Source organism: Protopterus annectens, chromosome 6.part0, assembly GCF_019279795.1.
Source record: "Protopterus annectens isolate FY-2018-M chromosome 6.part0, PAN1.0, whole genome shotgun sequence".
NCBI lineage: Eukaryota > Metazoa > Chordata > Ceratodontiformes > Protopteridae > Protopterus > Protopterus annectens.
In genome coordinates, this window is record NC_056737.1 from 1,634,387,976 (window position 1) to 1,634,460,064 (window position 72,089).

Below are 72,089 nucleotides of genomic sequence, written 5' to 3' on the forward strand. Positions count from 1 at the left end.
TGCGTGTGTGCGAGTGTGTGTGTGTGTGTGTGTGTGTGTGTGTGTGTGTGTGTGTGTGTGTGTGTGTGTGAGTATGAGTGTGTGTTGCAATGGGTTGTTGGCCAATTTAGGCTGATATTCTATGCTTTGTGCCCACTGATGGTTGGGAAAAGCACAAGCCACCCTTTGAGTCTATATTGTTTAAGTGGGTAATGAGTGAGTGAATGAATGAATGAATGGCTATAAAAAAATAACTATTATCATAGCTATAGTAAATGCTGCATTCCAAACAAGTAAGACAGCTCCATCTTAAAAAAAAAACGTTCTGAAAGCCATTGTAAATGCTGATCAGGCCGGCAATGCAAGGTATCATGAAAAAGTGCCTTTGTTTGTATTGTGTAGTATCCTACACCATTACAAGATATGAAGGATAGGCCTGAATAAAGAAGAGTCAAAAAATCAAGCTGTGGAGGTAGACTCAGGTTTTTACATCATGCACTCTGACAAAAGAGAGGTCAAAGGGTTGGGAGAGTGGCCTAATGGTTAATGTGTTTGCCTTACAAACACAAGGTACAGGGTTTGAATCTCACAGGGGATAACTGGCTAGGCTTAAAATGGCTGACAAGGGCAGTTAGCCTAGTACTAACCTATGAAATAAAATACACTCAGCTAAGAGCCACTTCTATATTTAAAACAATAATATCTATTTTCATACATGCTGTAGCATTATATGTGAGTCTTCAATGTGTTGGCTTTATCCCCAGAATATTGTACAAGCAGAGACAGTGTGGATCATTATTAACTACTAATATATCCTTCTGAATAACATAAACCAAGCTATAATTAGTTATTGTAACCATACAGCACTGGGTTTCCTTCAAGTAAATCTACTTGTGTAGCTTGAGGCCAGTGTCCTTTTGTAAGCTTACTTCTGCTCATATTTTATTTCTTTTTATTTTATTTCTGGTGACTATACCTTTAGAAACTTTATATCTTTGCCTCTCAAGCTAGTTTTTCACTATATTTTCTGATTGTTTCTATGACCTCATCTTGACCAGGGTACTAGCCCCGCTCCATTCACCCTTGCTACGCTCGGGCTCACTTCTCTCCCCTACCCACCCCATTACAATTACCTTTATACCTAACTATCCCTCCCTTTCCTGTCCCACTAGCCACTACAATTCCACTTCCTGCCTATTGCCACAACCACCTTACTAATCTGTCAATCTTGTCAACACCACTTCATCTATACAACTGTCTCTCTACCTACTCTATCTGACCATATTTTATTCCATGTATTATTTTCTAATATCTTCTACACTACTCCTTATTCTCTCTATCTCCACCTCTTACCACTCCAATCTCTCTGACCCACTCCTATGTTCATAAACTTCTCACTCATACAACATATATCCAACTACTTCATCTTTTACTATCTCCCCTAATCTCTTTACTACCTCTATCTCAAGTCTATATAAACTATCCATAATACATGTTTTTAAACCTTCCCACAAAGCTAAGTCAAAACTATACAAACTCCATCTAGCATCTACTACACACTCTCTCCTCACTAAAAACCTACTTTGTTCTGGAGATATCCATCCCAACCCTGGCCCCTCTTCTCTCCCCAAAACTACTTCTACACTGCCCCCATATTACTCCTTTAACAGTCACCAACCTCAGTCACAGCAATTATCTCCATCCAAATACTTAACTATTTACTCATTGAATATTCAGAGTCTAGCAAATAAAGTCACTTAGCTGCACTCATGGATAGCTCTCAATACCCCTCACATCCTCTCCCTATCTGAAACCTGGCTCAAGCCACACATCTCAAATAGTGAAATACTCCCACCAGGTTATAATATCTTCCGATCTGATAGACCTGTAAAAAAAGGTGGTGGCGTGGCCATCCTCTATTCAAACATTCTTAACCTCTCACCATACCCTTCCCCAATTCCTGACTTCCTCCCAGCTGAAATCATCATCCTTAACTGCCATCTGAATCCCCACAAAAACTTGCAATTGCCTCTATCTACCTTCCTCCTGGTAACAATCTGCCCATTCTTGAAAACATCCTATCCTGGTTCTCCCACAACATACCATATAAGACACTTATCCTTGGTGATGTCAACATTGATTGGTCCAAACTCACAACTGACTTCCCCCAACTCAGTATCCACCTACACGGCTTCCACCAACTTATAACATCTCCCACTCGCTTCCATAAAAACTCCTCTTCCAGCTCCATCATAGACTGGATCCTTACCAATTCCCCCCACCAATACCAAAATCCCACCACCTTACCTGACTCCTTCAGTGATCATCTCCCTACAACCATCTTAAGACACTACTCCCATATTCCTAAACCCCACCTTATCAAAGACTGCCGAAAACTATCAACATTCAATTAATTCCAATTTAACTCCATTCTCCACAACATAGATTGGTCCATTCTAAAACACCTCCCCCTAAACGATGCTGTAAGCACTTTCAATAGCATCTTCATGAATACTCTAAACTCTTTAACCCTTCTAGGAAGATCAGAGTAAAATCAAACCATGCTCCCTTGCTCTCCAAAGAGACTAGGTCGCTTATGAAACAAAGAGATTATGCTTGGAAAACCTGGACTAAAACTAAACAACCACATTTTCTTCAAAAATACAGGCAACTGAGGAACCTTGCAAAAAAACATACAACTAATGACAAAAGTTATACTATAGCTCTGCTCAGCTTAACAATAAATCCAATCCTCAAAAATTTTGGTCAACTCTGAACAACATCCTCTATCCTGGAAAGCTCTCTAATCCCTCCCCATACCCTAACTCTTCTTCTCAGGAAACAGCTACCCTCCTGAATAAACACTTTATCTCTTCTATCCAAAATCTGGTAACCTCTAAGCCAAACTCTACTTCTACACCCACATCTCCAAGTCCCACTAACACAACTTTGTTTTCCTTTGAGCCATTTCCCATTACTTACATCAAATCTCTACTACTCAAGCTAAAACCTTGCTCTCCTTCCACTGACAATCTATCTCCTGCATTCCTCAGACTTGCTGCTGACTCAATTGCCTATCCTGTATCTATACTAATTAATCGATCTATTCTGGAATCAACTGTCCCCACCCTTTGGAAATCTTTCTTCATTATCCCTCTTCATAAAGGTGGAAAGTCCACTGACCCCTCAAACTACCGACCCATTGCCATTCTGTCCCCCTCTCCAAGATATTAGAAAAATGTATTCACTCACAGCTTCTCAATCACCTCCTCACACACCACTTACTTACCCCTACCCAACATGGATTTCGTCCTCACCACAGCACCACCACTGCCCTCCTCTCCTTCACTCATATCATTGCAGAGGCCCTAGACAACAATAAACTCATCTCCTGTCTCTTCCTAGATCTCTCCAAAGCCTTCGATACTGTCTCTCATCCTCTACTACTATCCAAACTCACAAATCTCCACCTATCCCCCTCCACACTTGCCTGGTTTAATAGTTACCTATCTGGCAGGGAACAATCTGTCAAATGGCTCACATCCTCCTCACCTTTCCTTCCCATCTCCACTGGTGTTCCCCAAGGCTCCATCTTGGGACCCCTTTTGTTTAACATCTTCACCAATGATCTTTACACCTCATGCAAAGAATCCTCCCTTATTCAGTATGCCAACGACTCCACACTTATATCCATCTCAAATAACATTCCTGAATTACACTCCCTGACCCAACAGGCCCTACTGTCCACTGAACAATGGCTCTCTCACAACCTATTGATCCTAAATCCCAAAAAGACCAAACTCCTACTTTTCCTTCCCCATTCTCTTTCTCATCACAAAACCTCCTTTTTTATTACATCTTCTAACAATACAAATATCCAACCTGACACCCACACAAAACTCCTAGGGGTCATTATCGATGACGAACTCAAGTTCAACCTACACATACTCCAATGTATAAAAAAAAACAAACCAGAAACTAGGTCTGCTATATCGGAACAAAAAATTCCTAACCCCTGAATCTAGACTTACCCTGGGCCAGGCACTCCTCCTCCCCTCCCTCTTATACGCCTCCCCAGTTCTTACCAATATCCAGGCCTCCACTCTAAACAAACTGCAACAGACTTACCATAAAATAGCCAGATTCATTACTAACTCCCCATACAACTCACACCACTGCATTTCTTTAAACTCTCTTCAATGGCTTGAACTTCCCCAGTTTCTGCTATCTTATCAATTTCATATGCTACACTCTATTCTTTATAAACCCTCCTTCTGTCCATCTCTATCTTCCTTAGTCTCCATCTACATCCCATCCTGGGCCCTCCATACTTCTAACCAACAATTACTTGATATCTACCACCCAAAAAGGTCAGTAGGCAAACTACTCTACAAACACTCCCTTGCCCATGCTTGGAACAAACTTCCCCTTGACTTACGTTCAATCTCCCACACCTCACAATTTAAAAATGAACTAAAACCTTATTTTCCCAATTCCAGAACCTGCCCTTGCCATGACCCTACCTAGTCTTCCTTCCCTTTATGTACCCGCAAAAGGACCATACTTAGTACCTCATTACACCTCTCTCTCCAATGTGTCTACCATGCATTTGCACAATTTTATACAAACAAAAAATTTTCATTGTTGACCTATTGAAATATATCAATGTAAAATTGTTACTTAGCTTCTTTTTAATGCAACTTTAACTTTATATATGTATCCCAACATATGTGAATTGTTTTGCTATAACTGTTATTATATCAATATTGTTTAAAATTGTACTTGTTTTAAAATGTATTACTGGAGCTTTTCTCCTCGGGTCTCCACTGAAATTGGGCCACAAGCCCAGTTGGACAAACCTGGTTAACAAATGTCAATAAATAAATAAATAAATAAATAAATAAATAAATAAATAATTGTCCAGGTTCGGCACTACCTCCAACTTGCAAAATAATTTTTCAACATCAACATTTCCAAAAGATCATTTCTGTATTTCCTCGTTCCGTATATGAAATTAAGGGAGTACACAAGACCTCATGGGTGCAGATAAAACTAAGCACAGTTCCAAATGAGGAAATGGCACAAAGAAGGGACGAAACACTGTAGAAGCCAACAATTAAACCATAACATCAGTTAAGTGCTTTCATTCCTTAAGATGGAACTTCATCAGAACTGATTAATTAACCCAGTCATCACATTTAAATATTAAAAGCACCGATCAAAACATTCTTTTTAATCATGTCAATATATTTGAACCTAAAAAAATATATTAAAATACTTGCATTAAAAAACTCTGAAAAACAAATATACAAAATATTCAGCATAAATACCATTCATTTGACCCCATAATGTTTCATCTTTAAAACTGTTAACAAAAGGTAAGATTCATTTAATCTAGGTGGTCTATGGCATTTAATCTAATTTGCCATTTTAATTCTATGAGATTTAAATGCTCATCAATGACTGTACCTTTGGGATCCTTTTTAATTTGGTCAATAGCTAAAAAAACAAATTAATGGGAAGGATGGACAAAAGTATTGTTAAAGCACTAGTGGATTTTTTTTCTTTTTAATATCAGAAAGATGTTCATAAATATGGTCTCTCAACCTTCTAGATGCTTTACCTACATAATAAGCAGGGGAGGATGGTGTAAACACTGGACCAGATACACTACATTCTGCAAAGTACAATAAAAATGTCCACCGATGTGTGGTATGGCATGAAGGGAAACAGCATTATGGCTTTCCTTCTTTTCTTCATTTGGTAATACCTAGAAGTCTAAAAATAGTTTGAACATCTACCTTTTGTTTCCAATTTGACATTCTAGCTCTTGGTTTGTGCTGTGTGTTTATCTTTTATTTCTATACTATATAGTTTTTTTGTGGACCTTGAACAGTGAATGTATATTTTACAGTATGCTATAAAGAACAGTTCATTTTTCAGGTGTCATTTTCCATATATTTTGTATAGCAACATCCTTGGAATTGAAATAACCAGTATTGTTCTATATATGTTATTCGATGTACAATATATCATTGCTTCACATGGTATCCCAAAGCTTGAATGTTATCTCACAACCCACTGCACTGGCAGTCAATACACCTTTTTGGAATCTGCAATTCTTGCACATAGAAACTCTGCTGCATATGCTTGTGACTAGCTCTGATCATAGTTGTGGACCTCATATGTGTCCAACAGGGTCAGCAGCTATCAACATAAGTATTGTGGTTCACTAACATAGATATGTATTATCTGAATGCCGAATATATGGACTGTGAGGAAGCAGTTAGTTGTGACACATGTCACTTTCTATTAGGCTGTCTCTGCCCTCCTAATTTATCTCTTATGGGTATGCCTCTCAGACTGGGATTTAGCAATATGATGACTATTGCAGATGGCCTCCACAATCCTGTCTTATTCTTTTGGATTTATGCCTTTTACTCTGAAATGGAAGGACAATGGGACAGATATTTTCCTTGTGTGAACTTCTATTTCTCTTGCCTGTAATTTACTGATTATATAATTTTACTGAGTCACACAATTTGTGTCAGATGCTGTGAACCTGCTGATATAACACTTAGTGAAAATACTTGTACCTCCCTCTCTGTATCATAAAAAGCCAGTGACCCATGCAGCCCTCTTCTCAACAAGAACACTGTCCACTAAGAGACAGCTGGAGACTTCTTCTTTCGGCTTTTCCCAGTTAGGGGTTGCCACAGCGGATCACCTGTCTGCTCATGATTGGCAGTGGAGTTTTACAGTGTTGCGTTGCCAACCCGGCACCCAACCTTCCACAGAAGGCCCACACATGTACACACTCACACCTAGGGCCAATTTAGAGTGTCCAATCCACCTACAGAATGTCTTTGGGATGTAGCAGGAAACTGGAGCATCCGGAGGAAACCCACGTGACCACAGGGAAGACATGCAGACTCTGCACAGAAGGCACCCCAGCCAAGAATTGAACCAGAGAACCTCTTGCTGTGAGGTGACAATGTTAACCGCTGCACCACAGTGGCCACCCCTAAGAGACAGCTGGAGACTAATATGAGCATAATGCACAAGTGCAAACTGTCCATTCATGGTAATTCATAGCATTAAGAGCAGGACAATAGCAGTTGATTATCCTTTTGCTTGAGTTGTAGTGATCTGAAATAAAATGTCACTGGCAAGGCAGCATGTAGCCAAGCACAGGATTGCATTTGTGATGAACCATGTGACACAAAGTAATCAGGTGCATTAGACAAGCATGTTGAGTTGTTCAGGTCTTAAAAAACTCCAAACACAGTCTGGAATTTGTAACATAGAATGAAGCAGCCCATAATGTACCACAGATGACCTGTGTTCAATTAATGACAGGGGAAGCTGGGACAGCCAGCCAGTATAGAATGGGTGTAAATGGCAAATGCCAGCTGAAACATCTGTGGGGGGGGGTGGTGTTATTGTTCCAGCCTACTGAATACTGACCCACAACAAGATTGTGTAGATCTAATATGGATCACTATGGGTGAGGGTAATACCTTGTTGCACAGTTACCAGAAGGATTGGACATGTATGCATGATAAATACATGCACTGACCCAGGAAAGAAGCACTTTAGATGTCACATGTACTGCAGGGAGAAGATAGGTTAAGCAGGATATAAAGCATATCTTCATGATTATGATGGCCTACTTCTAGCATCTAAGTCCTACTTCCAATGAGAACAATGAGGCTTATGGATTCTCTCCCTGACAAGGGAATGAATAGGCCACAGGTCTTGCAACTTACATAGGGAATGAATGAATGAACTGAGGAGGGATGTTTGGGTCAGTTGAGTGTGATGGACATTTAAAGATGAATATCATACAGGGGTTAAAAAAATCCAAACACACAAAAAAATATTCATCCCAGCACTGACAATTATGTATAGCAACCTTTTCAGAAATATTTGAGGACAGTGGTTTGGTTGGTTCATCACTCAGGGTAAAAATCCCACCAGAGGATAGTATGTTTGTCTACATTTTACATGGCATTTTCTTTTGCTGGGCAACCAGATGCCAGTTATATAATGACATTTCCAATTATGAATCTTTTTAACTCATATATAGTGTACTAGTTGCCCGTTCGATTCTCAGTTAAAGCGTCTACTGTGTGACGACATGCGTGAATGGGCGTTCCTTCGTTAAAGGTTGTGCGTTAGGCCCGGCAAGCCAGCATGTAAAACTCTACTGCCAATCATTAGCGGACCGGAGTTCCGCTGTGGCGACCCCTAACCGGGAAAAGCCGAAAGACGCACACACGCACACACTAGAATACAGAGTAAGCAGATGAAACTGGCACTAAAGGTGGACTTCCGTAATATACCCTATAAGTATATTAACCGTAATGGTGATATACAGCAGCCTGATTCTGAACCCATTTATAATAAGGTCCTAGACATGAAGGCCCAATTAGAAAGTCCAGATGGAAGAGCATATTCCATCAGTATGCCCTTACTCCTGTAATCTGCAGCAGCTTGGCTGAAAAATGGCAATATTCCTCTAAGCTAACAAGAAAACTTACAGAAGAAATTAAATCAGAGATTGCTCTAAAAAGAGATACAGGGCTATTTTCACAGAAAAAAAAACATAACAAAAAGGGAAAACAGGTTTTTGGCATATTAGAACCTAATTGTCTATCAACAGCTAAAAGATCGATCCTGATCTTCTTCTTCTTTCGGCTGCTCCCGTTAGGGGTCACCACAGCAGATCAACTGTTTCCATTTCTTCCTGTCTTCTGTATATTGCTCTGCACACCAACCACCTGCATGTCCTCTCTCACCACATCCATAAACCTTATCCTAGGCCTTCCTCTTTTCCTGTTACCTGGCAGCTTCATCCTTAGCATCTTTTTCCCAATATACTCTGCATGCCTCCTCAGCACATGTCCAAACCAACATAATCATGCCTCTCTGGCTTTGTCTCCAAACCTTCTAACCTGGGCTGACCCTCTAATATACTTATTCCTAATCCTGTCCATCCTCGTTACGCCCAGTGCAAATCTTAACATTTTCAACTGTGCCACGTCAAGCTCTGACTCTTGCCTTTTTATCAGTGCCACTGTCTCCAACCTATATAATATAGCTGGTCTCACTACCCTCTTGTAGACTTTCCCTTTCACTCTTACTGGTACTTGTCTGTCACAAATTACTCCTGACACTCTTTTCCACCCAATCTATCCTGCCTGTACTCTCTTCTTCACCTCTCTTCTACACTCACCATTACTCTGAACTGTTGATCCCAAGTATTTAAACTCATCCACCTTCGCCACCTCTACTCCCTGCATCCTCACCATTCCTCTATCCTCCTTCTCATTCACACACAGACACACATTCTGTCTTAGTCCTGCTAACCTTCATTCCTCTTCTCTCTAGAGCATATCTCTACCTCTCCAGGGTCTCCTCCACCTGTTCCCTACTCTCACTACAGATCACAATGTCATCTGCAAACATCATAGTCCATAGGGACTCCTGTCTGATCTCATCTGTCAACCTGTCCATCAGCATTGCAAATAAGAAAGGGCTCAGAGCTGATCCTTGATGTAATCCCACCTCCAACTTAAATGCATCCATCACTCTCACTGCAGACCTCACCATTGTCACACTACCCTCATACTTATCCTGTACCACTCTTGCATACTTCTCTGACACTCCCGACTTCCTCATACAATACCACAACTCCTCTCTAGGCACCCTGTCATATGCTTTCTCTAAGGACACAATGCAACTCCTTCTGACCTTCTCTGCACTTCTCCATCAACACTCTCAGAGCAAACATCGCATCTGTAGTGCTCTTTTCCTGGCATGAAACCATACTGCTGATCACTAATCATCACCTCCCTTCTTAACCTAGCTTCTATTACTCTTTCCCATAACTTCATGCTGGGACTGATCAATTTAATCCCTCTGTAGTTACTACAGCTCTGCACATCACCCTTATTCTTAAAAATCGGTACCAAAACACTTCTCCTCCATTCCTCAGGCATCCTCTCACTTTCCAAAATTTCATTAAACAATCTAGTTAAAAACTCTACTGCCATTTCACCTAAACACCTCCATGCTTCCACAGGTATGTCATCTGGACCAACAGCCTTTCTGTTCTTCATCCTCTTCATAACTATCCTTACTTCCTCCTTGCTAAACCACTGCACTTCATGATTCACTATCCATACATCATCCAACCTTCTCTCCCTCTCATTCTCTTCAGTCATCAGCCTCTCAAAGTACTCTTTCCATCTGCTCAACATACTCTCCTTGCTTGTGAGTACATTTCCTTTATTATACTTTATCACCCTTACCTGCTGCACATCTTTACTAGCTCAGTCCCTCTGTCTAGCCAATCGGTGCAGGTCCTTTTCTCCCTCCTTAGTGTCCAACCTTTCATACAATTCTTCATACGCCTTATCCTTATCCTTCGCCACCTCTCTCTTTGCCATGCATCTCATCTCCTTATACTCTTGCCTACTTTCTTCATCTCTCTGACAATCCCACTTCTTCTTCGCCAACCACTTTCTCTGTATACTCTCCTGTACTTCTTCATTCCACCACCAGGTGTCCTTGTCCCCCTTCCTCTTTCCAGATGTCACACCAAGCACCTTTCTAGCCATCTCTCTTATTAGCTCTGCTGTAGTTACCCAGCTATTCGGTAACTCTTCAAAAGATCAATCCTGATAATGCTGTTATTAATCATACAGACAAGTATAATTAGCATGCTTCTGAAGTCCATTAAATCCAGTTTTGACTTTCTTTGAATCATGAACAGAATAATTGTAACAACTGTGAATAAGCATCCCATAGAATAGACTGTAAGCATATAGCACTGAGCTGTGCTTCTATAGTCTGCTCAGTAAGGTAAGAGGTACTGTCTTCTGAAATAAATGCTTAACATACAAGGCCATGTCAAACCCAGAGCTGTTGGACATGCTCCACTTAAAGAAATCCCAATCCCTCAGAGCCACACGCTCCAGGGATTTAAACCTTGTCATCACAATGAACAAAACATGCTGGACGGATAGGTTTCTGACCCAGAGACTCCCCATACTCTGGCATAAACTGCCCATACATGTCAAGCAGAGCACCTCCTTAGCCCTCTTCAAAAGGAACCTTGACGATTGGATGGGAGATAGGAAATTCACCCCGGGGATCATGTCAGTTGCCCTGCTAGACAGGGGTCTAGGGGAAGTAAATATTGTGGGAAGAAATATCCAAGGAATTGTTTGGCTAGGCTTGTATAGGCCCTAGGGCCGATAGCCTAGTACTGACCTATGAACCCATGAACCTATGATGCGATATGCATATTAGCTACATGACCCTGTGCAGAAGTTGCATAGTATGATTGTCTTTCAATGACTGTACTAGACAACTTTCTGAAGATAGAGAGAGAGAGAGAGTAAGAGAGAGAGAGAGAGAGAGAGAGAGAGAGAGACAGAGCACATATGTAATGCATACATGCTTAGTTATATAGGTATGGCCAGAAGCTTCTCCATTTGTATGCAGCTCATAGAATTCCCTGCTGCTCAATTGTATCCGAGCAGTGAGGTTTTGGGAATCTCTCTGTTGCCATGTAAAGCAGAAGGTCAAGCAAGTTAATGAAGCTTAGTATGTAGTTGTTTGTGAATACCTCCTCAAGTCTCATATTGAACACCTTACTTTAACTTCTATGATGTTTCTAGTGAAAAAAAAATGGAAACATTTCTATTTCTGCAGCAGAGCTAAATTCCATCGTGCTTCTGCAAGATAACATACTTAAAATCATGGATGACATTGAAATGGCTTATTTTCAAACTCATTATGGTATAACCACAAGCGCTCTTTTCTGATGAATCCATGGCAGGGAAAAGGATAACTGTATGCAGACATCTAGGATCATAGGTTTATACTAAGCTAACAATCACCAGGGCCTTAATAAGCTTATCTGTGCAACCCAACCCAGTTGTGTCCCAAGTACCTCGGGCATCTATCTGAAGGTTATGTTAGGAGGTAGCAAAGATTTTTGTGAGGGGGGTATGTTAGTTAGGGATATTTATTTGCTACCAACCTCTGCCCATCAGTGACATGGGGACCAGACCAGTGGTGAATTTGTGATTTTCCATCCAATAGTCAAGGTTACATTTGAACAGGGTCAGGTATGAACTCTGCTTCACATGAATGGGTAGCCTATTCCATAGTGTGGAGATCCTTTGAGGCACATATCAGTCTCACCAGCATGTACTATTTTTGTCATAAACAAAATTTAAATCCTTGGACCTAGTGTTTCTGGTGCTATCGATTTTGTGGATCTGCAAAAGACTCATCAGGATTTGATCTGAGGATGCCTTATATACCATGCATAGATCTCTCAGTAACCTGCAGGAGACTGAATATAGTGTTAGGGCCTTGGAGTTATCTGTGTAGGACAATGTTTTAATACTGTGGATTTTCTTGGTGAGAAACTTCTGTGAGCATTCCAGTTGTTGTAAATGCCTTGTCAGGTACATCCTGAAAGGGAGCATTGGTCTCTATGATGAGTCTGATAAGGGCCAAGTGATGTTGTACGATAACTTCCTTGGACCAGGATCCCATATCCTCACTTATAAGTTGGGCGACATAGAATGATTTTTTTCTTACAATCTTGGCTACATGTTGGTCGAAGGCCAGGTTAATGTCTACACATGTTCCTAGATCTCTAAGTACCAGGTCAACTCTTAGGGGTGTTTTGTTGATAGAATAATTAACTTGGGCAGACATTTTCCTAAAGGGCACTATAATGCACTTCTTCACATTGAGTTTTAATGCATAGCTTTGGGCAGTGATTTGTCTGTTTTAGACTCTCACCCAGGATGTTAGTGTCTTGGGGGAATCTATGATAGCATCCAATTTACAGTCATCTGTGAACTTGATGAGCCAGTGCCCCTTGACATTAGCCTTGAAGTCCGAGATGTAGATGCCACACAGGAGTGGGATCATCACAGATCCCTGTGGCACTCTGCTAGTGACCAGTCTCTTGGTGGAGTGGTCTCATCAATCCTGCCTTTTTGGTTCCTGTCTGTAACCCAGATGGCAATCCAGTAAAGTTATGCAGTTATTTATGCCCAGTTCAGTGAATTTGTCAACAATACCTGAGTGGAGTATCATATCTACTACACTACACCTCAAGCAACACATAGCCCTTCGAATCCCACACCATCAACACCCACATATAGCAACACTAAATCCACATATGCAGAGGCCCTTAACATTAACCTGCCCAAGCAACAAGGACATCCGAAGCTGAAATGCAAACAAGCACCAATCACAACCAAAGTGACACATAGCTCACAACACCAGTGTGCCACCCAACAACAGCCCCTAAGGCAAGACAACATACCCAACACTTTAGCCATAGGTGACTCTGTAGTCAGGCACACTGATGTCCCACTCACCAGGCTGAACAAGGAGAAAATTACAGTCAGCTGCCTGTCAGGTGCCAGGATCTGCCACATAACGCATGCACTCAAATCACTTCACAACAAGTACAAATATGACTCTGTCATTGTCCATGTTGGAGTGAATTACTTGAGACGTACCTCCCTGGACTAAATGAAAAGAGACATGGAAGAGCTCTCAGATCATGTGGCCTAGGCAGGTATGACCCTAGCCCTGAGTAGCATCCTGCCTTCACCCAGAATGATACCACAGTATAAGGACAAAATGACTGACTTCAACAATTGGCTAAGCTACTGGTATCATTCAAAGGGGATTCAGTATCTCTCTGCCTGGGATGGCATGATCGACAAATCACAATGCTTTGCCAGAGATGGTCTGTACCTGTCACCCCTGGGATTCAGGTTACTGGCTAAAGCTCTTGCCACCCCTATAGTGCCTTTTTTAGGCAAGGTGCAAAGGACAAAATAACCACTGTAACAGATACAAGCATGCAAAATCTGAAGGCAATGCTACTCAATGTTAGAAGTCTAAACCTCAAAATGCACTCTCTCGTGGCACTCCTAAAAATGGAGAACATCGATATCTGTGCAGTAACTGAGACCTGGTTCAAGGCTCCAGAGAGTACCCCTGCAATACCAGGCTACAACTCTTAAAACACTTTTTGTCCACCAAACCAAGACCGAAACACTAAAGGTGGAGAAGTGTCCATATTCACCAAGGATATTCACACCTCCAGGCTAGTTGCCCAACACAATGCATCTGAAATTCTCCAGGTGCAACTAACCCTAGGTAAGACTGTAATCCAAATTGTAGCTTGCTACAGATCCCCCACCATGCCCCAAGATTCTCACTACACCTTTCTAAACATACTGGAAAATACTAAGATACAACCAAACACCCTAATACTGGGTAATTTCAACTACTCTGCTATTAACTATGAAAACTACTCGGGTACCAACACCTTTTCCAATGGTTCTTGGAATTCATAAATTCCAACTTCCTGGATCAACTAATCAATTGTCCCACCAGGGGCACCAGTATCCTAGACCTGGTCATTACCAACATGGGAGATAGATACTCCAAACCAGTGGTCACCCCCTCATTGGTCAGTTCTGACCATGAGCAAATCACCCTTGACAGCCACATACCACCCTCACCCCCCAATAAGGAAACCTCTGTAAAAAACTTCTCCAAAGCCAGCTTCATGCTACTCAAGTCAGAAGTGACAAACTTCATGCTTCATGACACCCATGCAGATGGGAGCTGAAAGTTTGACTGCCGAATCCTACACTAAGGCACTGTATGAGCACATCCACTCGTCATGAATCATGCCATCCCAAATAGAACCAAGATACTCTGCTCCAAAAAAAGGAAGCCAGTCTGGTGGTCCCCTGCCATAAACAAACTATATAACAGAAGGAAGAAACTGTTGCAGAAAAGAGGAAAATCCCAGGATGCACAAAACTCACTTACCAGCCTCAGTAAGAAGCTGAGATCCCTCATAAAATTCTCCAAAGCTAGTTACTAAAATAAAATTGCCAAAGATTCCAAAGACAACCACAAGGCATTCTATAGTTATGTCAAGAATCTAAATGGCAATGCTCAGATCTGCTTTGAGCTACAACAGAATGGCATTAAATATACTGATCCCAAGGATATTGCCAATATCCTGGCAGATCAATTTAGTGCCAACTTCACCCCCCTCCTCACCCTCTAAAGAGCCAATCTCAATACCAAAAGACTGCTAAATTCCGGTAATCACGGCCACACAGGTAGAAACTGCACTCTCCAAAGCTAAGAATACATCATCCATGGGACCAGATGACATCCCAGGCTGTGTACTACGTGAACTACAAAATGAACTGGCACCTCACCTAAGTGTCATGTTTAATCATAGCTTCACCTCAGGCCATGCCCACTGCGTGGTGCACAGCTACAGTTATCCCACTCCACAAGGGGGATCCACCTTGGATCATGGGAACAACCATCCCATCAGTCTGATGAGCCTGATCTGCAAGGGCATGGAACGCATTATCATGGAACTTATAAACAAAGACATTGGCAACCTTCAAACACTGGACCCCTCCCGGTTTGAGTTCATGAAGGGCCGATGTTGTCTCCTGAACCTGATTGACTTCTTCGAATCAGTCTCCAGAGCTGTGGATGAGGGTATGGTGGTCCACACAGCCTATCTGGACCTCGCCAAGGCCTTCGACACCATCCCCCACTCTGGAATCATAGATAAACTTACTAAGCTTGGCATAAATCCCTATGTCACTCGATGGGTTGCCAACTGGCTTACTGACAGAACCCAGATTGTAAAAGTAGCCGATTCCAAATCCAGCTCTAGACAATTGACAAGTGGAGTACCTTAGGGTTCAGTCCTGAGACCGCTCTTGTTTGGCATCTACTTCTCTGAAATACAGGGCAACACTAAGGGGCTCTGGCTAACCTGACAAAGCCCCTCACTAACACTCTGCAAGAGAAACCTTGACGAGTGGATGGGTAACAGAAAATACACCCCTGGGATCACTTCATTGGCATTTCTTAACAGAGGCTCAGTTAATTAATCAATGGGGTGGTGAAAGCTGACACACACTGGCTAGGCTTATAAATGCCCTCAGGCAGATAGCCTAGTACCTACCTATGAACCTATGAACAAAGTTGGCAGATGACTGCAAACTGGGAGCCATTACTGAATCCCTAAATGATGTGGATATTCTACAAAAGGGCCTTACAGAAACATATGCTTGGTGCCAGAGACATGGGCTTAAGCTTAATGCCAAGAAATGTATAGTTATCCCCTTCGGGAAAAAAACATATACCCATGAATTACCACATAGGTGGCAGTACACTAAACACCAAAAGTGTGATGAGAGACTTGGGGACACAGGTGGACAGTGGTCTCACCTTCGATAACCACATCACCACAACAGTCAGGAAATACTTCTATGTGGCACACCTCATCACCAATGGCTTTTCATCTAGAAAAAAGGAGGTCATTGTTCCACTGTACTCATCCTTCATTAGACCCATTATAGAGTACAATGCCCCATTGGGTATGTACCTCACAAGACATCTGCAACAGCTGGAAAGGCTGCAGAAATACCTCACTAAAAGAATCACAGGTCTAAAGCAGATGCCCTATGCTGACCATCTAAAAAAACTCCAACTGTACTCTGTGGCATATCGTCTACTCAGAGGCAATCTCTGCTTAACATACAATGCCATGTCAAACCCTGAGCTGTTGGACATGCTCCACTTAAAGAAATCCCAATCCCTCAGAGCCACACGCTCCAGGGATCTAAACCTTGTCATCACAATGAACAAAACATGCTGGAGAGATAGGTTCCTGACCCAGAGACTCCCCATACTCTGGAATAGACTGCCCATACATGTCAAGCAGAGCACCTCCTTGGCCCTTTTCAAAAGGAACCTTGACGATTGGATGGGAGATAGGAAATTCACTCCAGGGATCACATCAGTCACCCTGCTAGACAGGGGTCCAGGGAAGTAAATACTGTGGAAAGAAATATCCAGGGAATTGTTATGGCTAGGCTTGTATAGGCCCTAGGGCTGATAGCCTAGTACTAACCTATGAATCTATGAACCTATATTGAACACTTTAGCCAGGTTAGATTAGGTGGTATGTACTGCTTTCCCCTCACCCATTGCATTGGTGACCCTCTCAAAGAAATCTGCCTTGACAAAGCCAAACTTGGATGGTTCCAGTGTCTGTAGACTCCCAATGTCTTTGTTCATCATTTCCATGACAATTCTTTCTATGACTTTGCATATTAAATTTGTCAGACTGATGGGTCTGTAGTTTCTGGGGAAGGTTTATGGAACCACTTGTGAAGAGGGATAACCATTGCAGTCCTCCATTCATTTGGTCCATAACCTGTTTTGAGGCTGTAGTTGAGAAGTGCCTCAAGTAGTCCTGATAGGTCATGTTTAAAACTATTTAGAAGGCAACCCAGGATATTGTCAGGACTCATTGAGGCAGCGCTTTTGGCCTTAGTGAAAGCCACCAGAACCTGCTCCCTGATGATAGTTTGGAGACTTATGCTAGAAGGGATTTCACAGGGTGGTTGTGGAGTGGTGGGTGAGGCATGAACTTAGAGCTGAATTGGTCAGCCAGCAGATTAACTATGTCACCTTGTACAGTGAAGATGGTGTGATTTACCACCAGTTCAGCATTGCTGTGTGTTACCTTTATGGTTTTGGACATTTCTGAAAAGGGCCTTGTGGTTGTCCTGATCCGTTGAGGGTATCATGACTTCATAATTGATCTTGTGGGACTTAAATAGTTCACTTAGTTCCTTGTTTATTTTAATCAGTGTGCTGTTGTCTCTATGAGAGTTGCACTTTCTTATTTTGGCCATAACTTTTTTCTTCTTGGTATATACCCTGTTAAGGTTAGAATTCCACCAGTGTGGTTTGTTTTTGGTGTTTGTTATGAGCTTGCTAAAACTGCCTATGTATATAAGCATTTGTAACTTATAAATGCAAATGTAGAACTTTTCTCCCAGGGTCTCTGCTGAAAAAAAAAGACATTAGATCCCAGTCAGACTTTTCAGGTCAGAAAAGACAAATAAATAAAAAATAAGAAATAATTACTTTTGTTAGGTACAGCAGTGTCTATGTAGCCATTTATGTATTTGCACAGGGATTCTGTGAACAGTTCTGCATGGGTTGGTGTTATCTCAGGGTTGGGGCTGAGTTACTGAAGTTTGACAAACTGATGCTTAATAGGATGTAGTTTGCTTTAGACTAGTTGTTAACTGTTATGGGTTTAGTTGGGTTTCCCAAATTGATTTTTATTTCATAGGAGACAGCTTTCTGATCTGGTTTCACCAGTGAGAATGTGAAGTGGGGCAAGCAGTGCTCTCTCATAGTGGTAAGCACTAGGTCCAGTATGTTTGAACCTCTGGATGGACAGTGTACTATCTGGTCCAGAGTAATTGTGTTAATAAAGTCCAGGAAACATTGTGCTTTAAGATGCAGTATGTATTTCCCAGTCTATAGAGGGATAGTTGAAGTCCCCCATGAATAGGGGATTTGGTCAGATGGTGAATGCCTCCAGTAGGTCTAGGTACAAGTTATGAGATTCTTGGGGCATATATTGTGGGCTATACTTGCTACAATATGGTAAGGGTCTTTATCTATGCAGACTTGCATGTGGATAAACTCCAGGGCATCATCCAGTTTAACCAATCCAGCAGTATATTTATTGCTAATGTAGACTGAGACATATCCTCCATTAGTCCCCATCTGTGCTGTTGTTGGTTTAAATGTGTGGAATCCACTGTAGACTTGCAATGCCAGAGTACTTTCTGTGGCTTTAAAACAAGTTTCAGTAATGCCACAGATGTCTATATTCTCCAATGTGAGGAGAACTTATAGGGTGTGCAAATTCTTGTTGAGGCTCCTTGCACTGAGCAGTAACACCTTAAGGCTGCTTTCAGTTTGTTTATTCACTTTTTGTTTGTTTGTTTGCTACGTCAGTAAGCTTGTCATTTTGGTATTGCCTAAAAAGGCTGTAAGGGGGTGGATAAAGTTTTAGCAAATATCCGAAAGCCTGGGTGGCAGCTGCATGCCATTCTTGACAAACCAATGTAGTCTGTTAACAATGCCCTCCCATGCTGACAGATATTGAATCCCCTGGAATAAGACCAAAAACTAAGTCAATTGTTAAAATCCATCAGTTTTTTTTTCATATTGTGGCATAATCCTTGATGAAGGTAGAATGTTGCTCAATACAAGGCACATACCTGCCTCTGACATATATTGAGAGAAAGAGAGATTCATAATGTCTCTTTTCGTATAGTCCAGTGAGGTATGTCTCAGGTCACTTACACCCAGATGGACTATGATAGAATCATATTGGTACCTGTGTTGCAGTGCCTTTGGTTTGTGCATGATATTGTGGATCCTGGAACCAAATAAGCAACTAAATGTTATCTTCTCCTTGTCCATTCTGGTTAGTGGGGCATCTGTGTGTCATACAATGGGGTCCTTATGGCAACAGTCCTAGGTAAAGTGATTGCTTGCCTTATGTGCTTCGATTTTGGGGGTCCATTGGATGTAGACATATGTGTGGTGTTTAGTGTTGCTTTTGGTGTGTGCTTTAGAAATTGCTGAGGATAGGCATTTTTAGTGCCTCAGCATAAGATGCATGTTTTGTTGACAAACGTGTTTGCAAGTGAGATTTTTGCCACCAATGAAGTTGTATATGTACATCTCTTGCATAATGTATTAGTTGCTTTAAAGATTAAATGGTTGTCTGAGAACATGAGACAGTTGCTACATTGTCTCAGGATGCCCATATCCACCAAGCTGGCCATTGACACATTGGAAATTCATGTACATGTTGACTGTACTTGTATTAAGGTGAGCTATTGTGGTTTAAGGGCTGGGGTATTAGTTTTCTTCTGGGATGATTTTTATGGTTAGACGCAAGATGAAGATAGTGTTAAGATATGATATTAATGCTGTTCAACATGCAAGCTACCTGCTCTAAGCTTAACTCAATGCAATGCATCACTGTGTTACAGATTGAAGTCCTACTACTGGTTTTACAGGTACATTTGCTGTCTAAGTGTTTGCGTCCACACAGGGCACTGCCAACCATCACTGCACAGTGAGCAGCCCTGCCAGAAACTTCTAATTTATAGCAAATAGAAAAGGCTGAAATCTAACTCTTGTGCCCTTTGGCCAATAAATGACTACACTTTCAACTCTTCTTGAGTGCTTCCAAACTCAGAATGACCAGGCAAACACCTTCTGCCACAAAATTTTATTTTTTATTTTTACTTCCAGTTTGATGACCAGGGAGGTCGACTTGGCTCAGGGAGCCCATTTTCAGTGGAGGCCTGGGAAGAAAAGCTCCGCATTACATAGTTTAGTTAAAGATACAACCAACCATAGTAAAGAAGACACAATTTACAATTACATTTCATGTTAGAGAACAGGCATAATTTCTTTGGTACAACTGAGATATTTACAATATGTACAATTATGTTTGGTTAGCTAGTACTCATAGTTAGTCAGGGGTTTAGTGGTGGAGAGAAATTATAGTACTAGTGGGAAGAATGCAGTTGCATTTCCTGTTAGAGGAAAGGTAGGAATGTAGCTGAGATTTAAAGTTTTCAAAGTTTTCACAAGTCCTTATAGAGGAAGGAAGAGAATTCCATTTTTTTTTTTGCTAAGGAAAAGGATAGCAAAGATCTGGTCTTCTTAATCTAAACACAGAAGCAAAAAGGAACCCTCAAGTGCAATTCAACAACAAAACAACTTAGCCCCTAGCTAGATTGCCCTTCTGCAAGGTGGTTTAAATCCAAACAGATCAAAAAAACAACAGAGAAAAAGAGTGATTTTTCTAGCAAAAGGTAATTGAATGCTTTAAAAATGAAAAACAGTACCGATCAGATCAGTTATATTAACAACTGCAAAAATCAGATAACATAGCTTATCTAAGACTGGATGCCTCTGAATAAAATAAAAACACTTTGAAGTCTTATATAAGGTTATAAGGCTGACAGGCCTTTACTGAGCTCTGTAGAAGAGAGCACAGAGCCATGCAAACATGCCTAATTTATAGCAACATTCCTATGTGGTGAAATCCATTAAAACAAGAGATCTTGGCATTCCAAGTCAGTCAGGAAGTGATAAGGCAACATAAATAACAAGGCTGTCCTCAAATTAATTAATCAGGCCTTTGTTGATAGGGATAGTCCCACTAGGCTAGTAGCATCTTTTCAGGGGATACCCAAGGTGGTATTTACACCACTAGGAGAAATTTGGCCAGGGCATCCGGATGCTGTAGGATCTTTTATATCCACCTGAGCTATCACCAACTCGAGCAGATGCAACCTTGGTTTAATGTGAAATCTGAAGGAGGATGGGATTAATTGCAAATGTATTGCAACTAATAAAAAATATAGTAAAATTGCTCATGTGGTCCATACAATGAACATATATAAGGTTGTAGATATAGACTTAATAAAGGCTGATTTCTATACATTAATACTGAATGCATTACATGTGCAACAAACTAGAAAATAAAAGTACTAGTAGTTTAGAATTTATAGCTAGTATTTCACAGTGAAACCAAACAATTACACTTAAAACTGGGGAAAAGATAGGCAAGAAGCCTGGTTTCTTAAACAAAAATATGACTCTAGAAGGTTATGCTGGCTACTTTGCCTTTAAGACAGTTCTTAAGATAAAGGACTTGTATGCAAAATCAATCCCTGCAAAATAAGACTAGAAGTATAAGAGAATATATGACAAGAATGCACATCATGGAACAGGATTTGGTTATGGTTCCTGCAAGAAAAGATCAGCAAACCCCCCTACTGCAGCTTCAGTTGTTTTAGCTGTTTCCAAGCAATTATATGTTTCACAAAGTAAGCTTAACAATAAAAACTTCAACAGCTGACTTCAGGGTTGAGGAGAAGCCAGTTCTGGAATATTAAGTAGTTAACAATAAAAGGAAATATGTAAATCACATGTTTAAACCTGATTAAAACTGTACCTAAAAGTAATAACAGACATCTAGAAAAAAAAGCTAAGAATTTGTTTTTGGTTTAAAGAATGTGTTTGTATTGTAGGTCCTAACTGCAACATGGGCCAGCAATCAAGGACCCTCAGTCCTCAACACTGACACTGATGGGCAATGTTTACTTAGAACAAAAATGGAAAGACAGTATTTTTGGATGCAACTCTCTGCACCAAGCACAATTTCCCTTAAGAGCACACAGGGAGTACACTCCAGACCTGCTGCTAGACTTCCTCTCCAGGCCCCAAATAACTCTCCACCTTTCTCTCTGTAGAAACCAGTGCTTTGTGTCTCTGCTCCAAGTAGCTGACACACACACACACACACACACACACACACACACACACACACACACACACACACACACACACACACACACACTTTGAGATTTGATTTTCACAACCAGACACACACACACACACACACACACACACACACACACACACACACACACACACACACACACACACACACACACACACACACACACCTGGGAAAGGCTGGCACAGATTTACCCACTATACCACCTTCACCCAGACTATAAGTTAGATTCATTGCCACCAGCCAGCTACTTTAAGGCCCTTACTAGGGTACCCAATTACTCTTAGTAAAATTAATATTTATACAAATGATAGTGTTTCCAAGTGGCAAGACTTTTCATTTAGTTAGTTTAGTTAGTTAGTTAGTTAGTTAGTTAGTTAGTTAGTTAGTTAGTTAGTTAGTTAGTTAGTTAGTTAGTTTGCATTTGTTTACAGGGATAGTCTGACTGGCCAACATCCCATTTTTAGTGGGGAGGCTCAGTGGGAAAAGCCCCAAGAAGACAAATAAATAAACAAAAATGAAAAAAAAAAAAAACAAAGACTAGCAGCAGACTAAAAAGTCTGAAACAGTAATTACAGTCACAGAAAATTACAATATACAGATTAAACAGTATTTCCTAAAAAGTTAGGAATAAACATTATTAACAGGATTGTTAAAAAAAATTGACACAGTTACAATATATACAGATTTTTTTACATTGTTACCAAATTTGGTAAATGCAAGAAGGGTAAGCTTAGGCTGTAAAAGTGGTCAGTGGAAGAGGAGATTTAGTAGGAGGTTACTGCTAGGCAATATGAAAAGTGGGGAGAGAGAAAGTTAAAAAGAAGATTTGACAGGAGGTTTCAGTTAAGGTAAACTGATGAGTGAGGAGAGATAAAGTTATCCAGGGGTGATACAGGAACAGAGCCAATATTGTTTAGATGTTCTTTAAGAAGGAGCTTGAATTTGGACATAGCGGTATTTAGTATATGTTGGGGAATGCTGTTCCAAATGTTTGCAATTTGATTTGCAAATAAGGAGTCATCAAAAATGTTGCTGGATTTTTTAGATTTTAGAAGTAGTTTATTAGATGACTGGGGGGAATGGAATGTGTTGTAAGTTTGGACTAGGTTCAATAGTGCTGGACAGGCTTCTGGTTGATGTAAGATATTGTGAGCAATTGTTAGTTGATTATGAACATGTAGGTTAGGTAGCTCTAGCCACTGTAGTTGTTTCAGGGCTATACAGTGGTGGGTTCTATTTTGGAGGCCAGCACCAAAGCAAGCTATTTTATCATAGCATATCTCTAATTTGGATAGTTCAGATTTTCTAAGATTAGTGAAGATGGAGGATGCATACATTAGTGTAGACAGAAGGTGTGTTCTGTTTATAGCTTGTCTAGTTGAGGGGGTAAGGAATGTTCTAGACCTATACTGGCAGCCGAGCTTGATGTGTGCCTTTTCTATGCTAAGGGTTATGTGCCTGTTATATTTTAGCATGAAGCCCACAGTGCCACCAAATAAATACAATTCTTCTCAAAGGTTAAACTATTTTCTAAAAGACCTGCCACAATGAAAGGTATAGGTATTTTAATAATAAATAATAAAATAAAAAGCACAGGAATACTGAATATCTACTTACAATAAACACCAGAGTTTCAGTTCACAAGAAATATAAAAAAATAACACAGATAGAAAGACTCAGACAGATACATTAAAACAACACTTTTAGCTAATCTCACTATTTCCTAACTGACTGAAGAATTACTGTTCCCTAGTTACTTACTAAAGCAAGGCAAGATGAAGTGGGTGAGTGGTCTTGTTGTCAGGTCCAATACAGAGTGCTGAGTGCCACTATCACATCTCTCACTAGTATCTAAATACAGTTTCAGTGTTGACTATAGAATGACATCACATCTGGTCATCTGACTCTCTGGTTCCCACACTACCCCCTGGCAAGAAGCTGAACCAGAATCTAGCACAGATGTGTCACAATATACACCTAGAGCTTTGCTAAGGTATCTGGAGAATGTAAAACAATTCTAATACTTTCATCCTCTTGTAGAGACTATCCAGCCATTCTCTGGCACTCCAGGGCAGCAATTAGTTCACCACTAAGGACAATAAGAGCAGGATCCCAGACCAGAAATTCCATACCTGGCTGCATTTGGGCCTGTGAGATAATAGGCCAGATTCACGAAGGCTTGCATGGAGTCTAAGAGTTGAGTAAGACTCCATGCGGCCAACATGTCCGCCGAGCGATCCAGGAACAGCCGTTAGGGGCATGCAACAGAGCTCTCAAAACTAGTCCTACACAGACAGGGCTTGGATATTCAAATTACCTCAGTTGCAGGTGAAAGTTATGCAAATGAGGTAAATTTGTGATCCAGGAAACCCGAACCTGTCCGAGTAGGAGTAGTGTTATTTGCAGAAATGTACTCAGTTGACAACTGAGTACGGTTCTGCAAATAGCAAAACGGAGCCATGACAGCTCCAAAAAAAGGATGCATTTACAGGAGGAAGCATGCCAATGGCCAAAAATATGGCCATTGGCAATGTGAAGTGATGCAAAATAAAAATAAAATATCTTTTTTTTTTCATCCCGATCTCCGGGGTATAAGCATAGTGCAGCGCCGCGCAAACATGCTGCACCCTAAAAACAAGAAAATCAATAATTAAGATCCACAAATGTGGATTTTATTGCTGATATGAATTTACAATGCAAGTGAATGGCAGGCTGAAGACAACATGGCCACCGAGTAGAGGTTGCTAAGGGGTAGAAGCTCAGTCTAAGAGATGCAACCAAGCATTAGTAGGCAATCGTATGCAAATGAGGGTTAGGATAGTGAATCACAAGTTTACATAGCAAATGAGCACAGTCAGTGGAGTGTAGGATAAGGGGAGTAACAGAGTAGAAGATAGGTGACATCATGAGGGGGTATGTATGAAAGAAGTGAAGCTCATTGGAGTAGAGTGGCATGTGTCAGCTGACATTTACATATCATTGAAAGAGGTGTGTCAACAGGTAGGCTAGGTAAAGTAAAGAAATTGAAGGTGTATGCCGTGGATAACACCAAAGTTTCTTGCTGAGCGGGCATGCGCGCGTGTGTGCGCCAGTAAACCGAGTAAGACAGTGTGCGCGCGTGTTAGCATGTGTGCGCATGTGTAAGCTGGAGTAAGCATATGTAAGGCTGTGTAAACAGCTGTAAGCACGTTTGCGCCGGTGTGTGCGCGTTTTAACAAGAATAAGCAAGTTTTAGTACGTGTAAGCATGTGTGCGAGTGTGTGAGCTGGCGTGAGCGTGTTTGTGCTTGTGTGCACAGCGCTGCCCCCCTGAGGAAACAGAAAGGGAAAAGGAAGCACACCAAATAGTAGGAAGTTAACAGGGAGTACTAGCAGAGCTAGCAGATGAAAACAATCAGAATCAGGCAACTACACAGGCAGTACACTAGCCCAGCCCAGCACTTAAAACTCTACAAACAACAGTCCATTATGTTTCAATCAAGAGACACTGCAACACTGCAGTAAGCTAATAGAAGTGAAAACTGAAAAAGCTTTACTGAGACAAAAAATGTTAGGGGCTGCCATTGCTGTGATAAGGTGACATATGCAACATGCTGAGGGTGGTGATAATGCAAATGCTGCTGGACAACCCACAGTGAGGAGACGGAGAAGAGTGTACAGGCCCAGGGTAACCTACCAGGGGCTACATGAGCTGGAGATAGTGGAGCGCTATAGAGTGGACAGAGACCTCTTGCAGCAAATTGTTGAGCTGTGCAGGCCTCACCTCACACACAGAACCAACAGAGGGGAACCCATCCCAGTGCAAACCAAGGTATGTGCTGGCCTAAGAATATTAGCAACAGGTACCTTCCAGAGACCAACTGGTGGTATGATGGGGATATCAGAGGCATCACATCCAGGGTACTGCACCAGTTCCTGGATGCCATGTCAGCAAATGTTGGTGATCATGTATATTTCCCCAATTCCCATGAGGAATTGGCCAGCAATATGCGTCTCTTCCAGCAAATAGCGGAATACCCTGAGGTAGTGGGTGCAATAGACTGCACGTACATAATGCATCAAAGCACCAGCCGGTGAGCAGGGTAGGGTCTACTTCAACCGCACGGGCTTCCCTTCCATCAACTGCCAGGTCGTGTGTGATGCCCAAGGCATAATATTGAATGCGTGTGCTGGCTGCCCTGGAAGCTACCATGATTCCCATATCTGGCATCTGACGCAGCTGTACCAGACATTTGCCAATGGGGACATCCCACATGGTCACCTAGAGGGGGATGCTGGCTATGCACTGGAGCCGCGGCTGATGACACCCATCAGAAACGCACACTCACCTGAACAGGAATGCCATAATGAGGCACACGCACAAACACAAAATGTAATTGAGCATGTGTTTGGGCTGCTCAAGTCACGGCTCCGGTGCCTGGACACATCTGGTGGAGCCTTGCAGTACTCACCAACTACATGTACCCAAATTGTCATGGTATGTGCTATGCTACATAATATGATCCTGTGAAAACAGCTGCAGTAGGACCAGCATAGGCCTGGGCCAAACAGCCCCCCACCATTGCCAAGGTCATCACAGGCAGAGCGTGACCTGGAGGAGGAACAACCTGAGCCTTCCCCAGTAGGCAGATGGAGGCGTGCCCAGTATGCTTTGGCCTTGGCAAAGAGGCAATATATAGCACATACACTGGCTCATTAGGAACTCTGGAAATGATACCTCTCTCTGACTCGCACATATAGTAAAAGGGATGCCTAAGTTGACACTACCTGCTTCCAAACATGTATAGGGAGTGTAGTATGTGCATCCGACATAGCCAGCCCTGCAGTACCACCTGAGGCATGATTGCCATGTGTTAAGCAATATAAAGCAGTGCTAAACAGCATTTACCATCATGTAGTATATGTAAAGAAAATCGCACACAACAACTAGCACAACTGTGGTCAATGTTAAGTAATATTGGTCAACGTCCAGCAATGTTGGTTAATGTTGAGCAATGTTGGACAAGCTGGGTCTAAGTATATGAAGGTCTCTCCAAACACCATTATATTGGGTGACTTCAACTACCCAAACATTGACTGGGAGCATTACTCAAGCCCCAACACCCTAGCCCAAAGGTTCCTAGAATTTATAAACTCAAATGCTATGGAACAACTAGTCACCACCCCCACAAGAGGGGGTAACATACTGGACCTGGTTATCACCAACATGGGGACTCTATGCTCCATAAATGAGGTATTCCCCTCATTGGTAAGATTGGACCATAAATCAATCTCACTGGATATCCACATCCCAAACCCACCCACAGCCCAGAAAACCACAGTGAAAAACTTCTCAAACTTCACACTTCTCAAAACCGAGGTGGAATCCTTCAAGGCCCGTGGGCCAGTGGAAACTACGGCTCAAACTGCAGAATCCTTTATAAATGCATTCTATGGACACCTTTAGGAATGCATGGATCATGCTATCCCAAACAAAACCAAGACCCAATCATCCAAAGGCAGGCCATAAATAAGCTGTACAACAGAAGGAGGATGCTACTACATGATAGAGCAAAATCCCTAAAAGGGAACGCATCTCTGATCAGTACTAGCAAAAAAACTACGATCCCTCATAAAATCATCCAAGGCCAGCTTCGAGAGAAAAATTGCACAGGACACTAAAGATAATCACAAGGCCTTCTTTAGTTATGTTAGGAACCTGGGTGGCAACTCCCAGATATATTCAGAGTTGGTCCAAAATGACAAAAAATACACTGAACCCACAGACATTGCCAACATCCTGGCAGACAGGTTCAGTGCAAACTCCCCCCCCCTCTCCCCCCCTAAAGAGCAAATATCTATCCCAGCAGATTGCTGCCTCCCTGACATCTCAGATGCTCAAGTGAGAGCTGCCCTCTCCAAAGCAAAAAATGCAGCATCAGTGGGACCAGACGATGGCCCGGGCTGCATTCTACATGAACTCCAAGAAGAGCTAAACCCCCACATAAAGCTGCTGTTCAATCTCAGCCTTACTACAGGATATGTACCCAAAGAATGGCGTACAGCAATAGTGGTCCCACTCCACAAAGGTGGTGCCTCTATGGACCCTGGAAACTATCGCCCCATAAGCTTGACTAGCCTGGTCTGCAAAGCTCTGGAGAGGATCATCATGGAACTCATAAAGAAAGACAATGGGGACCTACAGACACTGGATCCTACCCAATTCGGCCTTGTTAAGGGCAGATCCTGACTCTTAAACCTGGTCGATTTCTTTGAAACAGTCACCAAGGCCATTGATGAGGGGAAGGTAGTCCACACAGCCTACCTGGACCTCACAAAAGCCTTCGACACAATACCCCACTCGGGCATCATAGATAAGCTCTCCAGCTTAAATATAAACCCCTATGTCATAAGACGGGTTACAAACTGGCACAAGAACAGAACCCACATAGTCAGAATTGCTGGAGCCATGTCACACTCTAAACCAGTTACAAGTGGCATCCCACAAGGCTCAGTCCTGGGACCACTCTTGTTCGGCATATATTTTTCGGAGGTTCAGGCTAACACGGGAGGACTGTGGCTGACCAAGTTCGCAGATGACTGCAAACTGGGTGCCATAATTGACTCTCCAGCTGACACAGGCATCCTCCAAAAGGGTCTCATAGAGATGGATAACTGGTGCCAGAGCCATGGCCTAAAGCTAAACGCTAAAAAGTGTATAGTCATACCCTTTGGCAAAAACAAAGTGCCCACAAATTACCACATAGGCGGGAATCCAGTTACTACAGAAGAAATAATTAGGGACCTGAGGACCCAAGTTGACAGTAATTTCCCCTTTGACAGCCACATTGCCAAAGTGGTTAGAAAGACCTTCTATATAGCCCACCTTATCATGAAAGGATTCACATCTAGATCGAGGGAGGTCATTGTGCATCTTTATTCATCCCTCATCAGGCCCATAATTGAATACAATGCCCCATTTGGGATGTACCTTACCCGACACCTGCAGCAACTAGAAAGACCCCAAAAGTACCTCACAAAGAGGATCATGGGACTCAAACAGATGCCATATGCTGATCGGTTAAAGAAACTCCAGCTCTACTCAGTTGCATACCACCTACTTAGAGGCGATCCATGCCTGACGTATAAAGCCATGTCCAACCAGAAATTAATGAGCATGCTCCACCTCAGAAAATCCAAATCCCTTAGAGCTACTTGCTTGAGGGACTTGAACCTCAGCACAGAAATAAATAGGACATGCTGGAGGGACAGATTCATAACCAAGAGGATCCCTTTGCTCTGGAATAGAATCCCAGTCCATGTCAGGCAGAGCCCCTCACTGACTCTCTTCAAGATGAATCTTGACGAGTGGATGGGAGATTGTAGGTTTATCCCAGGGATTACTTCGGTGTCACTACTAGACAGAGGCACAGTAAACTAACCTTAAAAAGGGCACAGTAAAATCAGTTCAGAGGGTGGCAAAAGCCAAACACACTCTGGCTAAGCATGTAAACGCCTTAGGGCAGATAGCCTAGTATGAACCTATGAACCTAAGTAGGGCATAGCTGAACAAAAGCCAACATGCTCATATTTGCTCTACTGGCCCTTAAGCAGTCTGGTCTGCTCAGTATGAAAATATAAAGCAGTGATGGGCCTCGAACGCAGGAATCTGTGCACTATAGTCATAGTACTGAACCACTAAACCATGACACTATTGCAGTGGTCAGCCTGCATGAAGAAATGTTGATAAGTCTATGCAAAGTATTCCATGGAAACCCTGCAGGCACAGCATAATCCCTGTTGAGTTATGACACAAAGGTGAGTCCCGCAGTAAGACTAGAACCTGACTTTCAACACACACAGTAGAAATGTTAATATTGGACATTTGCACATACATCAACAAATGTAGTGGACCTTAGACAGCAACATACTGAAAGGTCACACTGGGCATGCTCACACACTTGAATAAATGAGACAAATGTCAGGCAACAGAACACTGACAGTCTGAACTGGGCATGCTCACACACGTAGGCCATGTCGGAGTACAGCAGTGGGCCACACATATCAGGCAGTTGCATGTGTTAACCCAGGAACCTCTCACTATCCAGCAATCTGCCCTGTGCACACAGTTATATAACAACAGACACATATATAATATAGTGGAACCCTGTCATAATCAAATATGTTCTGCAAATACCTAAGTTGTTCATAGAAAGTGGGAAAGCAAAAACAATAAAACCTGCAAACAGTATCAGCAATAAACATTGTGCATCCTGAACATTATCATAGGTTCAGAGGTTGATACTAGCCTATCTGCCCTAGGACATGTACAAGCCTAGCCAGAGTGTGTTTGGCTTTTACAACCCTGTCAAAGTAGAATACTGTGCCTGTGAATAGTAGGTCACACAAGATAGCCCATTTACATTTGGTGTATTGTGCCTCTGTCTAGCAGGGACCCAGAAGATATCCCATGGGTAAACATATGATCACCCATCCACTTGTCAAGATGTCTCCTGTAGGTGGTCAGTGGGTGACTCTGCCCATGCGAAACTGGGATTACAATACAGAGTGATTGGAGCCTCTGGGATAAGAATCTGTCCCTCCAGCATGTCCTATTAACATCTGTACTGAGGTATATGTCCCTGGTGTGTGTAGCTCCAAGGGAGTCGGATATCCTGAGGTGGAGCATGTCCATTAAATTTGGGTCGGATATTTCCTTAAACTACAGGCACACAACACATCCGAGTAGGTGGTAAGCGACTGAGTAGAGCTGGAGTTACTGTATCTGAACTGTGCAGGGCATTCATGTGAGTCCCTACATCTGCTTGTTGAGGAACATTTGTGGCCATTATAGTTGCTGCAGGTGTCGGGTAAGGTACATCCCAAATGTGGCATTGTAACCAAGCATGGTCGTGATGAGTATAGGGGCACAATGACCTTACTTGATCAACATGTGAAACCATATGGAATAAAGTGGGCTATATAGAAGTTCTGTCTAACCACTTTGGCAATGTGATTGGAAAAGGCGAGAGTACGAACAAGTCGTGTCCCCAAACCCCTAACAACTACTACCGTATGTAATGGATTACTATCTATGTGGTAATGTGTGGGCATGTTGTTATTCCCAAAGGGGATGACTATGCAACTAATGGCATTTAGCTGTAGGCCGTGGCTCAGGCACCAGTCATCCTATCTCTGTGAGACCCCATTTGAGTATGCATGTGCCAGCTGGAGAGTTGATTATGGCACCCAGTTTGCAGTCATCTGCGAACATGGTCAGCCATATTCCTCCTGTGTTAGCCTGTACATCACACAAATATATACTGAGCAAGAGAGGTCCCAGGACTGAGCCTTGTGTGATGCCATGTGTAACTGGTGTATAGTCAGACATGGCACCTGCAATACTGAGCATGTGGATGCTATCCCTGATCCAGGTGGCAATCCATCATGTGAGATATGTGTCGATATCGACGCCAGTGAGCCTATGCATAATGGCCGAGTGGGGTATTGTGTCAAAGGGTTGTGCAAGGTCCAGGCAGGCTGTGTGGACAACCGTGCCTACACCGATGGACCTGGTAACTATTTAAAGAATACGAACAGGTCCAAGAGGCAAGATCTGCCCACAACAACGCTGAAATGTGTAGGACCCAGTGTCTGTAGGTTCCCGATGTCTATGTGCATGAGTCCCATTACAATACACTCCATAGCTTTGCAGAACAGGCTAGTTAGGCTTATAGGCCGATATTGTCTGTGGTCCGTTGTGGCAGCAACTCTGTGGAGCGGGACCACTATCGCTGTACTCCATTCCGTGGGTACATATCCTGCAGTAACTCTAATATTGAACAGTGATGTAATGTGAGGGTTACGTCTGTCATGAAGCCCGTGTAAGACGTAGGCCGGGACACCGTCTGTTCCCATTGATGCTGTATTGTCCGCTGTGGGGAGGGCAGCACTCACCTGTTTATTTTTGATGTCAGGGAGGTTACACTCTGTTGGGATGGACAGTAGCTCCTTAGGGGGGATGGGGGGAGACATCTGCACTGAACCTGTTTGCCAGCATGTTGGCAATGTCTGTGGGTTCAGGGTATGTTTAGTCAGTATGCAGTAACTCACAGCAAATCAGTGAGTGTCCACCCAGGTACCTGAATTAACTGAAGAAGGACTTGTGAGTGTCCTACGTGTCTGGTGCAATTGTCCGTTAGAAGCTGGCCTGACATAAATACATGAGTGATTGTAGCTGTCTGCTAGCACAGATCACAGATGCCTTCCCTGTCTGGGATTGTGCTCTATAATGTAGTAGTGTCCTCCTTTCGTTGTATAGCTTATTAATGGCCGGGGTCTACCAGACAGGTCCCCTGCCATTGGAGGAGTGTGTCCAGTTGTTATTTGGGATAGCACGATCCATGCAGTCCACTAGGTGTCCATAGAATATGTATGTAAAGGATTCAGCAGTCTGAACCATACTTACCACTGTCCCAGGGTCTCTGAAGGATACCACCTTGGTTTGGAGAAGTGCGATGTTTGCTTTTTAGAAGTTCACCAAGATTACCCAGGATGGGTGTAGGGACGGGATATGGATGTCCAGTGCGATAAATGTATGTTCTGACCTTACCAATGAGGGGTATATCTCAGGTGTGGAACATAGAGTCCCCATGTTGTTGATGATCATGTCTAATATGTTGTCCCCTCTTGTGGGTGTGGTGACCGGTTGTGCCATAGCATATGAGTTTACAAATAGTAGCAACTGTTGGGTGAGGGCGTTGGGGCCTGAGTACTATCCCCAGTCAATGTGTGGGTATTTGAAATCACCCAATATAATGATGTTTGGGGGGACCTTCATATTGTCCAGTGTTCCTAGGAAAGCCAAGTGTGGTTCCTGAGTTTGGGAGGGTGGTCTGTAGCAGGCAACAAACCAAAAGGCAGATTTGCACAATGTTAGATGCATATGTATGGTCTGTGATGCTTTGTGCAGTGCTACTAACTCAGAGGTATGTGTATCTGTGATGTATATGGATACTCCCCCTATTTGTGTTGGCCATTACGAGTTTTGTGGTCAGAAAGCATGGTATGAAATATAACCTGGTAGTGCTGGTGTGCATGTGGGAGCCTGAACCAGGTGTCTGTTAGTGCACAGATATCGCTGTTGTCCATACTGAGGAGATTCCTGAGTGGTCGCAATTTGAGGGTAACACATCTGGTGTTGAGCAGCATTACCCTCAGTGTCATGTACTCTGTAATATCTATGGAGGTGGGTTTGTCTTTTAAGCCCCGCTTAAAAAAGGCAGTGTGGTGGTAGCTAGTGCCTTAGCCAGTATTCAAAAGTCCAAGGGTGACAGGTGCAAGCTGTCCATAGGGAAGCTATGTGGCATGTCGAGCATGTCACCCCAGGCTGACAGACACTGTATCCCCTGTGAATGACACCAATATGTTAGCCAACTGTTAAACGTGATCAGTTTGTTGGTATACTGTGACATCATACTTGGTGAGTGTAAGATGCTAGACAAGGTCAGGGTCATACTGGCCTGGGCTACATGATCAGAGAGTTCCTCTATGTATCATGTCATGTGGTCCAGGGAGGAACGTCTGAGGGTGTACGCACCAGCATGGACAATGATGGAGCCAGTCCTGTACTTGCTTTGGAGTGACTTGAGTGCATGCGTTATGTTATGGATCCTGGCACCCGAGAGACAGCTCAAAATGACTATTCCCTTGTTTGGCCTGGTGAGTGGGACGTTAGTGTGTCTGACAATAAGTGTCACCTATTACAAGTGTATTAGGTGTGTTGTTTAGCCCAAAGGGCAGTGACTGTGTGGCACACTGGCATTGTGAACTATGTGATATGTGGGTATTGTAGTGGGGTAGCAGTTGTTTGTGTGTCTGCTTTGGAGGTCTCTGCTGCTTAGGCAGAGTTTATGTAGAGCCTCTGAGTATGTTTATGTGTGATAATGTGGTTTGATTGCTGTCACTATAGGTTTATGTGAGACTGATATGTGGTGTGTGTGGTTACCTTCACCACCTGATAGACTATGCCAGTCATGGGTCGAGAGAGCTCAGCCTCCTGTATGTCAGTATTGTTGCATCTCTCACATATATCTGAGTTTGTTGGGAAGACGAGAAGGTTGTTTGTGTACATGAGGCAGATGTGACATTGTGTCAAAACCACAATATTCACTAGCTGGACTGGAGAGTACACACGAAACTGACCCCTGGACATGCCAGGATATTATGATGACATACTCCGTAGCCTGATCACAAAGCATCAGTAGGGTGTTAAGTGTGTAAAAGAGTATAACAGGTATTAGTGCTCAGGTTTGTTGGTGTTTTGTAAAGAGTAGCTGAGAAGGATTCCAGACTGAATCATGACACCTCCTTCAGCTATGTCATAAATAGCAATGTGCACTCATATATGTCCTGAGTCAGGGCCAACTGTACCTGACTGACAATGCCGACATCCTGTCAGACAGGCCCATATAGACATACCCACCTCCCACTGACAATAGTCCCAGTCATCATACCAGGAGATATCACATGTAGATTGGCTGAACAGCTCCCCCAAAAGCCAAAAGCATGGCAGCAATTGGATTACATTGTTTCCCAATATGTGTCATGCATGAACTACAGAACAAACAGACCCTGCACCTGAACAGTCTGTTGAGCCTCACCCTCTCCACAGGATCTGGAACCATTGAATGTGTTACAGCAACATATGGCACTCCCCACAAGTGTTGGTGCACAACACACCATGGGAAGTATAGTCCAGTAAGCCTATGAAGTCTAATCTGCAAGGCCATGGAGTTCATCATGGTTGAAGTCATAAACAGAGCTATTGGAAGCTGAAAAACACACAACCCTACCAACTGTGGTATGTTCATGTGCAGATCATGGTTCCCAAACATGCTAGACTGTTTGCAAGGTAGACACCCAGGACATACATCACTGAACAGAGCTACACATGTCCCACATAGACTTTGAATAGCCCTTTATCAACATCCCTGACACATGTTGTATCCACAAAACCAACAATCTGTGCATAAATATGTGTTGACATATGAAGGAATGTCAATGTGTCCACAGATATATCACACAAGGTAAGAATTATGGGGTCCTGTTCAAGCTGTTGACACCTGCCGACCCACATGGCTCATTCCCGGGATAGCATAAAACAAAGTGTACACACATTACCATGTCCAGTCTGATGATGTCAGCATCCTACAAATATAGCAGGAGAATAAAAACCACCCATTAAAGCATATAGCATGCCGTGTTTGAATCCTGCAAATGCTGCCAGTGTGTGTTTGGGTGTGTGTGTGATTTCCTATGAGAGGAGTGCCCTTTTTGGAGAATGGGAAAACACATTAAAAGAAGTACATTCCTCTTTGGAAAGTCTGATGATGACAGCATCCTACAAATATAACAGGAGAACAAAAACCAACCAGTAAAGCATATAGCACGCTGTGTTAATGCATGTCTATCTAGTATCATAACATAATGAGGTAGGGGTTTGAATCCTGCAAACGCTAACAATGTGTGTTTGGGGATGTGTGTATGTGTGTGATTTCCTTTGAGAAGAGTGCCTTTTTTGGAAACTGCGAAAACACATTAAAAGCGGTACATTCCTCTTTGGAAAGTCTGATGATGTCAGCATCCTACAAATATAGCAGAAGGGAAACCACTCGGCAAAGTATATAGTGCGCCGTGTTAATGCGTATCTCTCTAGTATCATAACCTAGTTAGGTAGGGGTTTAAATCCTGCAATTGCTGAGTGTGTGTGTGTGTGATACAGTTGGTCAATGCAGTGTGGGTTTTGCTTTTACTATGGTATGACATATCATGATTAAAACGGTATGTGCATTGCACACATCAGGTATCTGCGTGGCAAATAAATATGTGTACATGTGACCTCAATCAGTACATAGGTGTGAAGCCTGCATACTACATGAATACATTTGTTTCCTTTGACAGATTGTGCCACTGCTTCTCAGATCGTAGGTCACATATGTATGCATGTGACAAGCCCGGCCACTGTAGTGATCTGTGTCCAAGGTCATCTGTGCCACACACACCCATGACAGTTACTATAGAGTACTGTGAGTGAGGGTACATGCCTGGGGTATATGTCAGACATGTTCATACACAACAACGACTGGCAATAATGGACAGTTATTATAGGTGTACAACAGCCCTGTGGATATGCATTCAGGCCACTAATGTCTTATGTGACACACAGAGGGACTCCACAATACCTATGGATATGTGGATACCAAGGGACAGATGACATAACACGTGGCTATATGTACACATTGGTACCCAACATACATGTTGAGGGCTACCACCTATGTGGTACTGTCGGGATAGTATGTATAGTAAATGTGGATGACTATGCCATAGTCGACTTACTGCTATACAGCATGTATTATACAACAGGTATCTGTCTGTATGATACCCTTGTGTAGGATACGCGTCCCATCCAGGGAATGCATTGTAGGCCAATGCATGCATTTCCAGATGTGGATGGACATATCCCTAGTGTGTTTGCATGTACCTAAGAGAGCTATATGCCAAACAGGTGTAGTCCCAGGAATGGGTGGCAGTCAATACCACTGGTTACTGTTATAGTATAGTACCAGAAGGATCCAACTGTTACTGAGATCCCTACAACTGTGTGTCATTTGTCAGGACATCATCTAATGATTGGTTATAGTCATGCTGTTGAGGTTGTGTATACTACCAGACTGCAAATCATTGACAGGTATTAACAGTATCACCCACAGCATAGTGTCAACACATGTCATACACACATGTGTACCCATGTTAGTACATATCTGTAGTAGAATGCATACTGGCCATTGAAATATACTATGAGATGTTAATGTGTACAACATGGTATGTCACACGTCCCATGTGTCCACTATGCACGTACATGCAGACAGTGCGCACCCACCATGTTCACAGATGTACACCTGCTAATCTGTAATGCACACACCACACATGCACTGTCCACTCACTAACACATGCTGGCAACACTGTACACTTCAGCCAAGTGGCACATGGGTGGACAATACATACTCAGACCTAACACTGGTGTAAACAATGCTACATTGACAATCAGAGCTGTGATGCATAATGCCTGCTCAGATATACCTACAAGGATATCATTACACTTTCCTGTTGACAACTTGCTAATATTGCTACACTGCTATAATGTCACCCTGTGCATCAGAACCATGTTAGCCTGTTCCTCCATCAATGTTACAGATGACAGGAGGTGGCACAGGTGTCATCATATGCACAGAATGTGTTGTCGGTATGCCAGAGCCCGACAGTGACCCATCCAATTGACATGTGTGTGTGTGTGTGTGTGTGTGTGTGTGTGTGTGTGTGTGTGTGTGTGTGTGTGCGTGTGTACAGCATGGGCCAATGTTGATGTAATGTGTGTGTGTATGTGCGAACCCTAGTTGTTTGGTTAATGTGTGTGTGTCTGCATGCACACAGCTCCACCATGGCTGCCATATACAGGAGGCTGTGGGACAGCCACAGACTGTACCTGCTAGGCTGTACAAATCACAGTCTCTGGGCATGGACATGGTACCTGTGCTGGCAGGGGTGCTACAGGCAGTATTGGGTACCAACCCTGACTGGGTACTATCATCAGAGGCAGAGGTATGATGACTGGACCCATGTCCCTGCTGGGACCGGCCAAAGCCATGTGCACGTGGTCTACTAGGACGGTCAATAGACAGGCCAGCCCCAGCATTGCTGGGGCTGGTACTGCTACTATGGGAGCGGCTGTGATCTGTGTGCTGTCCGCGACAACTGCCAGCTGTTGCTGTTGCTGGCATGCATCCGCGTCGACGTCTCAACCATCCCACACGGTCCTGGCTCATGGAAGACACATTGTGGAGGGCATCTAATGTCTCCCCCCAATGTCTATCAATGACCTCGGTGTAATTCCGGATGGCACCGGCAAGGTCACGGATGCTGTTATTGATAGCGGTGTAATGGGCCCTCTGCGCCCTTAGTCCCTGTCTGGTGTACCATTCCATACGTGCCTGTGCCTGCATTACAGCCCGGAACATACTGGAGGTTGTAATACCTTTGGGGGCACGTCTGTCAGGGGCAATATGACCAGTGGTGCTCCCCCGAGAACCCCTGGACATCCGCCTATGTGGTACCATTCCAGGAATCCGGCTATGGTTGCTGTGAGGGGATGCAAGTGCCATGGGTACCACACTCTCCTGGTCAATGCCAACTGTATGCTGTCCCTCAGCTAAGGCCATTGGTGATGAGGGATGTATTGGCAGTATGAGTGTGCGCATAGATGGGGATGAACGCTGTGTACTGTCGATTGGTGGACCAACGACAGACCCTGTCAAACCTTCCTGTGCCAGAATACATGTCTCATCATCTCCACTATTAGTGGCAGTGACTTCAGGTTCCCTGCTGCTTTCAGCCACCCCAAACTCAGCACCTGCGAGAGGAAGATAGGAAACACACTTTACAATCTGTACATGATGTTAGCACACATGCACACATGCACACATGCACACATGAACACATGCACACATGCACACATGCACACGTGAACACATGAACACATGCACTCATGAACACATGAACACATGAACACATGCACACATGCACACATGAACATATGAACACATGCACACATGCGCACAAATACACTCCTCACTACAGCACATACACACACCAGCAATCCAACACATACTCAATAGTGGGTGAAGGTGGGTGACAGTATCACAAGGCAAACAGTCACCACACATGTGTCAGCATGCAGAATATGTGTTACTCAAGACCATGCAGTGCAAGTGTAGACGGCTCTATTTAATGACATTATACATGGCTTTGATATATGTGTGTAGTTGTTCAGTGATTGGCTACACCCTGGAACACAATGTGTACATGGACACGACATTGCTGTGCATGTATTATCAGCTCTGCAATGTCCTGTGCACCATCACTCACAAGTATACATACCATGGCTGCATGTGTTATCTGTGTGACACATAGATTGCCATGTGTAATTACAGTGTCTGTGTCCATAGCAGATAATAGTGGGCACAGGTGTAGCACATGCATGCTATGTACACACACAGGATGAGTGGTGCATGGAGACTTGAAGGAATCCTAATGCTCAACATGGCACTTGTACAGTGGTTATGGTGAGTGTGGGACATATTGCAGATATGTCAGTGCCAGCCATGACATGGCATGCTACACGACTCCAACATTAAACACTACACATACCCAATGTGTGTCATGTGACCTATACACCCAATAGCATTCCAGGACATATATGTGACACTTTGTACATATGGCGACTGCGGTGCATATTGTGTATACTGGCATATGTAAGCACACACACAACATGCTATGCATATTGTGTATAGGTGCATATGTTTGCACACACACAACATTGAGGTGCAAAGCAATGACTGCTATGTGTAGTACTGTGGTCACTGTAACTGGATGGGGTGTAGTACCATGTGCCATCATCATCATGCATCTTGTGGTCACTCACGGCTACTAATGTGTGACAGACCACCGCCTAGCATGCTATACCTGAACTGCAGTGCCGTGGCTACGTTCACAATTACACAGCCACTTTGTACATGGGTGTGTGAGGTGCCCAATAGGGAGCATTGCCTAACACGACTGTGTTATGTGTTGAAGAGTGTTGCACAGCCCCATGATAGGCCTCTACCCCTGAGGTACATCATGTGTGTGTGGATGACATGTGGGATACTGAAGTGTGACCTTACAGCGGGTATGTGGTAATGCCATATGTAGCATGTTTTTGTGTACTGCGTATGATAAACGTGTTATGTTGTATATAGCTGTAGCAACTATGCCTATCCAATGTGCAGTACGGTGTTGCCACAACTGTGTCTGATGCTCTGTGTATTGCATGTCATTGAGGCAGCTACTGACATTACTGAGGTGTGCAATGTCTTACAGCAAACATGCATGGCATGCATTATACGTAGGTGTGTTACGTGTACATGGCCTACACCTCACTTATGACATGCACATTTCATTACCAACATTGTAGTTATACCACACTCACCAGCATGGATTGTCTTCCCTGCTGTCACACCAGAGGGACCTACGAGAATATGAGAGAGTTCGTCAGTGGCCACAACTGTGGCATTGCTACAGTGGGTATGCTAAACTACAGTGAAACAACAGTCAACAGTCACAGGTGTAGAGATAATATTCCAAATATCAGTATTGCACAACACTAGGCAGCACAACTGCTAAACACACAGTACACATCTCACGTAGACATAATCTAACAATACAGTTAACTGTAGTCTACAGATAGGGCATGTTACCTGCTCGCTCCATGTGAACATGCTGGGTGGTTCCGGCCTCCATGACAACACATGTCACAGGTTGTTGCTGCTGTTGTCCAGGAGCCACCACGCTTAGGAACAGCTCCTCCACTCTGGTGAGGGGGGGATGAATGGCCACCCCACCACCTGTGGCAAGCTGTTGTCTTTGAATATCAGATGCATGCCACCGGACATGTCTAATTAAATCACTGCAGTGATGGCGTACCTGCTCATATGTCCAGTTATGCATGCCTATGTCATTTACCCAACGAACAAGATCCTGCCACAGTGCAATCCGCTCCTGCTGGTGATGGCTGCTTCAGGAAAACAGCATTGTGTACTGCTGCACCAGGCTTTGCACAATCTCATCTTCCTCCGCTGCTGTATACGACGGGTTGCGTTGGTGGGCCATCTGGCTGAAAAAGATATGAACAATATGTGTGAGTGAGTCCTGTGGCACACTTTAAACCTTTAACCAAAGATATCACTTTACTGACATATATACCATCCATTTGTCTGTCAGAGGTTACACATGTTCAATACCACTTACTGGTTCTCAGGCCACAACTGACTAACAGTGCCTGGCACACTCTATATATCACACCACTATACAACAGTACCCGGCACACTGTTTGTAACACAATGCACAACCTCGACACAGGGGTATATATCACGCCAATGCACGAACAGAGATGTCATCCATTGCAATGAATGTAAAGTACAGTTACAGTAGTACCAGTCAACCACCCTAGTCATTGATGCCATAGCCCTGCCTAACATATGTGTACAGTTGTTACTATAGGTGGCATACTGCTGTAACAGAGTATATATGTTGCTGGATACACACGTATACCCTGTAACACACATATGGTTGCAGCCATGGTACAGGCATGATTACACACACATCAGACAAACATACAATGCACCACTGTATGCCAACACAGATGAGCATTACCTGTGTACCATACAGTACTGTGTGTCACTACTTACAAACCCTTATGCCTGAGTTTTGTCCTCTGTGCAGACTACAGGAAACACACAAGACAGTGTTTCCAAGCAATGTGAACACACACCATACTGTGCTGTTTAGGCCTACAGCTTCAGGTAGTACTACAGTTCATATGGGAGTTGGATTCACCAGCAGTACCACTCACTAAGCATACATGTATTGCTTTAGCCTACAATGAGACACCACAGTCGTCAACAAGGAACTACGTCACATCATATGCCATACTACTATGTCTGCCTAACAGTACAATACACATCTTTTGCTGGCATCACAGCTAGGATAGACACTACCATGTCAGATACTTCACACTAACCTATCACACCTTTACAGACATTGCACACATTCAGCGTTACACTTATTCAACCTCACATAGCAGGTATTGCATTGAGTACATGTGTGAGTTCATAGTGTCATAGGTAGGTAATATGCTATTGGCCCTAGGGCCTACAGCAGACTAGCCATATGCTACCCTGGCCTTTGACACACATGTACTTTGATTTCACTTGCCCCTGCCAACCAGAACCACAGAGGGCGTTCCTGGGGTGTATTACCAATCTCCCAAACAATCATCAGGGGTATTTATGACAACTGCTAATGAGGAACCTTGTTTGCTATTGCTAGGTGGTCTATTCCAGTATATGGCATATCTCTGAGATAGGAACCTATCCCTCCAGCATGTGCTGTTTAGTGAGCTGACGAGGTTTAGGGCCCTAGAGCGTGTATCCTGGAGGGATTGTGATATGTTGCCATGGTGGTTGTCACCCAGCTATGGGTGTGACATACCTCTGTATGTCCGGCAGAGGTCACCTCTGTGTGGCCGGTTTGCAATACAGTCTAGATGTGGTTTTGTGAGTCAGTCAGCATAGGTATCTGTTTGCGGCCAGTATTACCCTTTGTGAGGTATGTCTGTGGCCTTTCCACCTGCTGTAGTTGTCATGTGAGGTACATGCCACACAGGGCATTGTGATGAGTAGAGGGGAACACTGACCTATATTTCCCTAGGTGACACACCTGTTGTCATGACACATACCACACAGACAGATTACAGGTCTAGTGTGGTACTGTCTTTATCAAAGAGGTGGCTACTGTCAACCTGTGTCCCATGTTCCCTTATCACACCTTTGGTGTTGGGTAGATCTCTACCTATGTGGTAGTTAATGGGTACAGTGTTTTGGAAAGGAGGAATGGCACTGCAGTATCAACACTTGTCTACAGTCCATGCCTTGGTCACCACACACCTGTTGCAGTACATATGGCCCCATGTCTCTCTCTATATATGTATATATATATATATATATATATATATATATATATATATATATATATATATATATATATATATATATATATATATATATATATATATACATATCTATACACATACATGTACACATACATGTACACATCCATTGCTGTACATATAGATGTACATATAGGCACATGTACAGTCCACCTTTCATGGTGGGTATATCAGTTATGCGACAGTTGTGGGATGTACAGTTATGTGATTATATTGCACAGTGTTGTGCAGAATGCATGCGGGTGTCCTTGGCCCATGTAGCTTTAGCAGGCCTCACTGGCTGTAACACAGCAGATCTGACAAATCAGACCCACAGCATTTAACCAGCACATGACATATATCAGCACTGCATGCTGTTTTCTATGCCACACACTATGACCTACATAGATATATGCACATAATAACCTTCAGCGACAGATATCTGTCCACCCTTCACTAACAGTTGCAGTATGTCCCTTGCCCTATGCACATGTGCAGATACAGATAGATATGTACTGCTGCCACACATGGATGATTTGCAGTGTGTAGAGTACTCTTCAGGAACATCTACTACATGCCAACACATACATATGAGTTACATACCTTACCTTTGTATTTCCCTGCTCCGTCTGTTACAGTTTTGTAGGTTTTTTTTTTTTTTTTGGTTGTTTGTTTTGGGTTTTCTCCCTCTGTTTCTGTTTCTCTCTCTGTTTCTCTCTCTGTTGTCTGTGTCTCTGTCTGTGTGTCTTTCTCTCGCTCTCTATCTCCCTGTACCTGCAATGATATTATTGCATGTGTGGACAGCAGGTACAGCCTGTTTTTCTAGGTATCTGCACTTGTGCATGTGACAGCCTCTGCACCAATTGCTACCCACCATTCAGTAATTGCATGCAGCCTGCTGTGTGGTGATTGCATTATTCACTGTGATAGCAGCCCACTGCTATAAAATGCTAGGTTAGGTAGGCGTAGCCCTTTCAGCTTTCCAAGGTGGGGCCCATGCTTGTTTGCTCTGGACACTGTTGTGTCAGTCATAAGGTTGGTATATGTCTCTTATCTGAAGATAGGGCTGTAGCCAGTGATATGCATGTTGTACTCAAACCTGAATGTTGCTGCTTCCAGTACACACTTCTCAGTGTAGACATGTACTCACCCCTCCAAATGCTAACACAGGATACATGGGAGTATGTACTTTCTTTCTGAATTAGACATTTAACTGCCATACAAATGTGGTTAGTGCACTGTATTCCTGTGGCACATGCAGTGTTTGTGAACTGCTATACTGTAATTATTACGTTACTCACTTCTGAACAGTTTGTGGTTTGTTTGTGTTGACATTAGCACAGGCTGCTCAACACAACTGGACATATTTCAGTACTGAGTATGCCTACCTACACCCTGGTTTTTGCCTGAATACACAGGTGTGTTGTACCTTTGGGTAGGGGTGCAGAACTGCAAAGAGCATTTTTTTATTATCATGTGAGGTTTATCTTTCTGAACATACAGGGTTGCTGTGTACTTGTTAGTCTATCAAGGCAAGTAGTCTGTCTGCGTAGCTCCCACCTGTGGACATATCCAGATAGTAGCTAGAGGTTAGCCTATTATACTTTGTCTGTGCACCACACCAGTCCTTTCAGCACTGACACATTGGCATTGTCACAGTTGGTTGCTAGCAGTACATGGCTACATCCTGAGATATTTCTGTGTTGTACTCCTACATAAGGGCATGCTTGTGGAACTCCTTCCAAAGCTATTTGCAGAGTGTGTAACAGCAGTAATGCTGATATGCCTGTGTGTTTCTGCCTCTGCCAGGCCTCAGATACTCTCAGGTATATATTTGAACGGCCTCACTGAAAGGTACATATACGTTAGATATACCTGCAATACATTACAGACATATTGCAGTTGATACTTTCTTGGGAATCAGAGCATATGTATACCTACACCTTTTCTGATGTGCAAGCAGTGTCTTCTCTCACCTATTGACATTATTCATTATGTGTGATTCCACACTTGTCTGCCTAAAGTTAGTACTTTCCAGAGTGATTCAGTGGGGCACAGCTAACATTTGTTTACAAATCAGGGACATCCCTGTAAAGCAGTCACAGTTGGGGTGTCTGGCCTCTGCCGTATTCAACTTTGCCAGTATTTATCCTGGTCTGATACTGTGTGGTGTTTGTAAGGTGGTACAGTAACATTATTCCCTGCTTGGATGGCTGGTTCTCTTTTCACAGTCATGTCATGCAATTCCACAACAACTGCTGGTAAAGACCCACAGAACAGGATTTGTGTTATACCATTCCTAATTTCCATTAACATTCCCTCATTGTAATGCATGATATATTTTTTTCCGCACCAAGTTATTGGTATATCTGCTGTGGCTTAGTGGTAATTCATGCAGTTTATTGTGTCAATGGTCTGGTGTTCGAGACTGGCAGAGGTCTTTTCGTTTGCTGCTGAGCAGAACAAGGGCCCTTCCATAGAGTGACTAAGGCACTTTTAAGCAGTTGTAAGTGGGTTTGTGCGACGCTTAGCTAAGCGCACACTCGCTTAAACCCGCTTACTACTGCTTAAAAGTGCTTACCCCCGCGCTAATTTCTTTTAAAGAAAAGAAAATGGGGAGATAGGAAAGTGGTGAAAAAGGGGGCACAAAGAGGGACAGACAGTAGGTAAACAAGCTCGGGATGTGCAGGATGGTGTAGGGAAGGTCCATAGCTGCCCATTTCTTTACCAGCAACAGCTGTGCATATGAAATAAATTTGGAGTGAAATTTGAAACCATCCACCCCTGGGAGAGAGGTGAGGACAACAAAGTATGTTGTACTGCCAATTATAATTATCAGTTTACATGTCCAATGGACATGTGTGCCAAATGGGCAGCTATGTATGGGGCGTAATTTTTTTGTGGGTACAGATTGCCCTTTTTTTTTTTTTTTTCAGGTGAGAGTGGAATGTGAGGTAGAGGAAGTAGGTATTTTCGGGGAGGTAGGTTGGGGAGGTAAAGAGACAAGACAGACAAGATGCATACAGGGGCGGTGTATGACACATGGGGTGGGTGAACACAATTGACGGGGTCGGATGTTTGGAAATCACTAGCCCATGAGCCCACAGATGGTAACAGTGGAACTGAGATTCCCACCCACGGGCAGTCACCACTGCACCTTCACAGCCCTGAGGGTGGCTGTGCAGGAGGCTGCATAGGATGGGCAGGCTCACCCATGAGACGCGCCACTCTTGCCTTGAGCTGGGGTAGTAGATCAGCAACTGAACACTGGATCTCCCTACACACCACAGCCCAGACCCTTCGAAGGGTGACAGGTGGCCCTTCTCCACCCACGCTTGCACAGGGGGGACGAGCCCCATCCTCTGCAGTGCTTCCACCCGAAGGTGGCACAGGACCAATGGAGGAGGGGAGCCCAGGCTGGGCACCGGACTTGCTGGTGCCAGGTGCACTTGCCAGGTGAGGGGGACAGGTGGGTCTGCTGGGACCGGCCTTCCCATACGTTCTGTGATTAGGTTTGTTTAATTACAACATAAACAACAGCATTCCAGATTAGTTGTAACAGCATACAGTAATATTCCCATTAACCCAACACACGAAGGTTCCAACAGTTGAACAGCAAGCATAACACATGCATATATTGAATGACAGTGGATATTCCAACTGCATGCAGGGATGTTTGGTAGCAACAGGCCACCATGATTGTGGTGTTTGAACAGGGCACATGCATCAACGTGAATGCAAATATTTATAGAACAAAAGGACATATGGCCCAACAAATATTTAAGATTACACATACCCATTGAGGTGTGGAATTGCATGGTTTATGCACATACAGTAGGGTGTAGAAAAAAACCTTGATTAACATCTTATAATTACTTTTAGTCTACACTACATTCCTAGTGACTGCAAGTGTATATCCCCTACATGTATTATTACACTTGCCACCATGCATTAGGTTGTGTAATGGGTTTGGCTAGTTCAATATATGCCTGACCTATATCTGACATACTAACTGTCCAAGATGCAGATGTTACTGCTACATATTCCTTGATTGCATTTATATTACTTTATCTACATAGCTGGATGTTTTCACATGACATTTTCACTTCTATTTGTATAGAACCCTGCATTTCTTGACACACACTCACATTTCTGGGGAAAAAATTAACATGCTACTCATGTGCCAGATTTACTTATGCATGCCAGCCAGTAACTGACTGTTGAGGACTGTATATATGCTTCACAGCTACTAGCACTTCCATCACCCACTTTATATGGGACTGCACAACTCTGGGTTGCCAGCACTTTTTAAAACAGTACTATTTGTATAATGCAAGGGTACAACAACATTTCAAATTAAGTGACACTGACACACTCTGGGTTTTAGACCTTTACTAATGACATTACACAGTTTTCCACAGGCTCACTCCTTTATTTGTTATAACGGTGCATATAGAAGACATATTCAAGACATATTATACCTTTATTAATAAGTTAGAACACTCTTTTTCAGGCTCACTCACTTATTTTATATGACAGTACCTGCAGAGATATTATTCCGGACATATGTTACCTTTCTTAATGGGTTACTGCACTCTTTTTCTGAATCTCTGACTTTTTTATCTGACAGTACATGCAGAGGACTTATTCAGGCCATTTTATGGCTGTATTATTGCACTACAACACTTTATTTCATGCTCTCTCCCCTATTTTATCTAACAATACATGCAGAATAATCACTAACCTGCCTGGTGGTGCAGCCGTAGCAGCCTATCTGCATAGGCTTGCTGATTCGCAGCACGGTCACCTGCAGCTGTAAAGTAAATAAAGGGATATTGAGACATATCTATCCGTTATACAGAATCAGTTATCAATTCTTACATACTGCATTCCATGGCTACCTACTCAGTTGTGGGGCATCCTGCATCCCACGGGTCTCCTGTATCCATTGGTTCAGGCGGTCCTGCTTCCATCTCTTCAGGTCTGCATGGTGGTGATGGACCTGTTCACCAGTCTGAGGAATGCCTGTGACACTGGTGAGGTCATGAGCTAACCGGTTCCAAGCCTCTGCCTTGTACTCCGTCCCTTGGAACTGGCCCTGCAGGAGTCTTGACTCATGACAGTGGACAAGGAGCCAAACCAGGTATTTTGACTCTCGATGCCCCAATGTTGCGCTCAGAAGCGTGTACCCTCTCCAGCACCAGCCATTCTAACTGCAGATGTGAGCTACAATCAGTTACGGCGAGTATTCCCGCCTATGGGGCTTAAATATGCTGCATTTCCTGCACTTTTTTGTGATTGGCCATTTTTGAAAATTCTCGGCTGACTGCAGATCTGCTTAGTAATAGTTAATCTACCATTACTAAGTATATATATGTTAACAGTGGCTATTTTTCCTAAGTATCATGGCTTAGTGGTTATCTGCTTTGATTTTGATGCACAGAGTCCTGGGTTCGAACCTTGTCATTCATTTTATTTTCATACTGTCCAGACAGGCTACGGGGTGTGGCTGTGTTTAAGCAACTTTGCTCTACGTTGCTCCACAGTGCCCTACGTGCCCTGGTTGGTACAGTGCGCACATCCGCGCAAACACATTGTGTTGGTTAAAGCGCTATTTCGCTATGGGTACCTCTATTGCGTTGGGTAAAGTGCTCTTACACTTTCGGCAACTCTATTGTGCTGGGTAAAATGCTCTTACACTTTGGGCAACTCTATTGCGCTGGGTAAAGTGCTCTTAAACTTTGGGCACCTCTATTGCACTGGGTAAAGCGCTATTAAACTATGGGCAACTCTGTTGTGCTGGGTAAAGTGCTGCTTAACTGCAAGCAATTATATATCAGGATCCTTTAAAAATATATATTTTGTTCACTGATACATTGGCCATTTCACTGCTTTTTACTAATATTTTAATCATATTTGTCAGGTATTATTCCATATACTGATTTAAAACATAAATAAGAAGGGGAGTGGTGGGATTCAAACCGTGAATGCCTCTTCTTTGTGCGAACGCTCTACCATTACACTATTGCTATTTGGTGTGATTTGCATAAACATTCTTTCTTATGTCGGAATTGCTAACTACAGCTAAGCAATGGGCACACCCGCACACACACGCGCAAATGCGGGCAGCTATTTCAGGAATTAAAAAAAAAATAAAACTAATGTTTTACTTTTTATAACTGTGATGGGGGTTTACAATGTAGGGAGTGTGGTGTTGGGTGCATGGACATTTGAGCAGACTTGCTCTTGTGTAATTTCATTTTACTTTTCCAAACCTTGCAGGGGCGTGGACATTTAGACTGCTCAGCAGTCGGACACGCCCCCTGCTTTCCTACACGGTCCATGTAAGACTTATGGTTGAGTCAGCATGCCCTCATGAATATTCATGGCACGCTGACATCATACCGTTCAACTGCAACCTCCGAGTAAGGCTTATTAAGTCTTACACAGAGGATTTGTGAATCCGAGGGAACATCTTTATGGCCTAAACCAAGTTATTTAATTTCAAGCTAGTTTTCTTAAGGTAAGCTGGGCTGAGCTTAACCCCTTCCCTTCTAGCATCTTCTGTTAACATATATACATTTCCTCAGTTACAACAGTGCAGTCTGATATAAATGTATATTTATTCTTTGTCCAGCAGGGCCCACTGCTGATACATTTTTAACACAAGCAGCTTTACAAATACATTTTTTTAACACAAGCATCTGTGCAAATCAGTTGGATATACAAATGACATAGTGCTCTTTACAAAACTCCAGCTAGCTATGCTGGCATATATTGCACATACACTGCCCTACTTTCTCAGGAATGGCTGGCACTGCCTCACATCATCACATCTCCCCTCCTTTGAAGACTCAAGCTAGTTTGTCATGTGACCCTGGAGAAACATTGCTTGAGCAGAATGAGCCTGCTTGGGAACACATTAACCCATACGCTGTCTTGAAACCCCATCTGCACTGGCATTGCTGACCCCACTATGGTGTTTCACTGTCATGTCATATGCCTGCAACCTAGGCTCCACCTTAGTAACTTGGCATTTTGCTGGCTGGCTTGATATAACCAAGTTAAGGGGTTGTAGTCTGTAATCACTGTGAATTTCCTTCCATATACATAGGGCTGAAGTTTTTGCAGTGCCCATACTATGGTTATACATTCTTTTTCTACAGCTGCATAACATTCCTTCCTGGTTTAGAGTCTATGACTGAGATATAAAACAGGGTGCTATTCTCTCTCTGAAGAAACCTGGCTGAGTACAGTGCACACCCCATTGTTTGAAGCATCCACCTGCACAACAAATTATTTGCTGTAATCTATGCTGGCTAGCACAGGGGTCTTCCCAAAGCCCCTTTATTGATTTTGGAATGACTGCTGTTAGGCTGATGTCCACACTACCTTATCTGGCCTGTTTTTTTCTTGCCAGGTCTGTGAGGAGAGCAGCTATTGTACTATAATTGGGAACAAACTTTCTATAGTGCCCTGCTGTCCCCAAGAATGCCCTCACATTTTTGTTTTGGTTAAAGGAGCAGGCCATGCCTGAATAGCTTTCACTTTGGCAGGTTCTGGCCTGGTCTTACCACTCCCCCCTCTATGTCCCAGGTAGGAGACCTCTGCCATATCCACCTGACACTTATTGGGCTTAATGGCCAGGCCTGCCCTTTGAAGCCTGGCCAGGACCTTCCTGACATGTTGAAGGTCCTCTTATAATGTATGGCTGTAGATGACAATATCATCCAGGTAAACAAGGGCATAATCTCCTGCTCTTGCTAGGATATGATCTACCAGCCTCTCAAAGGTTGATGGGGCATTTTTCATCCCAAAGGGCATCTTTATGAACTCATTTAATCTGGAAGGAGTCACAAAGACTGACCTCTCTCTAGTGGTAGCAGTCAAGGCACCTGCCAGTAGCCCTTGGTCAGATCAATAGTGGTCAGATACTTAGCCCCATCCAGATGCTCTAAGGCTTCATCTGTCCTAGGCATGGGGTAACCATTTGACTCTGTGTGTGACTGTTTAGTTTTCTGTAGTTTACACAGAACCTGATGCTGCCAACCTTCTTTGGTACCAGCACCACTGAGGAGACCCAGTGAATGCTGGACTCCTGGATTATTCCCAGTTCCAACATTTGCCATATCTCCTCCCTCAGACTCTGTATGACTTGCTCAGGTACCCTGTAAGGGGCCTGCTTGATAGGTCTTTGGGGTCCTGTATCCACATGGTGCTGCACCAGATGGGTTCACCCAGGTTTCCCAGTGAACATGTCCTCAGAATCCTGTAACACTGCTCAGATTTCTCGAACCTGGGTAGGGCATAGCTGCCGGGACATTGCTACCCCTTCCACTGAGGTGTCAGTCCAAGCCTCATTGAGGAGATCAGTCACCAGATTCCCCTCAGAATCCTCCTGTTACCCACTGCAGATATTTTGCACAATGGCCTCCCTATTATGGTAAGGCTTCATAGTGTTAACATGGTACAGTTTGTGCCCCTCCCTCTTGCCTAGCAGTTCTACCATGTAGTTAACATTACTGACTTTCCTTACCACTTTGAAGTGTCCCTCCCAAGCTACATGCAGTGTATTGTGTCTAGCAGGAATGAGCACCATAATCTGCTGTCCCACAGCATACTCTCTGGCTCAAGCATTCCTGCCATGCCAGACCTTTTTCTGCTGTTGAGCTCCTTCCAGGTTCTCCTGGGCTAAGCTCATGAGCTGCCTAAGCATTGTCCTGAGGCTTAGGACATATGCTACAACAGAATCCTTGTGAGATTCACATTCACCCTCCCACTCATCATGAATCAAATCCAAGGGCCACCTCACCTTATGCCCATACAGTACTCAAAGGGTGAAAAACCTGTGGATTCCTGAGGTACCTCTCTGTATGCAAACAGCAGATGGGGCAGACATTTGTCCCATTATTTCTTAAACTAGTTTGTAAATGCCCTTACCATGGTCTTTAGTGTAGAGTTTAACCTCTCCAGAAGACCATTAGTCTGGGGGTAGTAGGGGGTGGTCTTTAGGTGCTTCACCCCACAGCACTTCCACAAACAAGAAAGCAGGTCTGGCATGAAATTGGCACCTCTGTCAGTCAGTATTTCCCCCTGGAAACCTACCCTGCTGAAAATATCTAACAAAGCATTTTCCACCTTCTCTGCCTCGATGAAGGACAGAGCCATTGCCTCAGGTTGTCTAGTGGCATAAACTACTACAATTATGATATATTTCTTCCTGTGGAACTTGGGTAGTCAAAGGGCCCACAGTATCCATAGCTACTTTCTGAAATGGCTCCTTAATCCCAGGCAAAGGCATTAAAAGAGCTTTGACCTTGTCTTCTGCCTCACCTACTTTTTAGCACTGCTCACAGGTCATGCAGTACCCTGTTACATCTTTTGCAATGCCAGGCCAATAAACATTTTGCATAATACATCTCTTGGTATGCTTTATGCCCATATGCCCTGCAAAAGGAATGTCATGGGCTATGGCTAGACGTGACAAACTGTTGTACTACCTCACCTTCTAGCCCTCTATACAGTAACCCTTTGTTCCAGTATATAGACTCCCCTTTTCCTTGAGACTCAGATGCCTTCTTAGCTAGCTCCTTCAAGTGTCATAATGTAGGGTCCGAGAGCTGACCCTGTCTTAACTCTACATTTGTGACCCTTCCCAGCTCCCTTTCCACAGGAAGTCTGGTATCTTCTGACAGTGGTATTTCACTGTCAGTCTGGGTACTACCACTCACCTCTGCCCTTGCAGTCACTCTGTCCAAGGGAACATCAGTACCCATCAGCAGCTGTGACTCACCTTCAGGCTCACTGCTACAGGGTAGCTTCTCCCTTGAAATAGCTACATCACCAGCCCTAGCTTGAGGTGTGGGGTCTATCTGGGTCTCACCCAGGCTACCAGACCCATGTGCCTGTCTCCAAGCCTAACTGCATGCACAGAAGGTACTGCATTTTCAAAATCATTCCCTATCAAGACATCTGCACTGATATCCTACAGCACACCTACTTGCTTGCTTCCTTTTCTACCGTCACAGTCAATGTGAACTCTGGCCAAAGGTATTTGGAATGGGATCCCTCCTAAAGCTCTGACTGCAGAAGACAACCCAAGCAAGTACTGTTCCTCTTTAACCACTGTAGGCTTCACAATGGTTATGTCAAAGGCTGTGTCAGTCTTAGCAATGGCCTGTTTTCCACCCACTAAGATAGGATACAAATTCCGGTGATAGTTTGGTACCTCTGATGTCACCAGACAAATTACCAGTGGTATACTGTTATTCACACTTGCTGGCTCCCCCATCTTTTGTTGTCAACCCTACTTCAGTGAACATTTGCATGCTACATGGTCCCTCTGGTTACATTTAAAACATCTAAACTTTGATCCTTGCCATGTATCTGAACTAGTGGCTTCCCCAGTTATTGGTGGATTATGTTGGGGTGGTTTACTCTGTCAACCATAGGTTCCCTTATATCCATGTGCAGCACTGACTATTCCCTTCTTGTGCAGTGGTGCCCTGCTTGCCAAGTACAGATCTCCTTTTCTCCCCAATTCATCTGCAGAGTTGCAATCCCAGTCTGCCAACCAGAATTTCTTGTCCTCAGACAAAGTGCTAAGGGCTTGTTCTCTCACCAAAATGTGTGCCAGCCTTCAAAAGTGGTGATCTGACACCCACTCAGCCATCTATGCAAATAAGTGCTTAGCTCAGCAATATAATCACATACACTTTCATCTGCCTTACGTCTATGCTCATAAAACTTTTTTTTCTGTAAGCTTCAGGTGTTAACTTAAAACATTCCAATAAACATTGTTTAACCTTGACATAATTTAAACAATCAATATCAGACAATTTAGCAACAGCAGTGACAGCTTTACCATGGAGTAAGGGGGTCAAGAATCATGCCCAAAGCCCTTGGCCCCCATCATATTGTCTACAAACTCTTTCAAATATATGAATAAAACTATCCAAATTATCACATTCTTTATACTGTGGAAGGAATTTCCTGACCTTTGTTGCTTCTGGGATTCAGTTATTCCTTTTCACATTACCTCCATGTTCCTGCTGAAGAGTCAGCATGTCCCTCTCATGTTGATGCTGCTTCTCATTTTCTTCAGCCTCCAAATCTGTCATTTTCTTTGACCTCCAAATGCTGCAGTCTCTCTGCTGATTCTAATTCCTTGCATTTTGCATCCAGTTCAAGTCTAACACCAGACAGGTTTTTAAATCCTCTGAGGAAAAGGTGAGTTGTCCTGTTTCTCAGGGCTGCATATCCCCATCACCAGACTGGTTGTTTTTCCTGGTTGCTGTTTTGTGTTGTAGCTGCAATTAATGCTGAAATAATTTCATTTTAAGTCAAGTTAGCATGCATCAGTCCTTTGGATTTGCATACCTTAACCATTTGATTCACTGTGGAGTCTGCATGTCCTCCCTGTGGTCGCGTGGGTTTCCTCCAGGTGCTCCGGTTTCCTACCACATCCCAAAGACATGCTGTAGGTGGATTGGACACTCTAAATTGGCCCTAGGTGTGAGTGTGTGCATGTGTGTGCCTTCTGTGGAAGGTTGGGAGCCAGGCTGGCAACTCGACACCATAAAAACTCCACTGCCAATCATGAGCGGACTGGTGATCTGCTGTGGCGACCCCTAACCGGGAAAAGCTGAAAGAAGAAGAAGAAGCCAATTGATTCACTGTCAGCTTGCAATAATTCTCTGCTGCCATTTTTGCTTACTTTCCTTGACTAAACAAAACTAACAAAAATAAAACTGTTGTGAAAAATGAAACTCTGTATGTTTATCTTGCGACTGCTGAGAGTACACACACACCTTTAGTGAAACTGCTTACAGGCTGCAGAAGTTCAATTAATATCCACAGCACTGCTCAACATTATATGACGTCCCTCCCCTGGGTCAGTAATCAAGGAAACTCAATTCTCAACACTGACACTGGTGGGTACATTCATTTAGAACAAAAATGGATACACAGTATTCTAGATGCAGCTCTCTGCACCAAGTACAATTTCCCTTAAGAGCACACAGGGAATACACTCCAGACCTGGGGCTAGACTTTTTCTCCAGGTCATTAATAAGACTCCACCTTTCTCTATGCAAAAAACAGTGTTCTGTATCCTTGTTCCAAGCAGCTGACAAACACAAACTTTCAGATTTGATTTGCACATGCACATTTGTGAAAGGCTGGCACAGATTTATCCACTATACCACCTTCACCCAGACTATAAGGTAGATTCACTGCCACCAGCCAGCTATTTTAAGTCCCTTACAGGGTAACCAATTGCTCCTAGTAAAATTAATACTTATACAAATGCTAGTGTTTCCAAGCTGCAAGATTTTCAGGAGCATGAAGCCTACAGTGTCGTCAAATAAATGTAATTCCTCTCAAATGATAATCTATTTTCTAAAAAAACAGCCACAATGAAAGGCATAGATATTTTTAATAATAAATAAAATAGAAAACATGAAAATACTGAGAATCTACTTACACTAAACACCAGAGTTTCAATTCACAGGAAATATAAAAAAATAACATGGATGGAAAGATTCAGACAGGCACATTTAAACAGTATTTTTAGCTAATCTCACTATTTTCTTAACTGACTGAAGAATTGCTGTTCCCTATTTACTTATGAAAGCAAGGCAAGATGAAGTAGGTGAGTGGTCTTCTTGTCAGGTCTAAGACATAGTGCTGAGTGCCACTATCACAACTCTCAATAATATCTAAATACAATTTCAGTGCTGGCTATAGAATGACATCATATCTGGTCTCCTGACTCTGTGGTTCCGATACTACCCCCCCCCCCTGACTAGAAGCTGAACCAGAATCTAGCAGAGATGTGTTAGAATACACACCTAGAGCTTTGCTAAGACATTTGGAGACTGTAAAACAATTCTATTACTTTTATTCTTCTTGTATTCTCTAACCAGCCATTCTCTGGTATCCCAACGTAGCAATTAGTTCACCACTAAAGAAATAAGAACAGGATCCCAGACCAGACATTGCATCTCTGACTGCATTCAGGCATGGGTGGTACAATCTTTATGGACTAAACCACATTATTTAATTTGAAGCTATTTTTCTTGAGGTAATCTGGGTTGAGCTTAACCCCTTCCCTTCCAGCATACTCTGTTAACATATGCACATTTCCTTAGTTACAACAGTGCAGTCTGATATAAATGTATATTTCTTCCCTGTCCAGCAGGACCCACTTTTGACACATTTTTAACAGAAGCAGCTTTACAAATACATTTTTTTAACACGAGCATCTGTACAAATCAGTTTGGGAGAATATAGGACAAGGATGCATATCATGGAATAGGATTTGGTTATGGTTCCTGCAGGAATACATCAGCAAAACCCCTCCTGCAGCTTCAGTGGTTTTAGCTGTTTCCCAGCAATTATGTTTCATAAAGTAAGCTTAACAATAGATATTTCAATAGTTAACTTCAGGGTTGAAAAGAAGCCAGTTCTGGAATATTAAATGATTAATAATAAAGGGAAATATGTAAGTCACACATCTAAACCTGATTAAAACTGTAACTAAAAGTAATAACAGACTTCTAGAAAAAATGCTGAGAATGTGTTTTTGGTTAAAAGAACTGTTTTGTATTGGAGGTCCTAGCTCAACATGAAGTATGTTGAGCAGAAGAAAGAAAATCCCTTTCTAGCTAACATTATATTAAGTACAAGCATTAGCAGGAGAAACCCAGAACAGATTAAACTGCTGTCTGAATGTACTTGTGCCACAGTGGATGAGGTTGCAGACACTTAGACCCTGACAGTACTACAATATAGGTAAATAAACCCATTATTTTATCTCAAGTGCTCATGCAACAGTATCTCCACCTTCTCACTTCTTTGATTATATGAAAGTCCATTAAGTGGAAATATGCCTAGATGGTAAGATTTATAAGGCTACAAACAGAAATCCTATGAGTAGAAGGAGGACTTATCTCAACCTATAGACAAGGATATTTTCATTACAAAGAGATAACATCAATGCCTTCAAATCATCCAGCTCTGAAGGTAACCATTAAAAAGTCTCTTTCTGAGAAACATTAATAATTACCTTTCTATATTCCAGCACAGGTATATACAGAAACAAATAATAGACAAACCATATTACATTTCTCCAAGTATAAGCAGGGGGGAAGCCCCCCTGGCCCCTCACATCCCCTGCTACTTAAATATATCAACTCTGAGATTGCACTTAGTGTAGTGAAATGCAATCTCAGAGTTGATATATATAAGTAGTAGGGGATGAGAGGGTCTTGCCCCCCTTTTTATACTTGAAGGGTTAATATGTTTTTGTATGTACTTGTGCTGGAATATAGTAAGTGTTGGTATCCTGTGTGTTTTTAGTATTATGAGATTCAGTATTTTGAGTTTTCAGTATTTTGAAATTTCAAGATTTTGGTCTCAGGATTTTGGGCTTTCAGGATTTAGAAGTGAACTCACACACACACACACACACACACACATATATATATATATATATATATATATATTTATATATATATATATATATGTGTGTGTGTGTGTGTGTGTGTATCTGTATATATATAATTATATATATATATATATATATATATATATGTGTAGGTATATATATATATATAGGTATATATATATATATATATATATATATATATATATATATATATATATATATATATATAAATTATATGTATATATATATATATATATATATATATATATATATATATATATATATATATATATACATATATGTATATACATATACATATATATTTAACACTGATTATAATTCATATTATGATGCAGTAATTTACAAAGCAAAAGCTACAAAATTCTTCTTGGCCCATGCATAGCACTAAAGCAGAAACATAGGCAGTTTTTTGTGTGTTCCTGTGCAGTTTCCTACTCTGGCACATTCCTCAGTTATAAGCTGATGATGAAAAAAATATTCTCTCTGACAAAAAGTGTCTTTTTTTACAAACTGTAACAAACACTTACAACAACTGTAATGAGCAGCTTGCTTCATACAGCTAAAAACTACAAGTGAAACACTGAGGTGCATAATAATTAACATCTTCTCCTCCCACACACAAGGTTCAAGGTTTGATCCTGACATTCGGCCAATGTCTGAATACAGTTTGTATGTTCTTCCTATTTCTCTGGGGTTCCTCTCACCTTCCACAAACATGCTGAGTGTTTTCTCCTCAAACTCACCCAAAATGGAGTTGTGAGTAGTAGGACAGACTCTAGATGTTGCTTACTGGGGGAAGAGTTGTATAGACCAACCACCATGGGCAACAACTGTAGACAGCAGTATCCTCAAAGTAAGAGAATATGAATCACAGACCATGTGCCATGGCAGGGCTATCAATTCAATGGTGTAAAAACTTGCTCTAAGTAATTTGGTCGTGATGACTAATGTTGATGTAGGTTGAGTATCCTACCTAGGTCAGGGACCCATGCTAATGGTGGAAGAGATATTTGTGCTACTGTTAGCCACTATGTACCCACCATAAAGCCCAGCAGTCCTTGGTCAATAACTTACTGGCCAGCCAGGGTCCAGTTTCCCAGCTTGGGTTACCTAGGATAGCTCTGTTGAGTGAAATCTGAATGTAAAAACAATCAACCTGCCAAACATGAACTATGGATTACTACACTCAGTATAAGTTCACTGACAGGACAAGGAACTGGATGACATGATGATAAGATGGAGGCTGGACATCTTATGTACCCAGGAAACAAGATGGAATGGCAGTGCAGAAAAGCCAAGTGGCTTGGGATCCCGAGTTTGCTACTCAGGAGGACAGACTAGAAATGGTTTAGAAATTATGGTGATGGAGTGGCTTAAGAAGACAGTAATGGATGTCATCAGAATTAATGACAGACTAATGGCACTCAGACTACTGTGTAAGGATAGGGCACTATTCATAATCTCAGCCTATTCCCTACAGCAAGTTTGTATTAGTGAGTGAAAAAGTGCATTCAGACAGCAGTTGCAGGACCTACTAGATAAAACAGTACAACAGGAATTGGTTTTGATAATGGGTGACCTGAATGCACATATCAAGACAGACAGAACAGGATATGAGGAATGCCTGAGTCCACATGGGTAGGGCAACAGGAATAAAGGAGAGGCCATTCTAGACTACTGACTAGCAAATGGATTCATGGTGATCAGATATAGTTCAGCAAGAGGGACAGTCACAAGATCATGTACAAGTATGGGTAACAAGATCACATACAAGAATCGGTAACATGCAACTCAGGTAGCCTTCGTCCTTGTAAGGACAGGGCATTGGTTTAGAATCAGTAATTGCAAAGTCATCCCTGGTGAAACAGTTGGCATAAACCACTGGTTACCACAATCTGGGAGCAGTGGCAGAGAAGGCTCTAAGGTCAACAGAGACTAGGCTGAGACTTGAAAGATGACTGGAGTGAAAGTACAGGAGTTCAAGGAATTACTCAGGGCTATAGCACTTCATGAAGAAGAGGAAATCAGTGGAAATAATGAAGAATGGCAGTGCCTCAAAAAAGCATGAGAAAGGACTACAGAGCAGATATGCTGCCAAGCTAGGTATGGAAATATGGTACATAAGGAAAGCTGGTGGTGGAATGCAGAAGTCCAGAGAGTCATCAAAAGAAGGGAGAAGTGCAGGAAAAAGTGGGAACTAGAAAAGATGGACCAGTAAAAAGAATGAATACTGGTTAGTTAACAAACAGGCTTATACAGGAGTTACAATAACAAAGAACAAGGCTTCAGGGGAACTCAACTAGCTTCTGGAAAGTGACTCAGTAGATGGTGCAAAGAAACTATATTAGATTGCAAGGCAAAAGCAGAAAGACAAAAAAGAGAATTAGTCAACCTTCATAAGAGATGCCAGCAAAAATCTACTCACCTGTGCACAGGACGTCAAAGGCAGATAGAATGAAGAAAACTCCACAGAAGCAGTAGTGATCCAGACACAACCTGTGATGAAAAAAGAGGAAGGGACCATCCCAGAAGAAGTAGGAACAGCACTAAAGAACATGATATCAGGGAAAACAGCAGGCTCAGATGAGGTCACAACAGATATGATTGAGATGTTGAGTCAGATAGGGAAGAAATAGCTCCTGAGGGTACTCACAGCAGTATAGAGAAAAAGGTGTATCCCAGATGATTGGGGAATAAGTATAAGTTCTGGAAAGGGTGACTGACAAGTGGATATGCAGAGTAGTAGAAAGTAAGATGGGAGATGACCAATTTTGATTTAAATCAGGGTGCAGCACAACAAACCCAATGTTTACAGTGAGAGAGAGCTGAGAAGAAGGTAGAGATGAGGAAAGAGTCCAACTGGGCCTTTCTAAACTTGGGAAAAGCATATGACAACATTCCAAGAAAGCTGATTTGGGCAGTCTTGTTGTGGTCTGCAGTCCCAGAAACATCAGTAGAATTAGTGCAGCAGTGTACAAGGATCCAGTGACTAAAGTAAAAACAGTATTTGGTCTCACAGAGATGCTTACAGTGGGAGTGTGCATGCTTCAGGCTTTAACCCTGAGGCCACTTTTGTTCATTTTGGTGATGGACTCTGTTAGTAAAAAGGTTAGAGGGAACAGATCAACAAAGTTGTCATATGCAGATGATGATGATGCATTCCAGGCAAAAATTTCAGCAAAGAATAGAGGGATGGAATGCAAAACTGAAGGCACATGGGATGAAAATGAGTACGGATAAGATAGTTGGAATGACAGCAAATGGGAAAATCTGAAGAAACTGAGAAATGAGCTAGAAGGGAAACTAGTGGAACAGGGTAACAGCTTCAAGTACTTGAGTGAAGTGTTTGAGGAGAAGGGACGTCTGAATGAGGAGATCAAACCTAGACTCTGAGGTGCTTCAGCCAACTGGCACAGTATGTCAGGTATGGTATATGACAGAAGGATGTCAAAGAAGCTGAAAAATAAGGTGCACAAAGCAGTGATGTCACCAATACCACAGTGTGGTACAGAAACCTGGGCAGTAAAGCAGAGCAGTTGAAGAAGGTAGAGGTGATGGAGATGCTGTGACTCAGATGGGCTGTAGGATGCACACTGAGTCAGATGAATAAATGAGGTCAATAGAACAGAAGTCAAAGTATCTCCATCTGCAGAGGAGATCAAAGAGGGAACAGACAACAGTGGTTCACACACGTGCAGAAAAGCAGAAGAAAATCCTGTGAAGAAGTTTGGGACAGATACGATGAAACCAAGAGGAAATTAGGGTTCCCAGCAAAAAAGGTAGATGGATTGTGTGACAGAAGACTTGAGCCACTGAGGCAATACTGTCAAAGAAGGTGGCAGAGTGACACTGAATCAAGAGACAGAGAGAGTGATGGTGACAGTTGACATGACACCCCAACCCTAAGTAGAAAATGGGAAAAAGGGGGGTGATGATGATGAAACACTGAAGTTCTTTAGCCCCGGCTCTGTGACAATTCACAAATGTAATACTGACATTTATTTGTGAATAGGAGTGCTGTACTATCTTCTCATCTGCTGATTGCACTCCTTACAACCTTGTGCTCAGGGTGGCAGTCCCTTTACTCCAATTTAGCTATGCTGCTACCTCAAAACACACATTTTTTATCAAAGCAACAAATCACGACACTGAAAGATAGCTTTAGAAATAAAGTCAGGTTATTTCTTTTCTTTCAGCTGTATCCATGAGAGTGTTTCCAATCTTATTTGGGATTTAATCAGACTAGAGATACCCTTATTCATGTCATGAAGACTTTGGTTGAGAACATGTGACTGCACTGCAGGCAGAAATTGCACCACACTACAAAGCAGAAAGAAATTATGTAAAAGACATGCCACACAGAGCTATCCCTTAGATCTGGACTGAACATTTATATCAAGCCATGTCTAGAGTGATTAAACAAAGCCTGTTAAAATCCTTCACAAAATAAATGCTACTTTCAATGGAGAGGTATCCTACACTGACAACCTGGTCATTTACTCACAGATCTAATTTTGGTCTATAGGTTAATATATTCATATTAAGCATATGGCTGAAGGGCCATCACAAAATTTAGTAAGATCACCCCTTGGTACAGAGAGAATATTAGTTACTCCTCCCATAACAAGTATTGCCTCCTACTCAATGCATGAATTTATGGTCTAACACATAATTATCTAATCCAGTGTTCAAGGTAGACAAGGGGTTATTTTATTTGGCATTTAGAGGGAGTTTGTTCTAAAAACAGGAGATGTGCTTAATTACAAATCTGTCATGCCAGCAGGTAGTGTTGATCTTGCAGTAGAGGTTGAGATCGATGACACAAGCGTTAAACAGACCACTGGTTTTGTGAAGGTAGATGAGGATGAAAAATTTAGGTAATTTCAGTACTCAAAAAGCTAAACAGAGATCACTCCTCAGGAGTCTATGTGAGGCAGAGTAGAGAGACAGGGCTTTTATTCCTTCTGGGTAACTTAGATGGTGTAGCTCAGGAATCTTCTTGGTCAGACACATTTGGCATCTTTTAAGATGGTCTAAGTGATTTGTGAGGTGTATTCTAAACGGGACATTGTGTGCACACATAGGTCTAATAAGGGAAGTGTATAGAAGGACCAAGACTGCTAGGGACCTGGATGGAATACCCCTACAGTTCAGCTTAGCAAGGCAGAAAGGCTTCCTAATCACAGCTAAGACATGGTGATCAGCATTCAGATTATTATCTAAAGAGTTAACCGTTTTATATAAGTGTATCTGTTTTGAGAGAGATAAATGAGATGCACTAAGATGAGGGGGTAATATCTTTCCCAAAGATAATTATACTGCATTTTTGATATTTAGGGTTAGCCTTTGACTGGCATACCAGGTGCTGATCTGGTCTAGGCCATGCTAGAATATCTAAGTAGCCTCTGAGAGATATTTGAAAAAAATACACCCAGTTATCAGTCATCACCAAACTTGGGTGGTCACATTCCTTTTACATGTGCTTTCACTTCTGATAATTAGATGCTGAATATGGGCAGACCCAAGACAGATACTTGTGTAACTCCACTGGTGACACTCCTCTGGTTAGAGGATGTACTTCCTACCTTATCAGTATGGGTTCCGTTGGAGACTAATTGACTACCCAGCAGTTTACATATTGTTTTATATTAAGCTGGGAATGTTTATCTATAACAACATGTGGGATGATTTCAAGATCAGAGTAAACAGTATGGAATGTCAGTCATCATACAGGGCTTCAGTGCCCCTTTCAAAGAAATTGACTAAGTTTAGTAGGTATGGCATACCTTTTATAAATCCATACTCGTTTGGGTCTGATCTTTTGAACAAATTTCAAATATAATACATATTTACCAAATACATAGTCCAAAACTAAACCTCACCACAACAATAAATAGGATGTGCTGGAGGGATAGATTCCTGTCCCAGAAACTCCCCATGCTTTGGAACAGGATTCCAATCTACATTAGGCAGAGCCCCTCACTAACACTCTTCAAGAGAAACCTTGACGAGTGGATGGGAAACAGAACATTTACCCCGGGGATCACTGCAATGGCTCTTCTGGATAGAGGCAAAAGGAACTAATGGCTCTGCTGGACCGAGGCACAGGGAACTAATATAAGGGGGCAGTGAAACCCAACACATTCTGGCTAGGCTTATAGATGCCCTCAGGCAGATAGCCTAGTACTTACCTATGAACCTATGAACTAAGTGATAAATGAACTGGATTTTCATATTTAGATAGAATGGTTACAGTGCACTCATTTGTTATTTACAAAGATGTCAAATGTGAATATGTCTGACATACTAGTACCTCGTGTTCACAATGCACTCACTGAAATGATGGGAAACTATCATTAAAAAATCCAACAAGAAGGTTAGAAGGACAAGTTATGTATTGTGCCACTTTGCAAACAAAGCTGTAAATGTGCTCTCTTTTTATTTGAAATTAATAAAAATTTAGTTTCACAGGTATAAATACCTAATCAATATTCGTTAATATGATGATATGAAGATATTTAAATGATAAGCAGCAGGCTGTAAAGTGTTTAATGAACATACTCTTGTCCATTCTCAATACCCACACAAGATAGGGATAGATTTATATGGATTGCAAGTATAAGGAAACTTAATTAGCTAGAGCTTGGCTACAGGCAGTCAGGGTAGATGCTATACTAAAATATTAGGACTACAAATTTTGTTGGATGGTCATTAAAATTAGTAAGATAGCTTGGATGCATTTAGTATGTGACCAATTGGCACTTAATCTCACCAGATGTTACCAAATAATATATGACAGTCAGGTGCTGCAGTTATACACTCGTCACTGCTGAAGCCAAACACTCTGCAAGAGAATATTGGTTTTATAGTATTTATAAATGCACACTGCTGCTTTAGGTAATAATCAGTATCTGCTACTCCCAAATTAACTCTGCACTGACCAATTGTAAAGCAGAGTTATAAACACTGGATATTCAGAATCTTGCATGCTTCCACACACATACACAGCCCTGCCACACAGACAGGCAGACAGACATACAGTGTTTTCAAGGATACATTAATGATACATCTCTAGTACCAGCATTACCTTCCCTGTATTTACAGTAATGCTGCTGTTAGCCATACCACACTAATACACCAAAAACCTAATTGCTGTTTACTCTTTTAGGGAATCTGGGGGCAAGCACAAACTGGCACAGCTCGGCTGTGACTTATAGAGGCCAATTACATCAATTAGCAGTGTCCCTGAATGTAAATATGCACATGAGCAGATAATGACATGGTAATGAGAAGTGACATAAATGTTCTTATACTAATTAAGGCTGTTTTATGTCAACTGCCATTCGTGGTTAGTTTTTCACATTTTGAAGTGGTTGTTGCAGGTGCAGTATAAAAAGGGAAGACTCACCAAAAGTATTAAAGTTCAGTTGGTGAAAACATTATCTCTTGTGGTGAGCTTTGCTATTTCTATGTCAGAGTTGCTTGTCTTGGCTAAACAAAACCACTTGCACCTGGTGGCAATTGTCAACCAAGAAGGTGGAAATATATGCAAAGGATTACTCATTATAATGTTGACAATCAGGAAATCCTTGATATGTTTAGAGTGGACAAGGACATTATAAGGGTCTTAATGGGTATGTTTGACACCCATAGGTGCAGTGGAGGAATGTGTGGACTTCCTATTCCTGTGGACACCAAAGTATGTATAGCCCTCACTACACTTGCTGCGGGAACCTTCCAGAGACAGTCTCGGGACACCTTGGGGATCTCAAAGCCCTTTGCTTCAAGGATACTGAGGGAGTTTCTGGATGTAGTCTTGGCACATGTGGATCAGTACATCTATTTCCCGGTGTCACCTCAAGAGCAAGTTTGGACTATGCATGCCTTTTATGGGATTGTACATTTCCCTGAGGTACTCAGTGCAATATATTGCACCCATCTCACAATTAGGGCCCCACCTGGTCCATGAGGTGAGTGCCACTACAATAGCAAGGGTTCCATTCACTCAATTGGTAGGTAGTATGTGATGCATTGGGGTGCATCAGCAATGTCTCTGCTCAGCATCCTGGCAGTGCACATAATTCCCATATCTGGCATACTAGCTCCCTTTGCCACCTCTTCCTGCATAGCAGGATGCTCTGTGGTCATCTCGTTGTTAAGGGTAATTTCTTTTTTTTTTTTTTTGTTTTTTTTTTTTGTTTTTGTAAGTACATTTTTAGGTGAAGAAGAGAGTACAGGCAGGATGGAGTGGGTGGAGAAGAGTGTCAGGAGTGATTTGTGACAGACGAGTACCAGTAAGAGTGACAGGGAAGGTCTATAAGAGGGTAGTGAGACCAGCTATGTTATATGGGTTGGAGACAGTGGCATTGACAAAAAGGCAGGAGTCAGAGCTTGACGTGGCAGAGTTGAAGATGTTAAGATTTGCACTGGGTGTGACGAGGATGGACAGGATTAGGAATACGTATATTAGAGGGTCAGCCCAGGTTGGAAAGTTTGGAGACAAAGCCAGAGAGGCAAGAGTACACTGGTTTGGACATGTGCTGAGGAGGGATGCAGAGTATATTGGGAAAAAGATGCTAAGGATGAAGCTGCCAGGTAACAGGAAAAGAGGAAGGCCTAAGATAAGGTTTATGGATGTGGTGAGAGAGGACATGCAGGTGGTTGGTGTGACAGAGCAAGATGCAGAGGACAGAAAGAAATGGAAACAGTTGATCTGCTGTGGCGACCTCTAATGGGACCAGCCGAAAGGAGAAGAAGAAGTAAGTACATTTTTATAAATTTTAAAAGTAATTGCTGTATATTGACCTGTATTTTCTTGTTTTGTTTTCCCTTCTCTTGCTTTCTCTTTTCTTTTCTCTCTTTTTTTTTTTTTTTAAGGGGATGCCGCATATCCACTGGAGCCATGGCTCATGACTTAGTTGAGAAATCCTTCTGGAGCCCCGGAGGAGGAATATAACACATCCCTGTCCCAAACCCATATTGTAATTGAATTGTAATTGATAGGATGTTTGGCCTGCAGATGAGCTGTTACAGGTGCCTCGATGAGTCTGGGGCATCCTTCAGTATGACGCAGTTACTCTGTGTAGGACGTTCACTGCCTGTCGCATTGTGTATAATATGATTATGCACTAGTCTGATTATGAAGTGATTTATGCTGTTACTGGATCTCCCAGTTCTAGTCCCACTATGACTAATGATGACCAGCCAGCAGCAGGAGTAAGGGACTCCATGTGGCATGCTCATGTATGGCATGTGGCTGCACAGGTTAAGAGGCGGCATCTAGTCCAGAACTATGGACCAGGATATTCAGGTTAGATTTTCCTGTTTAAAAAAAAAAAACATAGAATATAACTGATCCATGCAGTGATACCTGTGGACTATCCTGTGTGGTGCATGGTCTATTGTCATTGTTCATCTGACATGCTCTCTCATCTTAAAATATTTTTTTTTATTACTAGCTGCTCATTAATTCCTGTACAGTGATGCCAGAAAGGCAGCTAGTCAATAAATGAGTCAACAGTTGCACGTGCTGTACTTAATAATTTTTTTATTATCATTATTTGTTTAGTATTCAAAATAAACAGGTATTTTTATTTTCAATTTTTATGTAAAGAATTATGTGACACTGCTAAACACATGTCCTTCTTACTGTCATGTAAAATATTGATGAGGTCAGAATCTCTCTTCATTTGTGCAGTAATAAGGTTTTTATGTAATTAACATATGTACATAGGCTTCCATCCTCCCCACAACACAGTTGCATTTAATCACAAGTGTACAAGATGGCAACTCCTGAATACAGGATCATAGGAGGTTACTAGGCTAATGACCCTAGGGCCCTTTCAAACCTAGCCAAGTTTTACCCTTATTTCCATAATCAGCAACTTTCATCCCTGTCCAAGAGAGACACAGGTGGAATTTCTGGGGTGACTTTATGGTTACCCATACAATCATCCAGAATGTGTTTGAAGAGGGCCAATGAGGTGCTCTGCTTGACATGAAGAGGGAGTCTGTTCCAAAAATGTGGTAACCTCTGGGAGTCAAATCTGCCCCTCCAGAATGTTCTATTAATGTCACATACCAGGTTAAGCCCTTTAGAGTGAGTAACCAGTGTACCATTTGACTTTCAGATATGCAGCATTTCCAGTAAAGCAGGGTTAAAGATTGCCTTATGTGCAAGGCAGAGATCCCTTCTGAGTAGTCTGTATGAAACAGAATAAAGTGATAATGATTTCAGGTGATCCTCTTAGGACAGATGCTAAAGACCTTCAATTTTATTTTCCTTGTGAGTAAACTTTGTGGTCACTCCAATTGCTGCAGGTTCTTGGAAAGGTATATACCAAAAGGAGGATTGTATTCAGTTATTGGCCTGATGAGGGAAGAGTACAGGGAGGTTATAACTTCTTTTAGTTCTGGAAGAAATGCCCTTACTTATGAGATAAGCACTATTGAATGCCCATTTTACCAGTGTGGAGACATGGTGATTAAAGGTAAGGTTACTGTCAACTTGTGTGCCTGAGTCTCTCACCATTGAGTGCATACTTAGCATGTTGTTATTGATGTGGTAGTTAGCAAGAACATCACTTTTACCAAAAGGGATTATAACACATTTTTTTTTGCATTGAGCTTAAGACCATGACTTTGGCACCAACCATTTGTTTGTGTAAGACCCTCTTGTAGGATGTTGACATCATTTGGAGATACTATGACTGCTCCCAGTTTGCAGTCATAAGCAAACTTTGTCAGCCACAGACCTTTAGTTTTAGCTTGTACCTCAGAGAAATATATTCTAAACAGTAGACGACCCAGGACTGTTCCCTGTGGAACATCAGTGAGCCAGTTAGTGACCCATCTAATGATATAAGGATTGATGCCTAGCGTGGTGAGTTTGTCAATGATGCCTGAGTGGGGGATATTGTCAAAAGCCTTAATTAAGTCTTGGTAGGCTGTATGCACAGATTTCCCCTCATCAAGGGCCTTGGTGACTGTCTCGAATAAGTTCACCAGGTTTAACAGGTATGATCACTCTTTGACAAATCCAAATTGAGTAGGGCCAAGTGTTTGGAGATTACCTATATCTTAATTGAAAAGGTCCATGATGATACACTCTATGGCCTTGCAGATAAGGCTAGTCAGGCTAAAAGGTCTATAGCTCCCAGGGTCAGTGGAAGCACCACCTTTGTGCAAGGGGAAAACAGTGGTCTTTTTCCATTCAGCTGAAATGAAGCCGGTGCTTAGACAATAATTAAAATAGTACCCAATGGTGTTGCTAATTCTGGTTTGAGCCCATGCAGGACACAGCCTGGTATGTTATCAGGTCCCATAGATGCTGTGTTCTTGACCTTAGAGAGGGCATTCATGACCTGCTCTTTAGTGATACAAGGTAGAGGACAGGTGGTAGTATTGTCATGGGGTACATGTGGCAGGGACAGGGAAGTGAAGTTTTCACAGAACCTGTTGGCTAACAGGTTAACAAAGTCTACAGGCTCAGTTTATGTGGTATCAATAACTACCAGTTTGACACAAATCTGGGCCTTTCCTTTTAGGTTATGGATGTAACTAAAGAACACCTTATGGTTGTCCTTAGTTGAGGAAGTTAATTTGGATTCATAGTTAGCTTTGGAGGACTTCACAAGAGGTCTAATTTACTTGTTTAAGCTGAGGAGGGAGTATTTCCAGTTTAGGTCCCGATCTCTCTTACTCTTAGGCAGCAATTTATTTCTCTTATTGTAAAGCCTGTTAATGCCAGTTGCCCACCAGGCAGGTTTACTCTTCCTTGAGGAGCTTGTTTTGGTCCTATTGGTACAACTGAGTCAATGCACTTATACAGGTGTTTGTATAAAGCATTTATGTAGAACTTGGCATAGTTGCCAGTTCCATCTGAGCGAGGACGTGCAGTGAAGCTATTTATACCATCCTCTAAGAGGTTATAATCTGCTTTAGAGAAGTTTTTTGGTTTAGTTGCTGCTTGGGGGGGGGTTCAGGTCTGATAGTTAATTCGAATTAGATTGATTTGTGGTCAGATCTCACCAGGGAAGACTTCACAGTGCTGTTGCTACAATGGTCCCCGGGTCCCCCATATTGGTGAGCACCAGATCCAGAATGTTGGCACCCCTTGTGGGGATGTCAACCAGTTGGTCCAGGGCATTGGAGTTAATGAAGTCGAGGAACCTTCAGGAAAGTGAGTTAACGCAAGAGTAATGTACCCAGTCAATGGATAGGTAGTTAAGTCACCCAAAACTATGGTGTTTGGATGTATCTTGATAGACTCAAGTAGATCCAAATAGGCTGAGTGGGTGTCCTGATTTAAGGAAGAGGTCCTGTAGCTGGCAGTGACTTCAATAGGTGTCCTACCAACAGTTAATTGCACCTGAAGTATCTCCAGGGAATCATGCTCTCTAACCAGTCGGGTGAAAGTAATAGCAGGAAAGGGAATCCCTTGGCATATATGTCCAACTCTCAACCACCAACTAATTCTTAATTTTCATTACAAAAACATACTTATAGAGAAATGTTAAATCACACTAGCCCCAGATCAAAGGAGTCATATACATGTTCTATTGATAGGCCTGGTGATGACTCAGCAGATGTGGAAGAAGGGATACTATGAGAAGTGTAAGCGGAGTTATTCCCATGGTGTGAACTAGAGGAGGAATGTGATCCTCCTGTCAGTGACCTGATAGTGCATCATGAGTGTGACTTTTACCTGGAATGTGAGGTTCTCATAGGTTGGATGACTGTTGACATGGTCTGTGAGGAATGTGTTGTGACTGCTCACTGGGAGTGCTGACATTACTCACTTGTGAGTCAGTAATACTATCATGTGATTCTTCACCCATGTGTCCTGATTGCACCCTGTCCCCTTCCCCTGGTTCCACTGAGTCTGGCTTGACTCTGGTATGTCCAAATCAGTGTACGAATGGAGGCTGCAACTGATGCCTGGTGTGCCACCATGCTATGCATCTGCAAAACCATGGCATCATCCCATCTGTCCTCCAATTCAAAGTACTATTTCAAATCTTCACGTATCCCCTGTAGGACTCTAACCATTTCTAGATGGCTCTCTGTTGCACTGGTTTAAGCCCAAACTATGTCATGGCACATTTTCTGTTGCTTTGCCAATGCTTTTTGTGTTTCCTGAAGTAGTTCAAAGTAATTTCTGTGCCTAGCACTTCTTTGTAATATTGTTACTGTGGGCAAAATGGTCTCAGACTGCCTGCCTTCATCTTGAAACTGTTATTCTGCCCGTGAAGACACTGGTGTCGAAGTTCATGTTTGCTCCTGTTGTACAACTGTTAGTGGAATGTCAGCCTGTGTTTGACTTTGTGATGCAGTGTCACTTTCTGTAAACTTACTGACATGTTATGAGGTGAGAGAGCTTGTCATTACACAGGAAGACTCCCTGCCACTTCCCTCAGGGTGCCTTATAAATACAGCTACATCATCATCATCATCAACAGCAACACCCATTCTACTTCTGACTTCATCCATATTTATTGGTACAGTTGAACTGTCTGTTTTTGATGATGACTCTTTAAAAGAAACTATTACAGCACATTAGTAATACTGAAATAGCATACATGCATCATGCTTACAGGGGGTGGGTGGTGCGACACTTACCATGAAGTGTGCCTTAATTTTCATTAGCTGCTGATGTACAAGGCTGACCTAATAATACTGAACTGTCACATGTTTAATGACAACACTGTTAGTCACCATTCAATGCTGTACATTTACAAGGTGTATACTTTAAACTAGCCTTCAGGAGTGGGTGAATGCAGCTGCTGCTGCAGACTTTGGCTGGATGGAGCAGTATCCATGCCATCTGTAATTATTCCTGTTGCACCATCTTCTGTATCATAGTAATCCCCATGGATGGACAGAAGGAATTCATCATCTGATGTTAACTTGTTAAGATTCAGATGTCCCCCTGTAGTAGTCCTGGAAATCACATTCTGCTTGGCCTTGCTTCTTGCATGTCCTACCATATAATTTGCACTTTTCTTGCACTGCGTCAGAGATTTTATTTATTTCATTTTTATTTTATTTGACATTTGTTAACCAGGTTAGTCTGATTGGGCTGCAGAGCCCTTTTTCAGCGGAGACCTGAAGAGAAAAGCTCCACAAATAAACAAATACAAAACCAAAATATCATACAATATCAACATACAAGTATATATACACAGGAGAAATAGAATACAACTTATAACTGAACATGTTAGAATACAAGAGTAATATTGAGGGTTTAAGCAGCCATAGTACATATTAAATATATAAAATATAATTCAAAAAGTTAAATTCTATCTAACAATTACCATCAGAGAGAAATTCAAGGTTAGTAGAATATCATAAAGATAAACCAAAACACCAAAACCACAAAAGGGAAAAGCAGGAAAAGGTACCACAATCGATGTGAAACCGCTGTATTGTACAGAAATGCTGCCGCTCTCCAAAAGAATCCAAGGCCCATAAACGTTCCAAACACTTTTATTGAAAATCACAAACAAGTAAAAAACGTCGACCTAGGTTTCGTCCGTTGTACGAACTTCATCAGAACACAACATACTGCATTTAAATCTCTTATATATTGTGCACAATAATACTTAATGAGCCTATTAACCAATGAATGCATGTGAAACTTAAAAATAAAATGATTAATTAATTAAAAACAGCAATACAAAAATGTTGACCCTGCGTTTAAATAACACATTA